The 72,089-nt window shown below is 45.0% G+C and overlaps 1 protein-coding gene across 2 annotated transcripts; it reads right to left on the bottom strand.

The window, feature by feature from the left end:
* Positions 1–26,390: 26,390 nt before the first annotated feature.
* MINAR1 (membrane integral NOTCH2 associated receptor 1) lies at positions 26,391–63,582 on the bottom strand. Of its 2 annotated transcripts, none has more exons than XM_027521582.1 (4): positions 63,407–63,579; positions 37,809–40,168; positions 35,632–35,886; positions 26,391–30,637 (listed from the first exon to the last, which is right to left on the bottom strand). In XM_027521582.1, exons 2-4 carry the CDS (start codon positions 40,107–40,109, stop codon positions 30,440–30,442), a joined length of 2,754 nt encoding a protein of 917 aa, XP_027377383.1. In that variant the 5' UTR covers positions 40,110–40,168; positions 63,407–63,579; the 3' UTR covers positions 26,391–30,439. The 2 variants fall into 2 exon arrangements, with proteins under 2 accessions (XP_027377383.1, XP_027377384.1); XM_027521583.1 differs by lacking the exon at positions 26,391–30,637 and adding an exon at positions 34,604–35,264 and having other exon boundaries at positions 63,407–63,582.
* Positions 63,583–72,089: the final 8,507 nt, after the last annotated feature.

The raw sequence follows: 72,089 nt of genomic DNA, 5'->3' as shown, positions 1-72,089 counted from the left end.
GCAATTCCAAGGGTCTTAGAAAAGCTCTGTGCCAACCACTGGGATGAAGACCAAATGTTTCTTTCTCATTGTATCACAACATCACACTTTCGGATTGCGTACCCTGTGGGTGTGCAGCTTGAGCATGGGTTATGCAGAAAAATACTCTTAACTAACTCCCTGATTTCTGAAAGCAAATTCCCTGCAGGAAATCTCAGTCTCGCCTTCTCTCTGTTTCTCTGTCTCTCTCTCTTTACGTTGTCCTTGCTCAGTCACCAGGTTGTGTCCGATTCTTTGAGACCCCATGGACTGCAGCATGCCAGGCTTCCTTGTTCCTCACCATCTCCCATGGTTTGCCCAAGTTCATGTCCATTGAGTCAGTGATGGACTCTCTTTTTACATGTATCCTGTTATTCTGCTTCCCTGCTGGCTTAGACGGTAAAGAATCTGCTTGTAATGTAGGAGACCCAGCTTCCATCCCTGGGTCAGGAAGATTCCCCTGGAGGAGGAAATGGCAGTTGACTCCATGTTCTTGCCTGAAGAATCCCATAAACAGAGGAGCCTGGTGGGCTAAAGTTCATGAGGTCGCAGAGAGTTGGATTAACACTATGATTCTGCTTCTCTGGTTGAAACACCCTCCAGGGTAGATGAATGTGATGGCTATACAGTTCAGGAAAATGATATTTTCTTTTCCTGCATTCCTAGAAATGTCTACTTCATGGTGACAGAATATTAGAAAGAGAAAAATGAAAGAAACTAGAAAATGTAGAAGACTTCAACAATCTGGTAAACTCAAATAAGAATGTTTGTCAAGGAGCTTGGGCAGTAGGTAAGAAGATGTAGAATCTAGAAGCTGACTTTTTTTTAAAGGGATAGGTGTTGGGAGCTCCAATTTAATATTGGTATGAATTCTGATAAGAAATTAGGTGTAAAGAGATAACTAATGAGAACCGACTGAGTCACTGACTCATATACCGAATAAGAATAGCACAGGGAACTCTACTCATTGCTGTGTGGTGACCTAAATGAGGAGGAAATCTAAAAAAAAGAGGGGATATATGTATACATATAAGTGATTTACTTTACTGTACAGCAGAAACTAACACAACATTATAAAGTAGCTATACTCCAATGGAAATTTTTTTTTTTTAAAGGAAATTAGGTGTAAGGACAGAGTGGAAATACAAGGCTACATCAGAGTAGGTAGACTCTGTGTTCTGTATACCACCTCTCACACCATCTTGCACCCAAACCAGACATTGCTAATCAATCACAGCACTGTTTCTTGTCAAGGCTGCTACTCATTTTCCTAACCTGATCAGGAGGCCTGGACACAGCAGAATCTATCAGGGCCTGGAAGAGGGAATTAGGATGTGAAGCAGGGCTTAGCATCCAAAACATTTACCACCTCATCTCTCAAGTGTCACTTTTCCTTTAATGTTCCAGTTTCCTTATGAAAGTAATGGTACATTAGATTAACATAAAACACTATTAAAAATAGCTAATAATGAATTAGGTCGATAGGTTTAGGGGCTAAGTCATGTCCAACTCTTGTGACCCCATGACTAGAGCCTGCCAGGCTTCTCTGTCTATGGGATTTCCAAGGCAAGAAAACTGGAGTGGATTGCCATTTCTTTCTCCAGGGGATCTTCCCAATCCAGGGACTGAGCCCAGATCTCCTGCACTGCAGTCAGATTCTTTACCATCTGAACCATTCCAATGGAGTCCTCCATCACCCCTGCAAAGCTGAGAATGTGGCCAGCAGGTTTGGGGAGAGTTAAGAGTACATCATGAGAAACGCTGGGCTGGAAGAAGCACAAGCCGGAATCAAGATTGCCGGGAGAAATACCAATAACTTCATATGCAGATGACACCACCCTTATGGCAGAAAGTGAAGAAGAACTAAAGAGCCTCTTGATGAAAGTGAAAGAAGAAAGTGACAAAGTTGGCCAAAAGCTCAACATTCAGAAAACTAAGATCATGGCATCTGGTCTCATCAGTTCATGGGAAATAGATGGGGAAACAGTGGAACAGTGTCAGACTTTATTTTTGAGGGCTCCAAAATCACTGCAGATGGTGATTGCAGCCATGAAATGAAAAGATGCTTACTCCTTGGAAGGAAAGTTATGACCAACCTATAAAGCATATTCAAAAGCAGAGACATTACTTTGCCAACAAAGGTTCGTCTAGTCAAGGCTATGGTTTTTCCTGTGATCATGTATGGATGTGAGAGTTGGACTGTGAAGAAGGCTGAGCGCCAAAGAATTGATGCTTTTGAACTGTGGTGTTGGAGAAGACTCTTGAGAGTCCCTTGGACTGCAAGGAGATCCAACCAGTCCATCCTAGAGAAGATCAGTCCTGGGTGTTCATTGGAAGGACTGACGTTGAGGCTGAAACTCCAATACTTTGGCCACCTCATGCAAAGAATTGACTCATTGGAAAAGACCCTGATGTTGGGAGGGACTGGGGGCAGGAGGAGAAGGGGATGACAGAGGATGAGATGGCTGGATAGCATCACCGACTCAATGGACATGAGTTTGAATAAACTCTGGGAGTTGGTGATGGACAGGGAGGTCTGGCGTGCTGCGATTCATGGGGTCGCAAAGAGTCAGACATGACTGAGCGACTGAACTGAACTGAAGAGACTGTGAAAGAAGGAGAAGTGAATGAACGACAGAGATAAAGTATAAAGATCATCCACTTGAGAAAGAGAAAGCCCAGCCCTAAATGCTAAAGCAGTGAGCACAGTAATGGGACTTACTGGCTCATACACAGGCTACAGAGACAGAGCTTAAAGTGAGTAGGACCATAAGGGGTAGGCTTGCAGAAACATTGATTCTGGATGCTTATAACTACACAGAGAAGGAGATGTGGCAGGATAAGGGAAGAAGGAACTAATGAAGAAGATGCAAAGATTCTAAAGGAGGAATTTCCCTGGTGGTCCAGTGGTTAAGACTGCACCTTCTGATGCAGGGGGTGTAGGTTTGATCCCTGGTCCAGGAACTAAGATCCCAGATGCCTTGCAGCCCCCAAAACCAAAACCAAGACGGAAGCAATATTGCAACAAATTCAACTAAAACTTTAAAAATGGTCCATATAAAAGATTCTAAAGGAATGAAGAAGGAATAATTCCAATCAGCCCCATCTATCCCTCTCCCCATATTAATACAGTTGGTTAAAGTCACATTTTCCTATATTGACAGAAGACAAAGCTCTCTTGAACTATGCCACTTCTCCTTGAAATATCTAGTTATTTTTTAAAAAATCAAACCAACCCTATACAAAGCTACAACAAGAAGACAAAAAATAAGTCATAAGATTTTAGCTGATGATCATTCTCCTCAAAAAAACCATGAAGCCAAGTAAAACTGCAATGCAACAGAGTTCAGTTTAGACTAAATCAAAAATCCTCAAACTAGCATTTGGAGGTAATGAAAAACACATAGAAACTCAAAGACTAACAGCAGAAATGTAAGAGCGAGAGAAAGATAGGCAGTGAGAACTTGAGGGGAAATAGAATAAAAAGACAAGATCTTCTCAAAAATAAAAAATAAATCATAAAATGCCTAGGGGAGAACAAAGTCAAAAAGTAATAAAGTCCAATGAAATTTTAATATTGGACATTGAAGACAGGCAGAAAAATAGCCAAGAGAATAAAATTGAGTTATAGAAATACATACAAAAGGGTCAAAGAGAAAGTGATTAAAATGGAAGTTAATACAATATACCTATGATTTCTGTCCTGGAAGAAACAAAGCAAAACAATGAAACAGAATTAAAATTCAAAACTATAATCTAAGAAAATTTTGTGGATCTGAGAGAGAACTCAAATCTACATATTGAGAAGGATGACTGTATACTTTGGAAAATTCACCTGGAATGATCAACTCCAAGACACGTATTAGTGAAACTATTAGCCTTTATTTTATGTTTATTTTTATTTTAAAACTGAAGTGTAATTGCTTTACAATGTTGCCTTAGTTTCTGCTGGACAGCAAAGTGAATGAGCTATGTGTTTACATACATCCCTGCTCTCTTGAATTTCCCACTCACTTCCCTCAATATTATTCTTCACTTAAAGGAGCTAGGTTTCTTGGAGAAATGACTGCTTCTGAGCTGGGGAAGAGAAGGTCCTATATGAGCCTGAAATATCTTGTGCCAGAATGTCATGAAAGGCTTAAAAAATAAATTAATTTAATGATGCGGGTATGTCAAAAGGACAAAGGAAGAAGCTTGAAGGGGATTCCACTAGACAAGGCTGTTATGATTTTAGCGTCAGATTTTTGACCACAAGAAACTTTGCTGAATGTGTGTGTGTGCGCGCGTGCATGTGTGTTTGAGCTCAGTCGAACCTGACTCTTTCCAGCCCTACAGACTGTAGCCCACCAGGCTTCTCTGTCCATAGAATTCTCTAGGCAAAAATACTGGAGTGGGTTTCCATCTCCTTCTCCAGGGGATCTTCCTGGACCAGGGATCAAACTTGAGTCTCCTGCATTGGCAGACAGATTTCTTTACCACTGAGCCACTGGGGAAGCCCAGTGATCGTACTACTAAATGATATAATATGATTTTATGGATCTATCAATATATATCAAAATTATGTAAAATCAAGGAAAATGAGCTGAAAGGATCTGCATCATACAGAAACTCAGGATGGAGAGAGAATGAGGTTTGCTTAGAGGGGACGTCAGTTTTATCTGGAGTGTTTTAATTTTTGCAAAGAAAAAATGTATTCCTATACTGCTTGTGTAATTAAGGATTACAAATGTAATTAAGAATTTCATATATAATCACACATTAATTTAAAAATGTAGGCAGCAGTCTACCTTGCCAAGATCATTTATACATCAATTTTCTTTTCCGTTAATAAATCAGCTACCACTTCCTGGAGGACTGTCCCCTCTGTCATTCTGGCTTCTATTTTTACTCTGCCCTGGCACCTCTGGACCTTCTCTTTCAATCTGTAATATTGTGATTTGGAAATTAAATTCAAGTGAGGACAAAAGAAAAGTGCTTCTGAATTTAAGCAGCTCAGGTGTTTGCCTTTTCCTTATTCAAATGTGTGCACAGGAACCTCTTGTCTTAACCCTGTGAGGAAATGGGTGAGAAACTTCATGAGGGTGTCACTGGGGGCAGTCTGCACAGTTGCACATTTCAGCAGCTCTGTTCTTTGGGTACACTGTGCAATAATGATATTTCTCTTCCCAAGTCTGTTGACTAGAAAGTGTGAGTCTTCCATGGGACCACCATCTCCCCAAGAATGGATGTGACACCCTGTATAATTCATGATGGACTTCAAATTTCCTGGAAAATTCTAACATAGACATATTCAATATTCTCATGGAATATAAAAATTTAGAAAGAAGTTGATGATTATCAAGTTAAATCATCTTTTTTTTTAAAGTGTAGTTTAAGTGCTTAACAATGTGGTATTCCTTTCTGCTTACAACCAAGTGAATCAGCCATATGTGTACATACACCCCCTCGTTCTTACACCTCCCTCCTTCATCCCCTCCCAACCCATCCCTCTAGGTCATCACACAGCACCCAGCTGAGCTTCCTGTGCTATATAGCAGGTTTCCAGACATAGAGAATATACAGACATGTGGACACAGAGAGGGAAGGGGACGGGGGGACAAAGTGGGAGATCAAGTTAAGTCATCTTGAGGATCTTGTTGGTGCTTCTTTGTATGTTTGTTTGTTTGTTTTTAATGGAGAAGCTGAGGCCCAGAGGAAGGAGGTGAAATCTCAAGGTCCCAAAACATCTGGGCATGGTTGAGGGCAGGCCCTATCCCTGATCATCTCTTATAGCATGACCATGGCAAGTGTGTGGCCTTACGTACATGCTCTGTTTTGTAAATTAGATGAATGAGTGATGGAGGAGAGGAAGTTTCCTGTTTTCTTTGTTGTATCTGCCTCATGGGCCATACGCTGTGACATAGTCCAGTTACAGTAGGCATTTCTCCCATGGACATCGCCTGCTTAGGCGAATGGGGGCTGGGGGAGGGTCTAGATTGCCAATATTGGTGACCCGCATCAGGAAAGGCTGAGGACAGGTGAACCCAGGAAAACTGCCAAGATAAGGCATTATCTCCATTGTCAATGATAAAAATACAAGTTGTATTTTTCTGGTCATCAATCATTTCTACAATTTTCCCCAGTCATTCAGAAACTTGCTCCTCCACCTCCCCAAGGAGCCAGGGAGACTCAGAGTGAGGAACTGATGCTCTTCAGTTCTCGTGTGCTTGAGCTTGGCTGCTGTACTCCTCATTCTGCAGGACAAAGTGTGCTGATGACCACACTGTAGGAGCTGGTTCAAGTCTGATATGTTCCACCTCACCATAAAAAACAATGAAGCCCTATAGCCAGGTCCAAAAAGGTAAATATACATTCTCATATGCTGTGCTTAGTTGCACAGCCATATCTGACTCTTTGCGACTCTGTGGACTGTAGCCTGCCAGGCTCCTCTGTCCATGGGGATTCTTAAGGCAAGAATACTGGAGTGGGTTGCCATGCCACACCATGCCCTCCTCCAGGAGATCTTCTCAACCCAGGGGTCAAACTCAGGTCTCCCACATGGCTGGCAGATTCTTTACCATATGAGCCACCAGGAAAGCCCATACACTATCATATGATCATGCAATCCAACTCCTTGTAGGAGAAAAACATGATCTGAAAAGATACATGCACCCCAGTGTTCATTGCAGCACTGTTTACAACAGCCAAGATATGGAAGAAACCTAAGTGTCCATCAATAGAAGAATGGATAAGGAAGATGTGATACATATAGACAATGGAATATTACTCAGCCATTAAAAAGAATGAAATAATGCCATTTGTAGCACCATGGATGGACCTAGAATGTCCTACTGAGTGAAGTAAGTCAGATAGAGAAAGAAATACCTTATGATATGGCTTATATGTGGAATCTGAAAAAAAATACAAATGAACTTATTTACAAAACAGAAACAGACTCACAGATTTAGAGAAAGAACTTACGGTGATCCAAGTGAAAGGATAACTAGGGAGTTTGGGACTTACATGTACACACTACTATATTTAAAATGGATAACACACAAGATCCTATTGTGTACTACAGGGAACTCTGCTCGATATCTTATAAGAACCTAACTGGGAAAAGAATTTTAATAAGAATCAGATCATATCAGATCAGTTGCTCAGTCGTGTCCAACTCCCCGTGGCCCCATGAATCACAGCACGCCAGGCCTCCCTGTCCATCACCAACTCCCGGAGTTCACTCAGACTCACGTCCATCGAGTTAGTGATGCTATCCAGCCATCTCATCCTCTGTCGTCCCCTTCTCCTCCTGCCCCCAATCCCTCCCAGCATCAGAGTCTTTTCCAATGAGTCAACTCTTCGCATGAGGTGGCCAAAGTACTGGAGTTTCAGCTTTAGCATCATTTCTTCCAAAGAACACCCAGGGCTGATCTCCTTCAGGCACCATCAGGACATTTAACAGGTAAACAAGTGATTGGATTCTGAAGGCACCCTCACGGTGTAGAAGTGCAGTGGAGTGTGTGCGAAAAGAGAGAGGCCAATGTTCTGACATTTACTGACATAATCTGACATTTACTGACTGATCACCTTTGCTTTTCTCATCTATAGAATGTCAGTAGTTACAAGGTCATTGTCAATCCTTAGTAAGTTGAAGAAAAGCGATGAGGACAAGAAGAGGATCAAAAGCCACTATGCAGGTTCCTTTAGGAATCAAGTATGGTGACTTATTTAAAGGACCTAGTGTTTAAGATTTTCATTAAGTGGTTAAAGCAAGTTATGGTGAAGGGTCCTATAGAAGCAAATAAGCTTGAAATCAAGTTCCATTTAAGTATTGGATATTTAGCTTTTCATCTGGGTCATTTACTTAGCTGTGTGACCTTCAGCAAATTCCTGCCCCTTTATGAGTTTCCTCATGGGAAAATGAGGATTAAAGACCAATTTTACATCACTGTGTGAGGTCCCATTGCAGCTGTGTTTAAAAGAGACACAGTTCAAAAGAAGAAAGGAAGTCATCTCCAACCCAAGTCCTAACCAAAGAAGTTATGGTGTGTATCTACAATGAAATATTACTCGGCTATGAAAAGGGAATGAAATTGGGTCATTTGTAGGGACATGGATGAACCTAGAGAGTGTCATACTAAGTGAAGTCAGAAAGAGAAAAACAAACATCATGTATTAACGCATATATGTAGAATTTAGAAAAATGGTACAGATGAACCTGTTTGCAGGGTGGGAATAGAAATGCAGACTTAGAGAATGGGCATGTGAACACAGCAGGGGAAAGCGAGGTTGGGAAGAATTGGGAGATTGGGATTGCATATACACTACTGTGTGGACTGTATACACTACCATATACTACCAGATAAAACAGATAGCTGGTGGGAAGCTGCTGTATAGCACAGGGAGCTCAGCTTGGTCTCTGTGATGAGCTAGAGGAGTGGGATGGAGGGGTGGGGACGAGGCTCAGGAGGGAGGGGAGATATGTATACATAAGGCTGATTCACTTTGCTGTACAACATAAACCAACACAACATTGTAAAGCAACTATATTCCAATAAAAAAGAAAATCTACTCTCTTTAATGTACTTTAATCATATTTCCTTAATGCTATTCATCCATTTATTTATCTGATTGATTTTGTTTGATTGTCTTCTAAGTGGTGAGCCCTATTCTGGGTTTGGAGGACAGATCTGTTAATAGGAGGTAATCTTGCCTTTAAGGAGCTTTATATTGTAGCAGACAATACAGAAAAGTCAAGGTGGTGATAAGACAGCCTACTGGAGTCACCATGATCATCTCTTTCACTAGACAGAGGGATGTAGGGCAGGGACCATCTAAGTTTCTTCTCTGTATCTTCAGTCTCTAACCCAGAGTGAGAAAATAGTATCTAATGGTTGAATAGATAAGTTTAGGTAGTTCTGGACTTATGCCGATAATTGGGCCATGTCTTCCTATCTAACTGAATCACTGAGATCTTAAATGAACCCAGATTTTTTGGAACCTAAAGAACCTCAAAGATTAAGGAGTCCAGTCCCTTAGCTATAACCTATGATATTCTTACAATTGATTTCATGAAGCCAAGTAAGAGTCCCTAGGCATGGGGGTATCATGAAAAAATAAGATGATGTTACTTCTGCTAAATATTAGATGTGGTATAGAGATGGAGATTTAAAAACCACAGACTCCAAGGAAACCTGCAACCCATCTCTAGCTGGCATCGATGGGTGCTGCTCTGTTCTTCATTAGTGTAGAGTATGTGACATGCAATTCAGACTCTGCTCTAAGCACTATGACAACCAGAATTTTCGCCTAATGAAACAATTGCTGAACGTCGGCCCACAGCCCTCTAATTTCACACACCCATCATCAGTGCAAACTCACATAAAAGAATTTGGACAGTTCATTGAAGTTCACTGTGATCCTATTTGTCTCGGAATTAAAACCACATTAAGTGAGGTGTGACAATTCATTTGGGTTCCTTTGTTCTGGCTTCCTGTACAAATCAGGAGTGGACACGAGGGCAGTATTTAACCTTGTTGAACATGAATAAATACGCGAGAACAATGGCCAAGTCCTCTTCAAACCACTTTGGCAACTGTGTGATTGAGAACAAGTAATGAACATGCTCAACACAAATACTTTCATCAGTTCTTTCAAACACTGGCTGGTTTCATGGTGCAGCCACTCAATATCTCCCCCACAGCAGCAGCATCACAATCAATGAATGTATGTCACACGGTAGAATTTTTTCAAGTCTTTACATTTTCTCACTATCTCCTACTTGGGGGAACACGTGAAGCTTTGCAGTATGAGGACTCAGGGGAGCTTGGGGCAGGCTCTGAGCCTATGGAACCTATGATTCTAATGCCTTGCATGGTAAGATGAGTTGTTGGATTCCCATGCATATGGGCAAAGCCAGATGAGAAATTAGGATTGGGGGGATTCAGAGAACAGCAAAACAAACATGCTTATACCTTTGAGAATGAACTTGTGAACATCTGGTAAGGCCATGGAATGCATCTTTAGTAGGCAAGGTTAACCTGTTAATTAGACATAAACTTAGGTTCATACTGCAGCTCTGCTTCCCACAATCTGTGACCCTGAACCTACAGAACACACCTGATTGCTTCCCTATAAGACCACCTGTAAAAGGGAGGAAAATCCAACCTCCCAGGATATGGGAGTTTTGCTGGGAGAAGATGGGGCAATGTGTCCACAGCAGTCAGCTTGGTGCCTGACATGAATGCCTAGTTCCCTCAAGGAACACTTGGGTTTACATGTGTGCATGTAAAGTCTTTGGGAACAGTCCATTCAAGCATGCAGTCTGGGGGCCCTTTAAAAGAGAAGCATCCATAGGCGCAGTTATGGGAATGACTGATTAACTAGAACTGCTACAATTCATTATGAAGGCCAGAAGGGAAGATATCACTGTGACAAATGACTTGGCTTTTTTCGCCTGTCTTTACATGAACACATCTGTCAGCACAAGAGGAGGAGAGAAAATAAACAAAAGAAGTTCTAATGTCAAAGAGATCTCTTATGGATTCGGTTCTGCATGATTTTCTAGTTTAGAACAAGACAAGATAGACTCTCAGGAGACCCCTTCCCTAGCCAGGTGACCTCTGGAGGTGACTCCTGAGTTTGTCCCTCCAGCCCTCAGATTCTGTCCCCTCCCCCCCTTTTTTAGCAGAGATGATGGAAAGAGAGAAGCAAAGATAAGCAAAAGTAGTATTATGTTCTATCCTTTGACAATGCTTCGAGTGTGTGATGGCTGAGAACTTTATCTTCAAAGTTGAAGAAATCTGGATTCAAATCCAAAATCAAGTTGAAGTTCAAAATTGATAACTTGTGACTTTACATCTACTGACAAATAGCTCTGAGCCTTAGATTTATTTCTACATCAATAAAATGGGCACAACAGTATCTGCTTCTTTTAGAAAAAAAATATGTATTTATCTATTTGGCTGTGCTGGATATTAGTTGTGGCATATGGGATCTAGTTCCCCAACCAGGGATGGAACTCCAGGCCCCCAGTTTTGGGAGCATGGAGTCTTAGCCACTGGACCACAGGGAAGTCCCAATACCTGCTTCTAAAGATGAGGTAAATATTAAGTGAGACAAATGTCATTAAATGTCATCCAATATTATATAATCTTTGGCCTCTTTTGTGTATCCCCGCTCGATTATAATTAGAGTAGGGATACGGTATGTTTTTTTCACCCCTGTATTCTCAGTACCTAGGACTCTGTCCAGCACAGAGATCACACTTTATTAAAATTGATTGGATGAACAAAGCATGTAGCACAGTATCTATCATTATATAGTGAGATCTCAAGGTACAGTGGCCTTCAAAAATTCAGTGAATGGGTGAAGGAATATTTGTCTTGAGATTTGAGAGGCCAATTTAGATTTGACTTTGAAAGTCAGCATAGTAGAGTCAATAAGAAAGTGAACCCTGATTCCAGAACACCTAAGTTGAAATTCCAGGTTCCCCATCATCCAACCTCGGGCAAGTTACTTGACCGCTCTGTGCCTCTGTCTCAAGTGAAAATTGGTCTGGCAATTACAACAGTACCCACTTCAAAGAGTGGTGGTAAACCTGGGTGTGATGCTTGGCTCAGTGTAGGAGTCCACTGTTCTTAGCTGCCTAGGGATGGAGTCAGCCAGCACAAGGAAGGGCTAATACACAACTGGAATCATCAAGTCCCAGGGGTCTTGCCAGATAGAGGTCTAAAGGTCACTGCCAACCAAAGTGACGAGATCTGAGACCTGGCCTGGGGGGTGTCAGGCCTGCATGTCACACCCTGGGCCGGAGGCCCACTGCAGGTCCACTGCCGTGGTGGGCCTGGGGGAGGAAACTTCCCTGTGGACAAGGCCCCCTTGAAGGCACAAGGTGTCAGGCCAAAGTGAGCACCACGGTGAGCACAAAAAGGATTCTCGCTCCCAGGGAGTGCTTCTTTAAAAGCTTTTGTCACTGAGAACACCACCCCATCCCCAGGGCTAAGTCAGAGGCTTTTATTACCAGATTCTAGGACATGCTCTCCCACATGCTCATGCCATGGGGGTGGTGACTTGCTCCATGTGTGTCTCCGGACAGGTCAAGAGGCTCAGGCTGAGGTCTGACTCTTCCCTGCTCTAGGCCCAGCCATTGGCATCATCCTAGGTGCATCAGATAGCTTCAAGAAACAATCTGTAGAAGGAAGGGAGGGAGGAGGGAAGAGAGAAAGGAAAAAGGAGAGGGAGGAAAGAAAGAAGGAATGAAGTGCATCAGTTTCATAGGCAAACAAGGAAAATCTATGAACACGCAATGTTTGGTTGAACACACAACATGGCTGTGCCACAAATGTGCTTCTTTGTCTTTCTCAGCCTCTGTCTCTAATTCAATCCTTGCCACTTGCATCTCAGCAATAAAAGCTGAAGGTGTAGCCCATGCCCCTGGGGTTTCCCATGTAGACCCAGATCCATAGGAGGCGGGTGCACTTAGGCCAGGATGCCCGCTGAAGAGCCCAGCTGGGAACGGAAGCATCTAGAGACCCTATCCGCGGTTGGGGCCCATCTGAAGGTGCCCCCCAGACCTGCACAGAACGTCCTGGTGCCCAGAGGTCACTCTGGGGGGAGATGGAGAGTCAGCTGTGAGCAGCCGGAGCCCGAGCTCAGGAAGCCTGGCACGTAGCGTGCAGCCAGCCCGAGTCACACAGCCAGGGCTGCAGACAGTGATTAATTTCAGAGGCTGTGTTTGCATTCCAGCCGCACAGCCAGGAAGATGGCTCCTCTCCACTGGCCAATCACATGCATGCACACCTCCACGCCCATGCGCTTACACCCACCCACACACACATATACACCCACACAGAAACCTACCCACACCTTGTGTACACTTTACACAACCACACATATACTCACAGTTGCATGTGATTGTCCTGACTAAAGAGAGAGAAGAGAAAACAGTGTCCTGATTTTCACCCCACTCTTGTACGTGTGGCCCCCAGGTCCTGCCTGGTCTCTGGGCCTTTCCGATTAGGCAGTCTCCAGTGTTGACCAGGTCAGTCTGGCCTTGGGCATCATGGCCAGGCCTCCCCAGTCCCTGCCAGCAGAAGTCCCCATGGCAGCCCCTTCTGACCTTCCTACTCCCAGTACCACCCGACCCCAGCTCTTCACCTCTCTGGTCTCGGCAGAATATGGATAAGCAGAGCAGTACCCGCAGGAAGGAGGCACACACACAGGCTTCAGAGTCGTCCACAGAGACAAGTCTGGCTTCCGCCTGCTCACTTCCTGTCTGTACAGATTGGGGTGGGTCCCTCAGCCTGTCCTGATGCTGAATGCAGCACAAGATCCCTGGGATCTGGAATCAGTAAGTGACTGAGCAGGAGAGCCGGAGGGCAGGGAGTGGTACTCCAGCCCTGTCCACTGCTTCACTCTGCTCTCTCTTCCCCAGGTGAGCCTCTACCTGGCCTGGGTTTCTCTCCTACAAGGTACACCACATATACAGATTTGAAGACATGTCATGCCACCAATCAGAGAAGGCAATGGCACCCCATTCCAGTACTCTTGCCTGGAAAATCCCATGGACGGGAGCCTGGTGGGCTGCAGTCCATGGGGTTGCTAAGAGTCGGACACGACTGAGAGACTTCACTTTCACTTTTCACTCTCATGCATTGGAGAAGGAAATGGCAACCCACTCCAGTGTTTTTGCCTGGAGAATCCCAGGGATGGGGGAACCTGGTGGGCTGCCGTCTATGGGGTTGCATAGAGTTGGACACGACTGAAGTGACCTAGCAGTAGCAGCATGCCATCAACGGGCTTCCCCAATGGCTCAGCAGTAAAGAATCTGCCTGCAATGCAGGAGACCCGGTTCGATACTTGGGTTGGGAAGAGCCCCTGGAGAAGGGCATGGCAACCCACCTCAGCATTCTTGCCTGGAGAATTCCATGGACAGAGGAGCCTAGCGGGCTACAGTCCATAGGGTCGCAAAGAGTCAGACATGGCTGAGCAAAGGAGCACACACACAGGTGCCACCAATAACTATGATAATTAAAAAGATTTTGGAATACTATCAGTAAATAACTTTGAAAAATTGAAATTTTATGAACTCTGGCTAAGACTATATATAAAGTATATGTGGATATGGGCAGGAATTTTAAAATTTGGAAAAAATAAACTTCTGAGATGAAAAAAGCAGGAAAGGAAAAAACCATGAACACTTCGCTCTCCTTGGGATTCTGCCCCTGGATCTGTCACCATGCAAGAGTCTCTTGTTTTCTAAAGAAATCCCTCTTGACGACACCCCTCCATCGCCCAGCCCTTCTCTTCATTTACATTATTAATACGATATTTACAATACTGCCCTTCATCTGCTTCTTCCTCTCCCATACATCACAGTGAACTTGCACCTACTCCACCTCCAGTCTCTTTGTTTTTTAATATTTATTTAGTCACACCAGTCTTAGTTATAGCATGTGGGATTTAGTCCCCCGGACCAGGGATGGAACCTGGGCCCCCTACATTGGGAGCACAGTCTTAGCCAATGGACCACCAGGCAAATCCTCCTGCCTCTTTAAATGACACTTGCTCATGGCTCTTATGGGGTCTTTCATACCCAAGTCAGTTGCACCCCCTTCCAGCCTCCTGGTTCCGGTTCCAGCATGCTCCCTTCAGTTGAGGGTGGGGTGGAGTGGGGGGTGGCCGGAGCAGAGGCCTGACTTCCAAGCCCAGCTCAGCCCCTCACCAGCCGTTCTGCCTTGGGTCATGCACACTTACTTTCTAAACCTCAGTTTCACTATCTGTAAAATAGGGCCTCGAGGAACACCTGCTGTACTGGGCAGTGGCTGTGAGAGCTATACAAGATGATGTGTGCTAGATGTTTGCCAAGTAATAAGTTCTCAATCATCATTATCTCTTTTTATTTATTTGTGCAGTTTGATCCCTAGGTTGGGAATATCCCCTGGAGAAGGAAATGGCAACCCACTCCAGTATTCTCCCCTTACTCTTGAGCCTCCCTTCTCTCAGTCGTTCTTCTTATTCTGACCCTTCAAATCTTCACTCCAGAACCTTGAATCTCCAGCCTCTCCTAGTCCTTCCCATCATGCCTTTTTTTTTTTTTTTAATCCTTTCAACTTTTAATTTGGGAATGTGCTAGCACTATGTCACTTCAGTCATGTCTGACTCTTTGCAACCCCATGGACTATAGCCTACCAGACTCCTCTGTCCATGGGATTCTCCAGGCAAGAATACTGGAGTGGGTTGCCATGCCCTCCTCCAGTATTCCTTATTTGGGAATAAACCCATCCTTAAGGAGAAACCTAGACTTCTAGACTGTATTTCTTTTAGGCCAATTACAAGAATGCTTCAAACCAAGAAAGCAGAATTATATTTCATAACCTAGTGAATTCCATGCTTTACTGCAATCTTCCACAGATAGTATGAGATAATTTCAAGGAAATTTTCCTTTGCTCATGAAACAGATTTTGCTTGGACTTTCTTTGAAGAAACAGACTTCCAGATCCATAAAAATAGTGTAAAAATGCAACTACTGATTCAGTGAGCCTGAGTTTACATCTGAGGAAACCCAGCACAAGTGGCTGCCAAGATATGACAGTGCACCCAGCAATTTCAGATTTAGGTGAAATTGGAGACAAAATAATTTGCAGAAAGAATACCATTACAGAAATGAGAAGCCCACAGTTAAAGTTCCATCTCTCCTAGGTATGCAACTCTTTGTAAAATAAGAAACTGCAATATCTATTTCTTGTGGTTCCTGAGGCTACAGGAAAACACTCAAAATTAAAAAAAAAATTTTTTTTTTGAATGAAGGCAAAAGAAGGGAATGGTAAAGAATGAGATGGTTAGATAGCATCACTGACTCAATGGACATAAATTTGAACAAACTCCAGGGATAGTGAAGGACAGGGAAGCCTGGTGTGCTGCAGTCCATGGGGTTGCAAAGACTCAGACATGACTTATCGACTGAACAAGAACAATATATTCACATGGTTAGAACTTCAAAAAGTACAAAGGATAAGTAATGAAAACTCTTCCTTCCACTCTATTTCCCATCTCCAAATCCCATCCCTCTGCAAAGGGTAATCACTGTGATTAGTTACCCTCCTAAAGATGTCTTATGTATACATATAACAATACACTGACATATTCATTTTTGCACCTTTGTTTTTATATAAATAGTAGCATGCTAGACACTATTTTTGCACACAGCTTTCTTCACTTAATATGAGTGTTAAAACTTGCAAGTGATGCACGAAGGCAAGGAGTTATGATGAGATGGTTAGCTGGCATCACCAACTTAAGGGCCATGAGTTTGAGTAAGCTCTGGTAGTTGGTGATGGACAGGGAGGCCTGGTGTGCTGCAGTCCATGGGATCGCAAAGAGTTGGACATGACTGAGCAACTGAACTGAACTGAAAGAGAAGGCGCATTGCACCAAAAATCAAGACAGCATTCTATCTATTATTGTTCAGTTGCTAAGTCATGTCCAACTCTTTGCAACCCTATGGACTGCAGCATGCCAGGCTTCCCTGTCCATCACCAACTCCCAGAGTTTTCTCAAACTCATGTCCATCAAGTTGGTGATGCCATCCAACCATCTCCTCCTCTGTGGTCCTCTTCTCCTCCTGCCATCAATCTTTCCCAGCATCAAGGTCTTTTCCAATGACTCAGCTCTTTGCCATCAGGTGTCCAAAGTATTGGAGCTTCCGCTGCAGCATCAGTCCTTCCAGTGAATATTCAGGCTTGATTTCCTTTAGGATTGACTGGTTCAATCTCCTTGCTGTCCAAGGGACTCTCATGAGTCTTCTCCAGCACCACAGTTCAAAAGCATCAATTCTTTGGGGCTCAGCCTTCTTTATGGTCCAACTCTCACATCCGTACATGACTACTGGAAAAACCATAGCTTTGACTATATGGACCTTTGTCAGCAAAGTGATGTCTCTGCTTCTTATTTCTTCCCCAGTGATTTATTCTTTGCTCATCTACACCTCAGGAAATCCATTTCCTACACATACACACATTCATATCTCTTCCTTTGATTTTCTTGCTTTCTTTCTGTCTTGGGAAACTGTGCAATACCAGGAAAATCAATTCTTTTTTTTCTGTTTTAATTTCCGTTACAAACTGACCCCAAGTGTGGTTTAGGTCCTTGAGAGCCAAGCTAGTGTCACATTCAGGTCCCCTGAAAGGAAAGTCATCAGCTTTCAAATGGCATCATACAGAATGAGAAGTGAGTGGAACTTCGTGTCCTCTACAGGGACCAAAGCCCTCGGCTGCCTCTCCAGCCGAGTGGTTTTCCAGATGACACGTGCGCCGGCATCATTTGAGCGGGCTTGTTATAATTCAGAGTTGGCCTGAGGTGGCATTTCAGGTTGTGTATCTCACAGATTCGCAGGTGAGGCTGAAACAGTCAGTGGTGGGTGCTGGGCTGTGTTGCCCTAGAGAAGCAGGGAAACCGCAGCCACCGCTCTGGGTGCTAGAGCATCGGTGACTGAGGCTCCCAGGTGAGCTGCTCTCTGGGAGTCACTTTCAAGTGATGAAAGGCTTCTCTTCCAAAGACAAACTATTTCCCCAGAGGCATGCATGCCTGCTCAGTGAGAGTCCACGGACTGCAGCCCACCAGGCTCCTCTCTCCATGGGATTCTCCAGGCAAGAATACTGGAGTGGGTAGCCACACCCTCCTCCAGGGGATCTTCCCCACCCAGGGATCGAACCCATGTCTCCTGAGTCTCCTGCATTGGCAGGAGTATTCTTTACCACTGAGTCACCTGGGAAGCCTCCCCAAAGGCAACATCTCTGAACTCCATTCCAGCAGAGGCAGAGACCAGTCCCTTTCCTCAAGATAGGACACCACCTTCAGAGTCCCCCTTGACTGGCCTCTGCTGCAGCTGACCCATGGTCTGCATCCTCCTCCTGATCAGTCCCCCCTCCTCCAGGCTGCTGACCCTACAGACACTTCCCAGTCAACCCTGCAAACAAATCTCTGCCCCCCTGTCTGTTTCCTGCGAGCCTAACACAAGACACTTTCTTGAAACTAAAATCTCCGCCTTGAAATACAGAGAAAACTGTTAACAACAGAATGAAACTGTTTGTAGATTTTGTCATGCTGTGTTTATGGAAAGGACCATTATAATTACTGCATGTATCATTTTAAAAAATCTTATCTCATGCTCATTTCTATTACAAATAGAGGATGTTCCAGCTAATTTACGGAAGTCTAGCCTCAGGATTTTGTACGTTCACTGAGCATTCCAACCCCACATTAATAATATCCTTTTCATAGTGGATTCCTTTCTTTTAAAAAAGGCAATTTGTATGATTTTTCATTTTTAATGCAAATGTGAAGAAATCATCCATTCATTCTTTCCAGAAATATTCACTGAATATTCTGGCTTATTCTGAATATTTCTGGGCTTAGCACTGACTGTTTTGGGTGCTTAAACTACAGTGTTTTGGAGATTTCATTCTAGTATTAATTAATTGTCTGCATAATGGCAAGCTCTAGCTTTCCAGGTCACTTAGTGGTAAAGAATCCACCTGCCAATTAATGCAGAGACACAAAAGACATTTGATCCCTGGGTCCAAAAGATCCCTGGAGGAGGAAATGGCAACCCACTCCAGTATTCTTGCCTGGGAAATCCCATGGATAGAGGAGCCTGGTGGGCTACAGTCCGTAGGGTCGCACAGAGTCAGACGTGACTTAGTGACTAAACAACAACAATGACAAGTTCTACTAATGAACTGAGATAAGTGATGGGTGTAGACAGTGACTTCCAAGAATTTAGATCTTGAAGCCCTTGATCTTATATAAAACACAGTTCTCAAGGGAATTCCCTAGTGGACCAGTGGTTAAGACTTTGCCACCCAATGCAGGGACTGTCAGCTTGATCCTTAGTTGAGGAGCTAAGATCCCACATAACTCGTGGCACAAAAACCAAAACATAAAGAAAGAAAGAAACAGAAGCACTATTGTAACAAATTCAATAAGGACTTTAACAATGGTCCACATTAAAAAATCTTCAAAAAAAAGAAAGAAAATGGAGGAAGAGGTAAGCAGGTATCAAGCCATTGAATCTCAAGTGTCAAATTTCACCCTGTAGGGACTAGATGGAGAAAATCTCAAACAGAATATGCCGCACACAGAGCCTTAGGTACCATCCCCTACCCCCAAACTGTTCTTCCTAAAGTCTTCTCCAATCAATTCAACAGCACTATCACTTACCCTGCTCCAGGAGCCGAAAATTCAGCAGTCGTCCCGGATCCACTTGTGTCATTCTCTCACCCCCTTATCAGCATGTCTGGTCGGCTGCATCTACAGACACAAGCTCAGTCCTTTCCACCTCCACTTCCTCACCCTAGAGCAACAGCATCTCCTGACCAGTCTCCTTGTTTCCAGCCTTGCTTCTCTGTGGTCCAGTCTTTATCTTGCAGCCAGAGTGAGCTCTTAAAAAATATCAATCAGAATATACATTGTTGTTGTTGTTCAGTTGCTAAACCGTGTCTGACTCTTTGAGACCCCATGAACTGCAGCACACCAGGCCTCCCTGTCCTTCACTATCTCCTGGAGTTTGTTCAAACTCATGTCCATTGAGTCAGTGATGCCATCCAACCATCTCTTCTTCTATTGCCTTCTTCTCTTTCTGCCTTCAACCTTTCCCATGTTCAGGGTCTTTTCCAATGTGTCAGCTGTTTGCATCCGGTGGCCAAAGTATCAGAGCTTCAGCATCAGTCCTTCCAGTGAATATTTGGGGTTGATTTCCTTTAGAATATACATTGCTATTTGTGAAACATATAGCCAATGGGAATTTGCTGTATGATGCAGGGAACCCAAAGCCAGTGCTCTGTGACAACCTAGAGGGGTGGGATAGGGTGGGAGGTGGGAGGTAGGTTCAAGAAGGAGGGGACCTACGTATACTAATGGTTGATTCAGGCTGATATATTGCAGAAACCATCACAATATTGTAAACTAATTATCCTCTAATTAAACAAAATAAAAGTATATCAGTCAGATTATGGATTAGGTCATCTCTCTGCTTGCAACCTTTCCACGCCCCCCATTATACCGATGATAAAAACCAAAAGTCCTTACTGTGGCCAATAATCCCTCCACAATCTAGCCTCTGCCTATTTCACTGATCTCTACTTGGACAGAATTCCCTAGTCTATTTCACCAAGTTCAAGCCACCCTGGCTTTCCTCTGCACTGCATGTTCCCTCTATCAGAAATGTTCCTCCTCAGTTCTCCACTCACCACATCCTCAGGAACCCTTCCCTGGCTACTCTAACTCAGGCAGCACCTCTGTTCCTCTCTGAGTTGAAAAATCTTTCTTCATTATGCCTATAGCTGTTGGAAATTATTTTATTTGCTCACTTGATTGCTATCTACATATTCATTAGAATGGAAGTTCCATGACATCAGATCTAAAACTTTCATGCACTCATGTGTTCACTCATTGACTCAACAATTACTTATTAAGCATGAAAATAATACATACAAAATACTGTTGCTTCTTGGAACCATGTGCTGTGCTATGTATGCTAAGCTTCTTCAGTTGTGTCCAACTCTTTTTGACCCCACAGACGGTAGCCTGCCAGGTTTCTCTGTCTGTGGGATTTCCCAGGCAAGAATACTAGAGTGGGTTGCCATGCCCTCCTCCAGGGGATCTTCCCAACCCAAGGATCAAACCTGTGTCTCCTACATCTCCTGAATTGCAGGCAGATTCTCTACTGCTGAGCCACCAGGAAAGCCCATGTTTCAGCCACAAGCCACTACCTTGAACATGCAAGTTTCTTAATAGATATCAGTTGACTAAAGAAATAAATGAATAAACCGAAGGGTAGAAAAAAGATTGAATACGAAAGAGGTATATAGGTCACATATACATTGCTAATGAGAAAACTGAACTTTAATAATAAAGCAACAAAATGCTAATTTAGACTGGCTGAGTCATCCCAGATCAAACAGCATTGGTCCCAGAGAAAGTGAACTGGGAAAGGCTACCTCTTTGGGACTTCTGAAATTATACAAAAATCATTAAAATGTAGAACATGACTGTGAGTAACCAGCATGAAAATACCATCCACAGTTCTTCTATTAGCAGGATAACCACACAGTAACTTATTAGGAATAATTTATTAAGTGCTTTCCCTGACAAATGAAAGGAAACTGTATTGTAATTAACCACACTTGCACTGCTGATTTCTAACAATAATTTTGTGTCCAGGATTTAATGAATCTTTCAGGAATTTCAGACTACAACAAGCTGAAGTCAATTTTGAGACAGCAAAGCAACTGTGTTTGCATGGGTTGAAACACAGTGGCTGGTTCCAGCCAGAAACTCCAATGTTCTTCTGCTTTCAGATACTGGTAATTTTTCACATAACATACTATCACTTCTTTTCTTAATTTTATTTTGGCTGCACTGGATCTTCGTGGGGGTGTGCAGGCTCAGTAGTTGAGGCAGGCAGGATTAGTTGCCCTGTGGCATGTGGTATCTTTATTCCCAGACCAGGGATTGAACCCATGTCCCCTTGCACTGGAATGTAGATCCTTAACCACTGGACCACCAGGGAAGTCTCCCTTTATTATCACTTCTATGTGAAGTCATATGTACCTTCTCTCCCTTCTTTTCATTACAAAAACTAGTGAAGACATAAAACTAATTCCAGGTAGAGCAAGATCTCAGTAATTCAGGCTCATGATGGGGAAAGCCAGTGGGACCCTGTTGCAAAACCTGAGTTCTAAGACTTTCAGATACTGGTGACTTGGTGACTGAACAACAGCAGCAGTCACCAAAAGTAGTGTCTGCTTTTTACAGGGCACTCAAAGCCGGTGCTCTGGGACAACCCAAAGGGATGGAGTAGAGAGGGAGGTACGAGGGGGGTTCAGGATGGGGGCACACAGGTGCACCCGTGGCTGATTCATGTTGATGTATGGCAAAAGCCACCATAATATTTTAATTAGCCTCCAATTAAAATAAATTAATTAATTTAAAACATTTTAAAAAGACAAAAAAAGAGCAGCGCCTGCTTTTTAAAAAGATACATTTGATAGTGTAAAGTAAGTTAACTAAGTATTGACTTTTGCTAGTACTTGCCGGGGAGGACTCTAAATGAATGTCAGGTTAAAAAGACTTACAACAGCATATTACAATTGATTTGTCCTCTTAGGGAGGATAAACATTTCCCCCTACAAGATTACTTCTATTATTTTCTTAATTCACTTTTTTTTAGAACACTTAGCAAAATTCAATCCAGGTCCAGTCTGTCTATATGCAAACTTTGGATTTGTGGATCTTAATTCATATTTTATTGTAAAACTAAAAAAGCACTTATACCCAGCATGGTATAATTACTCTAATATTCTCCAAGATTTCATCAGAGACTTCTTTCGGTGTTTAGGTGTCAAGATATTAATTGCTTTTTCCAATGTGCTGTGACCCAGGTTTAATCAGTTTTCTTTAATGACTCTAGCAGGGAACTCAGTGACATCTGTGAGTGGCTGAAGGAGATGAAAGAAGCTAGGTGAATTATCTCTTCACCATTCTCAATGATATTATATGATTTGGCAAGCTCAGACTTCTGCCAAAGTAAGCTATTATTCATTTACTTCATGGCCAGGAATGCCTAATGTCTCCAGGATGAAAAAAATGATGTTGATGTTGTTACACAAGAACAGATGACTAGATGAATGAAGCAGAATAGAAGGTCCAGAAAACCATATGTGCTTTCAATGGACTAATGTCAAAGGGGAAAGACGATCTTTCTAATAAGTGGCATCAATCAATAGATATACAAATGGGGAGGAAAAAACTTAACTCTTGACCTCATATCAGGTATGAATATCAATTCCAAAGGGAATACATTATTAATAATACCATTTGCAGCACTATGGATGGACCTAGAGATTGTCATACTGAGTGAATTAAGTGAGACAGAGAAGGAGAAATATTGTATGATATTGCAATGAACTTATTTTACAAAACAGAAACAGACTCATAGGCTTAGAGAACAAACTCATGGTTATCACAAGGAAGGGATAGTTAGGGAGTTTGGGATGAACATGTACACACTGCTATATTAAATAACCAACAAACACCTATTGCATAGCACAGGGAATTCTGCTCAATATTCCGTAACAACCTAAATGGGAAAAGAATTTGAAAAACAATAGATAGATGTATATGTATAACTGAATCACTTTGCTCTACACCTGAAACTATCAAATTATTGTTAAACAACTATACTCCAATATAAAATAAAAAAATTTTAAAAAGGAGTACAGATATGACCATGAAATATAAAACAATAAAGTTTCTTAAACAAAGCATACATCATGTTCATGACATTGGAGTCTGTAAAGATTTCTCAAGCAGAACTCAAATTGCCAATCATAACAGAAGAAAATGATACATTTCTATATTAAAATAAAGAACTTCTATTGATCAAAAAGACACCATTAAGAGAGTAGAAAATGCAGCTCACAGAATGGAAAATCATATTTGTGATGTATATATGACAAATGACTCATTTCCAGAATTTGCAGAGAATGTCTACAAATTGGTAAGAAAAAAGACAAAAGTAGAGCAAAAACTGGCAAAAATATGGACAAGCACTCCAAAATATGAGATCCAAATGGTCAATAAACACACAAAAAGATAGCAAGTCTTATTAGTGACCATAAAAACGCAAACTAAATACACAATGTGATACCACTACACACAGAACAGAACGGCTCAAATGAGAGACAGAAAATATCCATTTTCAGTAGGATAGAAAGTAACTGGAACTCCTATACATATACTGCTGATGGGGCTGTAGGTTGGTAGAACCGTGTTGGAAAACTTTTTGGCGGTGTCTGGCAGTGTTTGGCAGAGCATAAGAACATCTCATGATTCAGCAATTTTACTCCTTGGTATACCAGACCACCTGACCTGCCTCTTGAGAAATCTGTATGCAGATCAGGAAGCAACAGTTAGAAACAGACATGGAACAACAGACTGGTTCCAAATCGGGAAAGGAGTACATCAAGGCTGTATATTGTCACCCTGCTTATTTAACTTATATGCAGAGTATATCATGAGAAATGCTGGGCTGGATGAAGTGCAAGCTGGAATCAAGATTGCCAGGAGAAATATCAATAACCTCAGATATGCAGATGACACTACCCTTATGGCAGAAAGTGAAGAACTAAAGAGCCTCTTGATGAAAGTGAAAGAGGAGAGTGAAAAAGTTGGCTTAAAGCTCAACATTCAGAAAACTAAGATCATGGCAGCTAGTCCCATCACTTCATGGGAAATAGATGGGGAAACAGTGGAAACAGTGGCTGACTTTATTTTATTGGGCTCCAAAATCACTGAAGATGGTGATGGCCACTATGAAATTAAAAGACGCTTACTCCTTGGAAGAAAAGTTATGACCAACCTAGATAGCATATTAAAAAGCAGAGACATTACTTTGTCAACAAAGGTCTGTCCAGTCAAGGCTATGGTTTTTCCAGTAGTCATGCATGGATGTGCAAGTTGGACTACAAAGAAAACTGAGTGATGAAGAATTGATGCTTTTGAACTGTGGTGTTGGAGAAGATTCTTGAGAGTCCTTTGGACTGAAAGAAGATCCAACCAGTCCATCCTAAAGGAAATCAGTCCTGAATATTCATTGGAAGGACTGATGCTGAAGCTGAAACTCCAATACTTTGGCCACCTGATGCGAAGAACTGATTCATTTGAAAAGACCCTGATGCTGGGAAAGATTGAAGGCAGGAGAAGAGGGTGACAGAGGATGAGTTGGTTGAATGGCATCACCGACTCAATGGACATGTGTTTGAGTAAACTGGGAATTGGTGATGGACAGGGAAGCCTGGAGTGCTGCAGTCCATGGGGTCTTAAAGAGTTGGACATGACTTGGCGACTGAACAAGAGCACTCACCAAAAGACACATACAAGCATATTCATAGCCACAAACTGGAAGCTACGCAAATGTCCATCAACAGTAGCATGAATAAATGAACATTATGAGAACTAAGTCGCTTCAGTTGTGTCCAGCTCTTTGTGACTCAAGGGACTATAGCCTGCAAAGCTTCTCCATCTACGGGATTCTCCAGACAAGAATACTGCAGTGGGTTTCCATGCCTACCTCTAGTGGATCTTCTCGACCCCAGGGACTGAACCTGCATCTCTTACGTGTTCTGCATTGACAAGTGTGTTCTTTATTACTAGCGCCACCTGGGAAGTCCAGAATGAATAACTAAGTTGTGCTATGTTTGCAATCAGTTAGTGCAATGAGGAGGAGAAAACTGCAAACACACACCACAGCGTGGATATTTTTTTACAATATTATGTTGAGTGACACAAGAGTACATACTGTATGAATGCATTCACACAAAGCTTGAAAACAGGACAAACTAATATATGCCCTGGAAAAAGAGTGTGTGTGTGTGTGTGTGTGTGTGTGTGTGTACGTGCACATGAGTGCTCAGTCATATCCAACTCTCTGCAACCCCATGGACTGTAGCCTACCTGGTTTCTCTGTCCATCGGATTTCCCAGGCAAGAATACTGGAGTGGATGGCCATTTCCACCTCTGAGGATCTCCCCACTCAGGGATTGAACCCATATCTCTTGCACTGGCAGGCATACTCTTTACCACTAAGCTACCTGGTAAATAGTATAGATGACCTTATTTGCAAAGCAGAAATAGAGACACAGACATAGAGAACAAATAAATGAGTATTAAGGGGAACAGGGGTAGTGGGAGGAATTAGGAGACTGGGATTGACACACATACACTACTGACATTATGTATAAAATAGATAACCAATGAGAATCTACTGTTCAGCACAGGGAACTCTACTCAATGCTCCGTGATGACCTAAATGGGAAGGAAACGCAAATAAGAGGGGATACATGCATACATACGGGCTTCCCAGGTGGCACTAGTGGTAAAGAACCGCCTGCCAATGCAGGATATATAAGAGACACGGGTTCAATCCCTGGGTTGTGAAGATGCCCTGGGAGGATGGCATGCAACCCACTGTATTCTTCATGTCACAAGGAGTCTGACACGACTGAATCGACTTAGCATGCATGCACACATGGATAGCTAAGTCACTGCTGTACAGCAGAAACTAACACAACGTTGTAAAGCAACTATATTGCCAATAAAAATTAATTTTAAAAAGTCAGGATAGTCATTCTTCTTTGTGAGATTTTTACTGGAAGGGGGCTTGAGGGAGGTTTCTGGGGTGCTTGTATGTCCTGTTTTTTTTTTTTTTTAATCAGGATGCTAATTACATGAATGTGTTCCATTTGTGAAAAAGCATCCAGCCAGTCACGTATGATTTGTGCATGAAATTAACTGCTTATAATTCATGCATATAACAAAACCCCACAGCATGCTACTTCATCATTTCCAGTTTATTCTCGATTATATTTGGAGAGGCAGATTTTACATGATAGCTTCAAACCAACCATTATACGTTAACCAAATTTTACACAAGCCATTTGAAAAAAGATCTAAAAATGTGCTTAGTTATTGGTATTATATAACATTGATCAAGCACCAAGAGTGCGCTGAGAGCTTAGAACAAACATAGAAAAGACAGTCCCTGCCTTCGAGGATCCCCACTCCTTTAGACTCTAAAGTTCAGAGTCGTGCACATAAAACTTCACCTAATATTTCATACCCCTTTATTCATAAGGCATAAATAAGGAAGTTTGTTGCATTTCTCCTTATTAATAAATATCGAATACCCTTTTCCCCTGTTATACCAACTATTATTAACATTGTTGCCTTTAAATACAAATTTCCAATGTACAATATACAGTATACTCTGATTTGGTATTCACACAATTGAGCACAATCTTCTTGCAGGCTGGTTATAATATGAAACAGGTTGGATTTCAACGTTCACACATTTTTATACGACTTAACAGAATTGTGTATTCTCGGCAGAGCTTTTTTTAAGAAAAAGGAGGTGCCGTGCTCTTAAACTGATAAACTATAAACAAAGACAGCACTGCCTTGATTACAATAAGGGTATCAGAGCTTATGCAGGTTCCAAACAGTGACTTTCAGCACATCTATTAAGCCAGCCTTGCAGATACAAACCACATAGCTGCATGCCCTAAAATACTAACAATTTATGATCAGCTAGTAACGGGTGATACAAGTATGATTTGCTTTACTATATTTTCCATTTAAAGAAGGTACTGGCGTAAAATATCTGAAAACTGTGAGCTGGGAAATACTCTTTGCTTCTCTGCAAGGCTATGTTCAGAGCAAATTCAGACTGAAAATGAGGATGTGATGATTATGACTTTATTTGGATAAAGAGATCTAATTTTAAAATAATCCCTTGATAATGTCCGATGGTTCATTTCTTTAAAATGCAAGAGAACCGAAGTGAATTTTGATAATATAATGATATTCAGTTTAGGCACAAGAAATGGTACTTCATCAGAATATGCCAGATATGGTGGTAGAGGCTGTTGCCTACTACAGAAGTCAGGCCTGACCCTAGGTCGCCCACAGGGAGCTCATAGCAGCAGGAGATGAGAGGCAAATTTTAGAGGAATAGGTAGATGCTTCATTCCCATCCAGACTCTGGTCTTGACCCTTTCTGCAAACAGAGGGATGGAGGAGCTGGAGTGAGTCTAGAGGTCCAGAGAAAGAAAGTGTAACAAGCTTGGGATCAATGGAGAGAAAGAAGCCAACTATGAACTTCACATTCTCTAGACCCCAAGACTCCAAGCATCCATCAGGCTTCACGCCATGGCAAAAGTGCATAACTTGACACCAGACTCAGAGCTACCAAGCTAAGGACAATCGCTTTCCAGAGGAAACCCCCTTGCCTGGGGGTCATGGTTGTGTGGTCTCCCAGGGGGGTGACCAGGTCTGGATGTTTCCATGATGCAGCAATGAGTGGAGCTGAATTTTAAAGCTATGCTGGACTTAGAGCAAGACTAAATTTCTTTGACTACCTTCCCAGATATGAAAAGTGTAGGAGAAAATTCTTCACTTCTATGCATTGGGAGGGTGCTTATACTCACGCCCTCCCCAGGGAGCTAGGCACGTGGCCCAAAGAGGGCCCTTTAAGAAGAAACTCACCCAAGGGCAGTGGCCATAGTGGTTTGGTCGATCCGGCGTGATCCTACCTGGCAAACGGAGGAGTCCGAATGGGATTTGACAAATTTTTCTTAGCCTGGGTGACTGCATCTCCACTTCTCTGCAAATCACAGGGCAAGAGGTTGGCAACCTACCTACCTCTGCTGTTCTCATGGCTTAACCTGTGATAAAGGGGAGAGCGTCAGGGCTAGGGTGTTTTCTTGAGTGGTATAGATTGGGAGGAGACTTGGGAACCCACAACTCCAGAGGGTATTAATCTAGAATCCCCTTTGGGCTGAAAGAAACAACCTTATTTAATGTGCCCAACCCAAAACAGAGCACCAAAAGACTAAATTCTGACAATAGACAGTAATATATATTAATATATTTTTCATTTTCAATTATAAATCCTCAGGTTTCCATACTAAGGCTTAAATTTCAGTCACCTAGCTGAAAATCTATACATAAACATGAGACTATAAATAGAGAACATGAAGACCTCTAAAAACGAAGGTTTACTACAGATGAGAGCATCCATCCTATATTTATTAACAACACAAAATGTTCTGACTCCCCTTTGGGGGAACAAGAGAATTAGACACAGCAAGCTAAGCAGTATTTGGAAGATTTTAGGATGGATGCTGAATTTCTATTGCTTTAAAATCTGAGATGCTTCCCAAAACTCCCTTTTAGGAATTTATTCTATCATCAGGCTTCCCTGGAGGCTCAGACAGTAAAGAATCTGCCTGCAATGCTGGAGACCTGGGTTCAATCCCTGGGTCAGGAAGATCCCCTGGAGAAGGAATGGCCACCCACTCCAGTATTCTTGCCTGGAGAATTCCATGGACAGAGGAGCCTGGCGGGCTAGAGTCTATGGGATCCCAGAGTTGGATGTAGCTGAGTGATTAACAATTTCACTTTTCTTTCACTGGAGTGACAGGATTCTTACTACCGTTTATTTATATTCCACTTTGTTTTCGGAAGAACTAAGGTAGCTAGTTTTTGTCCATTGTTTTTCTTTATCCTATAACAAGACATTAGGATCTGACACTGAACAGGATTCTTTCTGTCCATTCATGTCAAAGCACCATTCAACAGGTGGAAACTGAGATCAAATTCTCATGAATGACAATGGCTTCCTTACACGGGAGAAATCTTGCTCTCAAGTTAATTAACAGAGAAGACAATAAACCAAAATCAGGTATTTAGATAGACATATAGATAGATAAACGGTTAAATAGATAATTATTTTTTTGCACTGCTGACAAATATTTGAAACTATGGAGTAGATGCTGGAGTAGTTGAGAACACCTCAGAGCCTTTATCATATTATCAACAAGCTTTCAAAATCTTTTTAAAGCCATTGGAAATGGCTGGTATTATTGGTGCACAGCAACCACGGTTTATAGTTGGAAGGTCAAAGTTCTGCCATTGTCTCTACTCTTCAAGGCACAAGGACAAGTTCCAAAATCAACTCATGGTAAAAGGTGGAGTATCCGTACTACCAGGAGATAGAAGATGGAGGAGATGACCCACACACCAAGGCAAGGATGGGAGGTCCTTTGGGATACCTTGACTTTCAGATGTTGAGCATACATCATTAGTGAGCAGCCCTCCCATGGCTTGGGGTGGCCACTGGAAGGTCTCCTAGCCTGAAGACCTTGGCCTATTAAGCAGAGAGGTCACTTTATGCCATGGCTGACTTGGCAGTCCAGTACCTTCCTACCCTGGGCACCAGGAAGAAGGTCCGGAATGTTTCCATGAAGATCTCCAACAAAGAGCATCATGATGACAGAAGGGCAAGTATGAAAAGTCAGTAGCCCTTGATTACAGTCAGCAGAGAAGTAAACAGTAACCCCCTATGGAAACATACCCTGTTACTTCACCTGCTATGGTCTAGGAACATTAAGGAAGAGAGAACCCAGGCTTTTCTTTCTCATATTGCTCTCTCTTAGCTTTCCTTTAAAGAAGTATGTATTAACCATCTCCTCTATAGCATATTCTCCACCATGAAATGGAAAGAATCCAACCAATTAATCTTCCTCTTCCTTTTTTTTTTTTTTTCCTGGAATTCAGTTTGTATCTACTGGTCATCCATTACATTCTTTCGGTAGGAAAAGATATTGCACTTCTTAAAATTCATCTGTGTCATTAAGTCAAAGCTAATAGGTAGGTAGACATCTTTCTAGAATGAATATTTTCCGAAGACCATCATCAGCATTTGCAGAAAAGCCTCCATGATTCCTGTTTTAACAAGTGGTGCCTGACCTGCCACGTGATTTTAGACTACAGAGAAAGATGTCAGAGGTCACGAGCCATTGGCAACATCGCCTCCAGCAGCTCATGATTTCATCGTGCAGATGGGCACAACGATCACCAGAATGACTGTGCATGCAGCCGCAGCAATCAGAGCCGCTATCTTGCAGACCTTGGCTCGTCTGAATTCAGCTTCTTTCCGTTTTAGCAACGAGTCGTAGCCCGGAGTATAAATGTCTTCCATCCAGTACTCTAAGTTGTTTGGATTTAAAGATTCTTGAGTCTAAAAGTGAAGAGAAGATGTTAGAAAGATGGTGAATATTTGTAAACAGGTTCATCACCCTTGAAGCATCTCAGCTGGTGCTTGAAGCACCTTGAAGCTGTCTGCAGTTGGCAGTGGTGTCCAAGCTGCCCACCAGCTCCTCCTGAGATGGACCACCAAGGACTCAGTGTCCTGCACACCCCAGATTGCACCTTCCCCCTCTTACTACAAAGGTCATGATGGTCTCAACACAGGAAAACCCAGAGGTTTTCTGGGGACAAGCAAAACAGGGCCGAGATAAGCAAGAGTCTACACTTCAAGGGCGCACAGCCAAGAACGGGCTGGCCTCACTGTCGGGGAAGCAGGGAGGGTCACTGACAGATATTCTCCACTTACAGTCCCTAAGAACAGAGCTGTTTGAAGCAAGGCTGTTCTATTACTCTGATTCACTTCCCAGTTCTTCAGAAAAAGCCTCTACTGAAAAATCAAAGGCATGTCCCACAGAAGCAGCTCAAACAAAACATAAAATATTTCCATCTCAAACATCTGTCTGAGCAGGTCAGGCCACTGCTCAAAGGCCAGGTCTACAGACTGTCGGCAGACCACCCCCAGGCCAGGTGCAGCATCCCCAGTGGGAGGCCCCTCCCTGACATTTTGTCTCCTGGCCTCCTGAGATTAACGATTGTCTGTGAGAGAAATATCGTATTTAACCTGTGTTGCCCATGAATCCTGTTCTCCATGGATGGCTATAATCTATTTCCATAAAGAGAAGCAGTGTTCTCATTTTACAGCAAGCATTTAATAATGTGAGTGGCACATAAAAGCGGCAACACATTGCAATTCCAAGTTGAGGTCTCCTAAATCTCTGAAACACAAGCAAAATATCCATTTTGAAGATGTTCTCAGATTGGTCAATGTTGATAAAGATGGGTGTGTTACAAATTATGTACACACACACACAGAGGATTACAAAACAAATACTTCCAAAACTTAAAAAAAAAAAAAAAAAACCCTCAGTGGTTCTAGGTTATTGGAATATTGATGATTTTCTCATCCACGTTAGTCATTCTCCAGCTGTCCTTCCAGAGCAGTTCTCTGTTCTTCTCCACCTTTCTGTGGTCCCCCCAGGTCTTGGTCCATATGGACGCATCCCTGGTGGGTCCCCTGGTGGCTCAGATGGTAAAGAATCTGCCTGCAATGCAGGAGATGTGGGTTCGATCCCTAGGCCAGGAAGATCCCCAGAGAAGGAAATGGCTAACCACTCCAGTATTCTTGCCTGGAGAATCCCATGGACACAGGAGCCTGGCAGGCTACAGTCCATGGGGGCCACAAAGAGTCCAACATGACTGAGTGACTAACATACACACTGGTGGGTTCAGTTGGTGGAGCACCAGTCCTCAGGCTCCGTCTCTGATGGACTACATTTCTATCTGGCACCTGCTTTCACAGCTGTGGGTCCTGGTGGGTTTCATAAATAGCTCCCATCTCTGGGCCTTCAGATCCAAGGGCAGCATCAGCCTCTCACCGATGCTGGTCCCTGGGTGCTTGCTGGGCTTTAAACCCCACCTACACTGATGCCAACAGCCCCCTCCTCCCATTCCCATCCTTCCATGAGTCCACCAGCTGCTTCCTGATGGGATGCTGACAGTCCATACGCCGTGGACCCCTCTGGCATCTCTATTGCTCTCCTGCTGCTAATGGCCTTCTAGTACTGGGGCCAGCAGACACCAGCCCAGGAGCTAAATTCAGCCCAACACCTGCCTCTGTACAGTGTACAAGTTAAGAATGGTCCTCACATTTTTTAATCACTGAAAAAAAAAGAAAAGAAAAACAACAGTCAGGGATACGTGAAAATCATAGGAAATTCAAATCGCAGCATCAAAAGAGAATGTTTTATCAAAACACAACCATGTCCAGTCATTTATTTAACACAAATTGTCCATGGCTGCTCAAGACTATCATGGGCAGAGCTGAGCAGTTGAAGCCTAGGGTGCTGCAGTCCATTGGGTCGCAAAGAGTCGGACACGACTGAGAGACTGAACTGAACTGAGCAGTTGTGATGACAGAGATTGTAAGGACTTCTGGGTCTTAAGGTAGTTACTCTCTGGCCCTTTAGAGGAGAGTTTGCCAACCTTTGTTCTAGTCTATTCAGTTGTTTAGTCACTAAGGCATGTCCCATTCTTTTGTGACCCCATGGACTGTAGCCTGCCAGGCTCCTCCATCCATGGGATTTCCCAGGCAAGAATACTGGAGTAGGTTGCCATTTCCTCTTTCACAGGATCTTCCCAACCCAGGGATAGAACCCATGTCTCCTGCATTGGCAGGCAGATTCTTTATCATTGAGCCAACCGGGAAGCCCTTTCCTGAATAGATATGCTTTATGCACTGCGATTCAGTCAGTGAAATAAACTATTTGTAATTAGTTTTTTCAATAACTGTAAGCTCTCATGACACCCAGTAGCAGAGAGGTGATGCCAAGGTTTCCCAGGACTCAGGGAGCATCTTTGATTGACAATTGCACCTGCTGAACACTGGAAATGGAAATGGTATCTTTGACGTATCCTCAAGGCGCCATTGCTGGTGAATTTATATCTCGAAGCCAAGAGACAGCAAGAAGATGGTCCAGATGCTGAGGCTGCCCTAAGACAGTACCTGGATCTCTGCAAAGTGATGGAAACAAGGAGGGTGGTGCCTTTCTGCCTTTACCAAGTTTCTGATACCTATTCTACTTTGCTGCAAACACCCTCGAAAGGCTATGAAACTCCTTGCTGTCTTACATTTTGTGAGATTAGATATATTATCCTCTGCTTTTTTAAGTGATGTCACCTGAAGCTCTCTAAAGATCTTCAACTTTTTATAATTTCACCGTTAGTGCTTATAAATATTGCCACTTCAAAATCACATATATCTGTAAGAGCAATTCTCTCAGACTCAGCCTTCCAGACGTTAAAAAGATGTTTCTCAATCTATGATTCATTCAGTTAATCTGACCATGTCAAGGTCATCCCATGATACTGGTGAGACACTGATTATTCCTCCAGGTGAGCCATTCATACCTCCAAGTCTTCCCTGATTCGTGGCATCCTAATACTCACAGAGCACAGTGTGGTACCCACAGCAAAGTGTTAGGACCACCTCCAGGAGAAAAGAATCCTATATAGCCTGCTTGCCAGCAGGATGGTGACAGGAGAGGACGTGGCCTGAAGGGTCAAATGATAAGCAGCAGGCATGCGGACATAAGGTGCGGGAGGGGACAGGGGCCACGATATCTCCAGGGTCATCCTGATAGCACCACCCGCCTGACTCTCAGGATTTGGCCGGAGATGCTCCTCCCCATAACTGCTGTCAGTTAGGCACCAACATAAACCAATGTCATTGCGGTCACTTTAGTGACACGAAGCCCCACTATACTCTCATCACCAGAAAAATGAAATGGTGACGAGGCAACATAAGATGAAAGAACAGAAGTATTACTGCTGGAGAGTCCGACAGGAATTCAGACTTGTCGGACCTGCAGCAAGTTCTTGAGTTTCTCGGGCCTTGATTTCCTCATTTACCTGCTTGAGATGAACATCATCACTCCTGCCTGCAGGCCACTGAGAGACTGTGGTAAAAAAAGCACCACACAGGGGCTTCCCTCGTGTCTCAATGGCAAAGAATCCACCTGCTAATGCAGGAGAAGTGGGTTCAATCCCTGGTTCGGGAAGATCCCATGTGTGCGGAGCAACTGAGCCTGTGTGCCACAACTATTGAGCCTGTGCTCTAAAGCCCACCCATCTCAACTACTGAAACCTGCAAACCCTTGACTTAAGGTTCCACAACAAGAAAAGCCACCACGATGAGAAGCCTGTACACCACAGCTAGAGAGTAACCCCCGCTCACCACAACTGAAGAAAAGCCTGTGCAGCAAGGACCCAGCACAGCCAAAAATACATTTATAAATAATTATATATATTATAAATAATTAAAAAAAAAAACACCATACGGAGTTGATTGATTTCAGCATCCTTTCATCAGCCTAAATACCTTTTCAGTCCCTGATTAATGCCAGGTACTTGAAATACATTCTTCTCATGTCTCACACCACCACCACAAATTAGAAGTTATCATGGAGAGTTAACAGGTGAGGGGACCACAGCTCAAACAGGTGAATGTTCCAGGCTGCACAGCAAAGTGGATGAGAACCTCCACTGTGGGAAAACACATTCCTTTTCTCACCACCGTACTGGCCCTCCTGCAGACTCTTGGCTTCAGAGCAAGGCAATGTCAAGGGATACCTTGCCATACCAGCCTCCACCAGCATCTCCCCAGCTGCCCTTTAAGTGGTGGGGACATTCAGGGACCTGGACATACGTGACTGGCAGCAATAAGACAATGAACCTCGCTGCCCACAGATCTAACCAGCAGGTGAAGGCAAGGTGCTTCCCTGCTCCCAAGATGATGCAGACACACAGATAGACGCAGCGTGGATGGAACCACCAAGATGCAAGCGTGACCGAAACCCAGCCCTGCCTGTGGTGGAACAGCAAACACACCCTCTAGCCACAACTGCATTCACAGAGTTTCCAGGGGTGGCGCTTACCTGGGGCTGCTCCATACGGAAACATAATCCATAGCTTGGCTCCCACAAACATGCTTATCCCACGGGCTACATGTGGAAGGAGAAATCAGGCTTGTGTTCCATTAACCAGTTGGGATCAGGTCTTAGGAGCAAGCATGAGAATCTGCACTTGGTACGGAGTCTTAAATGCAACGTTAGCAAATTGATGCCCAAGGTCAGTCCACCAATGAAGCATTCCTGTTGCTAAATGTTTACAAGCCAATAAGCAACATAGCAATCCCCTGGTTACACATCTCTGCCTTATGATGTATTCATGTTCGGTGTTCCATGGTGGGGACCAAGGGGGCTGAAGGGGAGGGAGTGAGTGGCTAGGGCATCCTTCATCCATTTCTGCATCCACCGGGGTGTGGCCAGGCTTCCCCTACCTCACCCCACCCTGGGCAGAGAGGCTCACCTGCAGGTCCAGGGCTGTCAGCTTGCCCTTGTCACCCGAATTGCGTGCATACTCCTCGATGGTCCAGGAAGGCTGGCCCCGCTTCACCTCTGCCAGCTCCGTGAGCCGCATGTCCGTGTACAGAGGGTTGCTCTTCATGTGGGCCTTGAGAGAGGCGGGGTAGGGGTGAGGGCTGAACACCTGCTCCACCAGGAAGCCGTCCTTGGGCTGCTTGGGCAGGCGGTGCTGAGGGGGGATGTCGTACTGCCTGTCTGCCTGCAGAGGGGCACAGAGAAGTCCGGGAGGCCACACAGATGTGGTCAGATGTCACACTGGGCAGACCCCAGCTTTTCATCACTAGGTGCTGCTCAGGTAGCAACATGCAGTTATTCATGAGCAAATAAGATTGCCTGTACCGGGGGACATTTACTAGGAAAAGCTTACGACATTAATACTACTCATACGACCCAACATTTCTGTGCCAGAGAGAGACGATTTTATCTAATCTTCATGCCATGACTACTACTATTAACACACATTATTCTGGTAAGCAAAAGGAGACCAGAAAGACTCAGTAATTTACCCCAGGGAGCACAGCTGCTAATGGCAGGGAGCCGGAATTTAAATTTAGCATCTGGCTTCAGAAAAGCCTTGCTTAACCACTGCACAGTGCCGCCCCCTCTTTCTTCCCTTCCTTCTTTATTTCTGCCACACTATGTGGTATGACAAAATCTTAGCTCCCCAACCAGGGATCGAACCCATGCCACTTGCATTGGAAGCGCAATCTTAACCAGTGGACCACCAGGGAAGTCCCTGCCCCCTCTTTCTATTACCAATTTCTACCTGGTCCTGAGGAGTAAAAGATACGGGTATTTTCCCCAAGGAACTGGCCGAAACCATGGATGACACACTGCTTCTTTGGATGGAGGAAGCCAAGTCGGAAAGGACATGGTGAGAGCCTCCACTGGTTTTCAGGAACATCTGCTCAGCCTCCAAGACAGGGAACGGTCTGGATCACAGTGTGGAGGCAGGAACCTGCCTGACACCGCTGGCATCACTGATGCTCTCAGTCCCTAGTTATGAACCCGGGGCTCTGCTCTCCATGAACCCTGTTATAACCCAGGCCTTCTGATACCTTCTAACTTCAGGCCCTCAGATCTCCACACACATGTCACTTCCTCCAGGAAGCACTCCCTGACCCACCAAGACCAGGTCAGTGCCCACCTATGAGACCCCTTCAGACTGTGTACGGAGCTCACAGCCAGCACTGTCCCACTGAACTATAATGGCCTGTCTGTCTGTCTGACTGTCTCCTCCACTGGACTGTGAGTTCCTCAAGGGCAGAGGACTATCCTGATCACTAAGTCACACCACTAAGGAGAAGGCGCTCCAAGCTTTATAAAAGGGATGGATACAAACACTATGGGGTTTCTCAGGTGGTGCCAGTGGCAAAGAACCTGCCTGCCAGTGCAGGAGATGTAAGAAATATGGGTTCAATCCCTGGGTTGGGAAGATTCCCTGGAGAAGGGAATAGGTACCCAGTCCAATATTCTTGCCTGGAGAATCCCATGACAGAGGAGCCTGGTGGGCTACAGTCCAGAGGGTTGCAAAGAGTTGGACACAACTGAGTACATAATGCAAGCAAGCTTTTCTGACCTGGAAAGTTACCCACTGCCCACACTTGCCCCCACTGCTCCTACCAAGGAGCTGCTTGTGTTCTAATCTGGCAGTTCATATGTATACCTAAGATAGTTTAAAAATAAAAGCTGGTATCTACTCTGCACAAAGATGACTAAAGGAGGGAAATCAGAGACCAGCAAGAAGCCCCTGGGAAGCTTTCAGAGGCTTTTGAATTAAGAGGCCTTAATTCTGGGGGCTAGCCAGCCATCTCATCCTCTGCCACCCCGTTATCTTTTTGTCTTCAATCTTTTCCAGTGTCGGGGCTTCCCTGGTGGCATAGAGGTAAAGAATCTACCTGCAATGCCGGAGACCCAGGTTCGATCCCTGGGCTGGGAAGATTCCCTGGAGAAAGGAATGGCAACCCCCTCCAGTATTCTTGTCTGGAGAATCCTATAGACAGAAGAGCCTGGCAGGCTACAGTCCATGGAGCCAAATAGAATCAGACATGACTGAGCAACTAAACACTGAGAAAAACAACAAAGCTGGCACCCAGTTATGTGACCTTAAGTGGGCATTACCTCTTTAGACTTCCGATGCCAGTCTTTACTGTCTCCAGGACCTCGCTCTTTGATCTCCTCCTCACTGATGCCCATGCGGTTGGAGTAAGTGATGGTGCGCCAGTCCCTGGGTGAGTTGGAGATGCTGGCAATCTTGGATTCTGTGGCACTGTTCTCCTCTGTCAGGGACCTGGAAGACGGCCTGGTGAAGAGGCTTTTTTTTAAGGCCTGGACACGAAGGCTTTCGCTGTTGCTCCCACTGGCATCTGAGCAGCACCAGTCAGCCGTATTCTCCAGCTTGGGCCCATGGGCACCCTTGTGGGCACGGAACATCCGGGGCGAGGCGCTCTCATCAGATGGAGCCTCACTGGTCAGAGAATTGAGGTCTATCTGCACGCTTACCTTCTCGGGCTGCTGCATCTTCTGGTCTAGTTTATTGAGCTTGCCCAGGACCTGGGAGATCTCCTCACGCACACCCGATAGTGACTCGAGCTTCCGTTCAATCTCCCCGATCCTGAGCACCAGCTTGCACACGCTGGTCTTCAGCTCCTCTTCTGAGTGGTGGCTGTTTTCTGGCCGGCTGCCCTTCTCCCCTTGGCTGCTGGGGAGCCCATTGGCGATTCTGGTGAGGTGGTGCTCTGGCGAACTGTCACAGTCCGACTTGTGAAGCTGAGATAGGGACCCTGTGCTGTTGTAGCAGGATGACTGCATGACCCCCGTTGAGCCACTGATGCTCATGTCGTCAAGAAACCGGAAGATGTCGCTGATGTCGTCACTGACCACCTCCGAATCATCATCGGAATGCTTCACTGCATGCCGGTCACTGTACTTGCCCTGCCCGGGAGTGCACAGGTCCTTGCCTTTTTTGGGCTCCAGAACGTGCAGGTCAGTCTGGGTGCCCACACTGCTGGTGTCTGAGCTCAGCTGCCCACTGGTACAGCTGATGCTCTTGTCTTTAAACTTTTTGACTGGTTCATGCTTCTCCAGGTCCACAGGGGATGGAATCTCTTTAGATTTGAGCCCATTGGGCTTTGCTGAGTAGCCGACTGGGAGGATGGGCTGTTGATCCTGTGGTGTCAGGTAAGCGGGGCATCTGTCCGGGGTTGGGAAGTTGGGTGTCTGACTATTGGAATTTGGATAACGGAGCTTCTCCTCGGAGGGGTTTCTGTTGAAAAAGGAACGTTCAAAGTCAGGAACTTCTTCGGTGTTGAGGCTCCAGCTTTTGGCCGGCCAGGGGGTCTGCTTGCCTGTTTTGCCAGGACAGCGCCGGGCCTCCTGGGGCCCCATCACTGGAGTGGGCCCAAAATATGTGGAGGCCTGAAGGTCATCTAAGCTCTCATGCTTTGCCCGCCTCTTGTCAGGAACCGGGGAGTACTCGGGGTTCAGGTACTGGCTGCTGTAGGGCATCTCAAAGCTGTGATGGGGGAAGGGCGTCTTGTGGGACTCCTTGCGGCCCTGGGATTTCCTGTGCTCACCCTCAGCCTTGTTGGCTGGGCTGGCCAACCCAGGGGACACAGCCATCAGATTGTGAAAGTCCTCTTTGAAGATGTTCCTTTTCTGGACACAGGACTGGACCACGAAGGGCTCGTCGTTGGAGATGAAGGTCTGCTTGATGCCCTGGGGGAGAGGCAGGGAGTCCTGATCAGACATGGACTCGCTCTCGAGGTTCATGGGGAAGTAGGTTCTCTGCATCTCGCAGGGCTGAGGGCTGGCCACGGAGTATGGGGCCAGAGCCTGCAGCCTGTCCAGGGAAGCTGCCCGGTTTTTCACATCTTTGCTGACCCCCAGCAGGAAGTTGGGTTCAGAGGCAGGAATGAACTGCGGGCAGTCCTTGCAGTCCACCTTTCTGCACTTGGATGACTGGCGGGTGGGGTAGCCCCGGCTGAAAGGCCGGTCACTCAGCTCACAGTTGAGGGGCTCACACTCGGCTGCACTGCAGATCTCCGTGTCTGAGCGGCACGAGTCAAAAGAGGCATCTTTCTTGCGCATCTTCTGCCGGCCTCCTGGCAGCTTCTCCTTGGCGGCACCCCCATTCATCTGGATCAGGTTGAATATGGTCACGATGTCCGCGGCCACCATGATTTTCTTGGACTGCTGGTTGTTTACAGCGCATTTCATCTTGTCTTTGAATAACGTGGCTGGGAAGTTGGGGTCAAGACAGGCCGTATAGAAGAGCACGCTTCGCAGTTTGGCGAGCTGGGACAGATCAAAGCGGGCGCACAGGGATTTGCAGAGGTCCTGGTAGGAGACAGTATTTTGCTTGCTGTCTAATTCCTCCAAGATCTTCACCAAGAAGAGGGACGTTTCCTGGTTGGTCTCCATGGCTTAGAATTTTACAGGCTAGCTGGCGACACTGGAAACTTCAAGTCAGTTCTGTGGGACTGATAATATGGAAAAATAGTAGGGAGGGGAAAAGAGGATTAGAAACATCAGTGGAGTTTTAAGTCAAGCTGGTCCTGAACCACATAAAGAAATGCAAGGAAAGACTTTTTAATACTTAGAAATGTTGTAAATGCTTTAAAAATATTTATAAATACCACGTCATAATTCCCTTCCAAGGAACATTGGACATGGAAACTGGGAAATCTAGATTTTCATCTTAACCTACTGATTAGCACTTAGATGCTGGGCAAAGGCTTTCAACTTTCTGGGGAACTACCTAAATAAATTATGAATGACTAAAGGAATCTACCTAAAGAAATTAAGAATGACTTTGATTTTGCATAAAAATGTTCACTGTGTATATGTGCAACTGATTCACTTTGCTGTACACCTGAAACACAACATTGCAAATCAACTATGCCCTCCTAGAATATTCTTTTAAATAGTTACAATCATAAAAAGATGCTCATTATATGGTAACAATAGTGAAAAATAAAACATCTTAAATATCCGAATATTAGGGTAATGCATAAATAAAGCAGGTTACGATATACAGTGATTTTTTACAAACATTAAAATTACATTAATGTAGGACTTCCCTGGTGGTATAGTGGATAAGAATCCTCCTATCAATGCAGGGGATACAGGTTAGATCCCTGGTACGGGAAGATTCCACATGCTGTGGAGCAACTAAGCCCTCACACCACAACTAGTGAGCCCCCATGCCCTAGAGACTGTGCTCAGCAACAAGAGGCGTTACTGCATGAGAAGCCGGTGCACCACAATGCAGAATAGACCCTGCTCACTGCAACTAGAGAAAGCCTGTGCACAGCAACAATGACCCAGGGCAGCCCCAAAGTAAATAAATTACATTCATGTATATCCTTACAATGGAATACTGCTGCTGCTACTGCTGCTAAGTCGCTTCAGTCGTGTCCAACTCTGTGCGACCCCATAGACATCAGCCCACCAGGCTCCCCTGTCCCTGGGATTCTCCATGCAAGAACACTGGAGTGGGTTGCCATGTCCTTCTCCAATGCATGAAAGTGACAAGTGAATGTGAACTCATCAATAAAAAGGTACAAATTACTAATATATGTAGTAAATGACATGAATGAATCTGAAATATATGGTGCTTGAATGAAAGAAGCCAGACTCGAAAGGCTACCTAGCATATGGTGATTTTGTCGCTAAGTCATGTTCAACTCTTGTGATTCCATGGACTGTAGCCTGCCAGGCTCCTCTGTCCATGGGATTTCCCAGGCAAGGATACTGGAGTGGGTTGCCATTTCCTCCTCCAGGGGATCTTCCTGACTCCGGGATTGAACCCGAACCTCCTTCACTACAGGCAGATTCTTTACCAACTGAGCCACCAGGGAAGCCCCTCTTATTATACGGTTCCATTTTTATTATATTCTGAAAAACAGATCCGTGGTTGCCAGACACTGGATGTGAAGCTAGGTGTAGGCGAAATGGCAAGGTGTAGACAAAACTCCATTCTGGATGATGGAGCTCTTTCACATCTCGATTGGAGTGGTGGTTACATGTCTCTCTGCATTTGTCAAAACTCACAGAACTGTGTGCTAAAACGTGTGAATTTTACTTATGTAAATTACATCTTAATTATAAAATTACACATTGGAGACTTTTGATGACAAAAGAAAACTGAGGAATGACATTCTGAGTGAAAATGTAAAAATGAATCTGTATCTATAGTAAGATCTTAATTATATAAAATTATATCTTCTTGGAAATGAAACTGAAAGAAAATAATATACACTAAAATGTTAATGGCTGTTACCTTTGGATTGCAAATATAGATTTTCATTCTGAATTAGTCATCTTTGTTTCTCAATATTTTATTATGCAAATTTTCAAACATACAGGGAAGTTGAAAGAATTTTACAGTGAACACTCATATAACCACCATCTGGATTCCACCATTAACATTTTACTATATTTGCTTTATCACTTATCTATCCATCTACCCTTCATGAAGCCATCTTATTTTTTTAAATGCACTTCAAAACAAATTGCAAACATTTGTGCACCTCCTCCTAAAGATTTCACTGTGCCTATAATTAACCTAAGTCCAATAATTGTTTACAGTTTCTCTTTTATTAATAAGATTTACATACAATGACATGTACAAAATTTGTGTGTATTTGCTGAAGTTGTAACAAATGTGTGTGCCCGTGTTAAAAGCAAAACCTCTATAAGATCTAGAATGTTCCCATTGCCCCCAAAGTCCCTCATATCCCTTCCCATTCAATGACAGTTCTTATTTTTTATAGGTAACATTAATATTTTCTTCATTATTTTCCTTCTTTTCCAAAATTCCTACCATGACCACACATTATCTTTTGCCATCACCAAATCAACACAGGAGACGTTAAGAGACGCGGGTTCGATCCCTGGGTCAGGAAGATTCCCTATACGAGGGCATGGCAACCCACCCCAGTATTCTTGCCTGGAAAATCCCATGGACAGAGGAGCCTGGAGAGCTACAGTCCATAGGGTTGCAAAGAGTCAGACATGGCTGAAGCGATTTAGGACACACACATACAAACAATAATTAATCTTATTTTGAAGTGGAAAGAAAAATCTCCATTAATGAACTCGGATGGAAAAATGAAAAACATCAAGCCAAAAGCTTAACAAAGCATTACAAGAGAAAGTGAACTTCTCATGGATAAATTTGGACCCAATTTCTGAGATTTATAAGGAAATATCAAATTACACATGGGAACCTTGCCAGTCACTACTTAGCAAAGGCATTTTGACGACTGACTTATAGATTGTCAAGTTGACTTGGCCCATACACAGCCACAGAGCTTCCCAAGTGGAGCTAGTGATAAAGAATCCACCTGCCAGTGCAGGAGAGGCAAGAGACATGGATTCAATCCCTGGGTCAGGAAGATTCCCTGGAGAAGGAAACGGCAACCCACTCCAGTATTCCTGCCTGGGAAATCCCACAGACAGAGGAGCCTGATGGGTTACAGTCCACGGGGTCACAAAGAGTGGGACACAACTGAGAGCACACACACAGAGCCTGTTTTCTAGGGGAACAGTGTTTTTTATAGGGGTTAACTTTCAGCTGCTCTGGACCACGGGTTCTCTCTCCATCCTGAAGGCAGTGCTCCCAATGAGAATCTATACCCTCTCTCCATGAACGTCTGCAGGGACATGCAGAGATGAGTGGCCTGGATTTTCTTGTATGGAAAAGGTAGCTGAGCCCTGAGAGGCTCTGCTCCTGCCCAGAACAAGTCACAGGGAAACCCCCATCTTCCCACACAGCTCTCCTTCCCTGCCCCATCTGCCCACTTCGTCTGATGAGAGTGCTGTGTGTCAGGATGTTCTGGTTTGTTCCAGGTGGGGACAACCTGCCAAGCTCAGTCTTCAAGAAAACAAGCACAGAAACTTGAGCAGAGGACAAATGAATATAAATACTGAGGGAAGAGCAATTACAACTCAGGCACATCAGATTTTATATACAGGGGACACAAAGCACTTTCAGAAATTCTAGAATTATTTCAAAGATTTCTAGAATTCTTGTAACAGTCTTAGGAGGCTTCTTTCACTATCAGTTTCTGACAGACCAGCAAACAAGTTCAGAGCCCTGCAAGTAGCAAGCGGGAGCAAGGATCCTCAGAGCTGGACTTGCAGTCCAACCCCATGGACCTCCCCCAAACCCAAGACCCCACTTTCCTGCGAGACTGTCTCAACTTTCTATTCTACTTTCTGTGGTGAAAATTTTACTAATCCCAGGTCAAATAAGAACTTGGAAAATCAAGCCCCAGCATCTCCTGAAGTGAATAAAGGCAACATAAGTGGGATCTGTCTAAACCTGACTTGTTTTCTATTAAGACTGAAATTTAGGGGATTATGAACGGCTGGCAGGGTAGGCAGGTGCCCCTGTGCCAATGGACACATGCCTGCTGTGTGCTTAAGATGATTAATCACCACAGAGAAACCCATGTAGATTTTCTACAATGTGCCAATGAATGCCAGAGAGGAATAAGGAGCAAAAGAGAGGCCAATGGAAAAACAATTTCTAGGCTCTGTGACAGTGCAATAGGATCTGGCTTGCAGCACACAGTCCCTGGCAGCTACCTCCTCAGGTCACAAAACAGCTCTGCGGTGTGGAAAGAGTGCTCCCATTTAGCAGATGAGGAAACTGAAGAGAGGGGAGGGAATGTGAGCTGCCTGGGGCCCAAATGGACCACAGCCTGGGCTGAGGATGCTATGGGCAGAGTAGCAGGCTCTGTCTTGTGCCAGGAGGAGGGAAAGCATCACTGCCAAGGGACAGAAGTGAATTGGTGGTGGTGGGGTGCTGAGCAGGACGGGTACTGCAGCCAGACCACCTACTATGTGCTGGGGCTTCACACAGAATGTCCACAGCAGCCTGGAGAGTGCAGCACCACCACTCAGACACCTGTGCGGGAGGATGACGGAAATGAGGCCAGAGGGAGAAGGAAATGCCAGGTCTGAAGCCAAATTTGCTGAATGCTGGATCTTTGATGCTTCTCTTAGCAATGACAGAGCAAGGAGGAAATATCAGCCCAAGATCTCCGGGGGCTAAGCGAATCTGCCGTGGAAGGTGCACAGGTGCACATGTGTGTGCACACGGAGACATACACATAGAGACACACACAGACAGACTCATACACTCACACACACACTCATACATGTTCACACACAGAGATACACAGACACATTCATACACTCACACACATTCATACAGACACTCTCATACATGTTCACACACAGAGACATATGCTAATAGACACACATTCACACAGACACACCCATATACTCACACACATTCACACAGAGACACACACCCAAGACACTCAACACACATTCATACAGATACACTCATACAATCATACATGTTGACACACAGAGACACACTCATACACTCACATTCACATAGATACATATACTCACAGACACACTCACATACTCACACATGTTCACACCCAGAGACACACACAGAGACACATTCATGCATTCACACACATTCATACATACAAGTCATCTGAGCAATAGTATGTACACTGAGCAAGGGACCACGGTGAGCCCCAGGCCAAGCCCCTCCCCCTTACAGACTGGAAAATAGGGCTGAGCATCATCATTTTTCCGGAGAAGGCAATGGCACCCCACTCTAGTACTCTTGCCTGGAAAATCCCATGGGCAGAGGAGCCTGGTAGGCTTCAGTCCGTGCGGTCACGAAGAGTCGGACATGACTGAGCGACTTCGCTTTTCATTTTCATGCATTGGAGAAGGAAATGGCAATCCACTCCAGTGTTCTTGCCTGGAGAATCCCAGGGACGGGGGAGCCTGGTGGGCTGCCGTCTATGGGGTCGCACAGAGTCGGACACGACTGAAGCAACTTAGCAAGCAACCATCATTTTTCAAAACTACATGGAGAGCTAGTGGCATAATCAGCCCCAGGTCACAGGGCTCCTGACACCTTGCCATTTTCACAAGTGTCTGTGTAGAAACTGTCAGGCCTCAGAGAAGCAGAAACCAGAGGCTGGGGACCTCGGGAGAGTGAGATGAGTCGCAGCCACTGGGAAAGGCGTTTTCCCAAGGAGGCACCATCGGCAATGGCCTTGAAGACTGGAGAGGGGAGGGTGTGTGATGGTCTGGAGGAAGGAGACAGAGGGAAGATTCCAAGGCAGAGGGCAGAGGCATGAAGGGGTGACATGGTAGAGTCTGTCTATGTGGTCAGGATAAGCAGGGGAGCATCCAGAGAAGGCAGGATGCTCAATCTGGGCTAGGTGTCTGGACTTGATTCTGTGGGCAGTGGAAGCTGGGAGCAGCGACAGTGCCAGAAGGGCCGGACCTGCAGCTCAGATGAGCATTTGCTCACGGGATGCACAGACTGGGGCCCACATTCTCTTGTCTGCAACTCCTCCTGTATACACACAGCCAGGAGAAGAACTCCAGGCTTTTCCATCTCCAGACACATGGCTATTTCCACTACACATCTACAGCTTCAGAAAGGGCTGGAACCAGATTCTGGACTTTTCCCCACTCCCTCATGATGCCATGTGTGATTCTTATGTTGTGCTCCAGCTTGACTAATGCAGCTGTCCAGTCTACCAGGCTCAAATGAATGTCCACCTTTTCATAATCTTATGCATTTGTAACTGCTCAAAGTGTTGACATCAGATGTTGATCAAAACAGAGAAGAAGAAAAGGACATGATTTAGGACTATAACTTGCAGAACAGCCACATGAATCTTCGGACAGAAGACAAGCTCTCTGAATTTCATCTCCACCAACTCCCTTAAAGCTTTCATCTTCCCTTTTGCCAACCACTCCAAAAGTCTGATGAGGACTAATGATACAAACCTTGAGCTGGATGAGCGAAACTTGGTTATAAGGTGTTCTTATTAATGTTTTCCAAGATGCAATGATATATTGATCTTTCTAACACTGAAATAATGTGCCAAGATGCAGTGTGGGCACAGTGTCCTCACTTTACGCTCATGAAAAGCACGACAGAGAGAATTTCTCTGCAGCATCTGGGTATTGGCCTGGCTTGTTGTTTTGGATTTTTGTATTTTTTTTTCCCCAGGATGATGGATGCTACTGTGATTCAGTGAAACTCTGGATTCAATGAAACTATTAAAAGAAGGCATTCATCTAGGAATCTAAAATTTATGGATGGGAATTTCTACCTCCCTTGTGTCACCTGCAATAAATTTCTAACTGAAAGAAGGCCCCTTTCTCCCTTCATGGCAGTTTTCCTCCACAAAACTGCTAATGAGGGCAAGTAAAAATTACAAATAAGATGGCAGAAATGTTTCCAAATACATCATACAGAATAAATGTAAACATGTTAAATTTACTGGTTTTGTTGTTGTTGTTCAGTTGCTAAGTCACTAGGTTGCTTTGTGACCCTAGGGACTGCAAATGCCAATATTCCCTGTCCTTCACCATCTCCCAGAATTTGCTCAAACTCATTTTCATTAAGTCAGTAATGCCACCTAACCATCTCATCCTCTGTTTTCCCCTTCTCCTCCTGCCCTCAATCTTTCCCAGTGAAACGTGGTCCTTTTCCTGACAAAAAAGTGGTCCACTGGATAAGGGGATGGCAAACCCCTTCAGTATTCTTGCCTTGAGAACCCTGTGAACAGTATGAACAGTATGAAAATTTACTGGTTAAGAGACTGTGACTCTCCAAGTGGATTTTTTAAAATTAAAACAAACAAACAAACAAACAACTGCAGTCAAATGCTACCTATAACAGGCATACCTAAATGCTGTCACAGGAAGGATGCAAGTATGCCAATGGGATAAGAAAATATCAGTCAAAACCAAATCAGAATATAGTTGGTAGCTTTTACGGGCAGATTGGCATAATAGTTAAAGGTCATAGGCTCTGGAGCTCAATTGCTCAAGTTCAAATTAAAGCTCTTCCACTTACTAGCTGTGTGACTTGAACAAATTCTCTTTGTCTCAGTTTCCTCGGCTATAAAAGGGGAATGTTAATAGTATTTACCTCTTGTTATATGTATTCAGTTCAGTTCAGTTTCTCAATCGTGTCCGACTCTTTGTGACCCCGTGAATCACAGCATGCCAGGCCTCCCTGTCCATCACCAACTCCCGGAGTTCACTCAGACTCACGTCCATCGAGTCAGTGATGCCATCCAGCCATCTCATCCTCTGTCGTCCCCTTCTCCTCCTGCCCCCAATCCCTCCCAGCATCAGAGTCTTTTCCAATGAGTCAACTCTTCGCATGAGGTGGCCAAAGTACTGGAGTTTCAGCTTTAGCATCATTCCTTCCAAAGAAATCCCAGGGCTGATCTCCTTCAGAATGGACTGGTTGGATGTCCTTGCAGTCCAAGGGACTCTCAAGAGTCTTCTCCAACACCACAGTTCAAAAGCATCAATTCTTCAGCACTCAGCTTTCTTCACAGTCCAACTCTCACATCCATACATGACCACTGGAAAAACCATAGCCTTGACTAGACGGACCTTTGTTGGCAAAGTAACGTCTCTGCTTTTCAATATGCTATCTAGGTTGGTCATAACTTTCCTTCCAAGGAGTAAGCGTCTTTTAATTTCATGGCTGCAGTCACCATCTGCAGTGATTTTGGAGCCCAAAAAAATAAAGTCTGACACTGTTTCCACTGTTTCCCCATCTATTTCCCATGAAGTGATGGGACCAGATGCCATGATCTTCGTTTTCTGAATGTTGAGCTTTAAGCCAACTTTTTCACTCTCCTCTTTCACTTTCATCAAGAGGTTATATGTATTAGTGTCTGGTGAACATTAAGCAATTTGGCAATAGTGGTAAGGTTCAAGTTAAACAAGGGATTCCCTAGTGGCTCAGACGGTAAAGAATCTGCCTGCAACGCAGGAGACCTGGGTTTAATTCCTGGTGCAGGAAGATCCCATGGAGAAAGGAATGGCAACCCACTCCAGTATTCTTGCCTGGAGAATCCCATGGACAGAGGAGCCTGGTGGGCTACAGTCAATGGGGTCCCTAAAAAGAAGGACATGACAGAGCAACTAACATTTTATATAAAAAGGAAGGTACACAAACATATATGGAAATGATTCATACCATGTTTAGCAGAGGGTTTCCTTTGGAGAGAAAGAAGGGGAAGGAAAAATGCAGTTTAAGGTCTAAAATTAAATCTCAGTGTTAAGAGCTGTCCTGACATCTGGTGACACCTGGAGGGCCTGTAAGGATCTAGTCACAAGTTCCTCTCCCCACTCTGCTCCCAGATAGGATCTCTCCTCGTCAAGGGGATCTGGCAGTTTCTACTTTTCCCCAAGCAGCAAGTGTTGGTACCCTGCAAGCCAAGGATATTCAAATAAGCCAATCACAGCCTCCCATGGAATCCAGGGGTCCCCTCAGCCCTTTGTTACTATGAAGCCTGCCCTCAACAGACCATGCGAATTCACTCTGCTCTTGAGTCAATCCCTGTGTGACCCTGAATGATGTGTTGCGTCCTCCCCCTAGACTATGAACTATGTGGTTAATGAGCTGCTGTTGGTAGAGAACAGACTTATGGACACAGGTTGGGTAAGGAAGGAGAAGGTGGGATGAATGGAGAGAGTAGCATGGAAATATATACACTGCCATATGTAAAGGGCTTCCCTGGTGGCTCAGATGGTAGAGAATCTGCCTACAATGCAGGAGACCCAGGTTTGATCCCTGGATCAGGAAGATCCCCTGGAGAAGGGAATGACTACCCACTCCAGTATTCTTGCCTAGAGAATCCCATGGACAGAGGAGCCTGGTGGGCACAGTCCATGGGGTCACAAAGAATTGGACACAACTGAGTAACTAAGCACAGAGGGGTGGGAAGGGGTGGGAGGTAGGAGGGAGGTTCAAGAGGGAGGGGACAAATGTGTACCTATGGGTGACTCAGAAACCAACACAATATTGTAAAGCAATTATCCTTCAATTAAAAATAAATAAATTTAAAGAAAAAAATTAAGCTGCTGTCAGAACTTTCATGGGATCATGAAAGCACAGGATTAAGACTCTGTGCTTCTAATGCAAAAGGCATGGATTCAATCCCTCCTAGGGGAACTAAGATCCCACATGTGTGAAGTGTGGCCAAAAATAAATAAATACAAAAAATAAAAAAATAAGCTGCTGTCAATCTTCTCTGTCCAGAGTCAGATGTCAGGTGCCCATATCCATAACCCTAGAGAAGGAATCTGCCTTCTCCAGTGGGGTGAATAGCTGGCAATTAAACAAAAGGATGAACAAGTAGATCTTGAACTACCACAGATTCTTTAAAAAAAAACTAGCACACAAGCAAAGATGACAAAATGTTAATGCCTATTTAATCTCAATGGTACATGGATGTCTCTTGGGTTACTGTCTGTACGTTTCTGCATTTTTAAAAACAGGTACTAATTTAAAAAGAAAGTCAATTTTAAAAACTGGAAAAATAAGTTCCCACTTAGACCTCCTGTCAAAATGGAGCAGAAAATTTCATAAATAAGGCTGTAAAAGGTAACTACTAATTAACCGGTTTTTGTTACTATGTTTTGCTGTTTTTGAATTTTTACAGTGAGAAGTCTGTGTCTTAGAAGGAACACTGAATAGTTACTTGCTTTATTTTAATTAATTAAGAATTCTGGATCTATTTGGATGGACAAATTCTAAAGTTTCCTATAAAGCTCCTATAACCATAATTTGACAGATAAATCAATGAAGCAAGATAAAAAGACAGGAAAGAAACAAAGGGAAGTTGCTCAGTCGTGTCCAACTCTTTGCAACCCCATGGACTGTAGCCCACCAGGCTCCTTGGTCCATGGGATTCTCCAGGCAAGAGTACTGGAGTGGGTTGCCATTTCCTTCTCCAGGGGATCTTCCCAACAAAAGGCATACACAAATGTAGCTAAGGATTCATTCCATGATGAAGGTGGCATTTTAAGTCAGTGAGAAAATAATGGTTTATTCAGTAAAATGTGTCAATAGTTAAGTATTATTAAAAACATTGGTTAACCAACTGTAAAAAATTAAGTTAGCATTCATTCCTTGCCATATACAAAAATAAATAACAGATTAAATGAAAAGAATAAAATCTGAGTCAGGACTCAGGTGAGGTTTGGAAAAGATATTTTCACACAACATTCCAAAACCATGATAAAATAGATTGATCAATGTGGATACATGAAAATGACTTACCATGTCAATAAACATCACAGAAATTGAAAAAAAAATAGAGTGCAAAAATTTTTTGCATATCATAGAAAACTCTAAATATCAGTAAGAAAGAATGAACTGTCCCAGAGACAATATTCAAAGAGAGAAAGGCAAAGGAAAAAATGGGCAACATTATAAGAAACAATTATATAATTTACTACATAATTTATATATATAATTTCTGTAAATATAAATTATATATAATTTATATATTATATAAATATATAAAGAATTATAATAAACAAATTCTTTGTGGCTCAGCTGGTAAAGAATCCTCCTGCAATGTGGGAGACTTGGGTTCTATCCCTGGGTTGGGAAGATCCCCTGAAGAAGGGAAAGGCTAGCCACTTCAGTATTCTGGCCTAGAGAATTCCAGGGACTCTATAGTCTACGGGGTCACAAAGAGTTGGACACACCAAGCGACTTTCACTTTCATGATAATCAAAGAAAGCAAACTAAAACCACATGGGTTTGACTGCCTTAGGATGTATACATGTAAAGAAAAGGAGAATGATATTTTCTTTCTAAGGTGGAGAAGCACCAAAACACTATGGCTTTTTTTGTTTTGTTTTGCCTGCTGAACTGATATGGGTTAAGAAGACTCATACCACTGTTGGGGAGAATGTGGAAAAGTGAGCACTCCTAGGCATTATGAAAGAAGGAGAGATAGGAAATTTGTGTGATCATTACAGGAAGTAATCTGCATAAAACCTGAAGCACACATATCCTTTAAATAAATCCAGACTTCTAAGTACTTATCTCAAGGCAACAGTCAAATACGTGTAAAAAAAGTGCTACAAATACATTCTCTTTAATGTTGCTTATAATAAGAGAAATATCAGCAATAACCTTTGTAGCTAACGATTGGTTATATAAAACTGTAGTGCTTCAACATGATGAAATATCATGCAGCCACTATAAGCCATGTTGAAGAAATAAATGTATTGATATGTTTAATTTTTAATGATGTATTCTTAAGCTAAAAAGTGTGCCAGTAAATGGCATACTGTAATATGATATAAAATTGTCTATATGCACACCTTATATACCAAAATGTTATTAAAAATGATCCCTTGGTGCTTTTTTCTTCCCTTTGTTTTAGGTCTGTATTACTTAAATGCTTTGAATATGTGATTTTCTAATAAAAAAATAATGAAACAAGGATTTGCAGGAAATCCCAGCAAGGGGAACCTGGGGAAGTAAATTATTACCTCCGATCTTTGGTGTTCTCAGCTAGAAAAGGAAGATATCAATTCCTCTTCCTGGGATTTCTAACACGGTCAAAGGAGACATTCATGATTTCATTCAAAAATCTTATAAATGGCATGTGTCAGGCATGGTTTTATTTCTATAACTATTGGAAATATAGCAGGCTATTCAAGCAGATTAAAAAAAAAACAAACCAAACTACCCTCATGAGCTTATATGCTAGTGAGGAGACATATAATAAGCAAAATAGACAAATAAAATGAATAGTATATTAGATGGTAGAAAATGCTATGGAGGAAAATAGAGGAGGGTTTAGAAAGTAGGTGCTTCCCTGGTGGCTCAGAGGTTAAAGTGTGTGCCTCCAATGCCAGAGATCCGGGTTCAATCCCTGGGTTGGGAAGATCCCTGGAGAAGGAAATGGTAACCCACTCCAGTATTCTTGCCTGGAGAATCCCATGGACGGAGAAGCCTGGTAGGCTACAGTCCACGGGGTCGCAAAGAGTCGGACACGACTGAGCGACTTCACTTCACTTTAGAAAGTAGGGGACCAGGGGTAGGGACTGCAATTGTTTAAAAGATGTTCAGAGAGGTCCTCAGGGGAGAGATTGCATCTAAATGGAGTCCCCAAGTAGGTAACAGAGCCAACCACATGCCTAGCTGCCTTTCATGAAGAGGAAGTCAAGTGTCCCAGGCAGAGCAAACAGTGAGTGCAAAGGTCCTGAGGTTGAAGCATGATTGGTGTGTTTGGTTGGCCAGGAAGGCATTTTATACATTATGACGTGCAAATAAACAATATTTATTACTTTACTGTCAATGATACAATATCTATCTCTAAGGTGACTATGATCTTTATCAAAATGTCCCCCCAAAATAGAGCAGACACCTCTCACATTTCATTTTAGAGTGAAATAATAATGAGACCTGGGAGCTCCCTCAACTTCTCCTCTCTCCACCTAAAACCATCCCTCTGTCAGCCTCCCTCCTAACCTTTGACTTCCTAGGAAGAGATGAGGTCCTAGACCAGATGATGACTGTTGGGATGGAGAGGGACAGACAAATATCACTGAGGGGAAGTCACAATGTTTCCTGACAGGAAACAGGATAAGAACCCTCTGGTTTGGGCTTTCCTGTGGTCCAGTGGTGAAGCATCTGCCTGCCAATGCAGGGTACATGGGTTCAATCCCTGGTCTGGGAAGATTCCACACGCCTCAGGGCGACTAAAGGCATGCTGCTGCTGCTGCTGCTGCTGCTAAGTCACTTCAGTCCTGTCCGACTCTGTGCGACCCCATAGACGGCAGCTCACCAGGCTCCCCTGTCCCTGGGATTCTCCAGGCAAGAATACTGGAGTGGGTTGCCATTTCCTTCTCCAATGCATGAAAGTGAAAAGTGAAAGTGAAGTCGCTCAGTCTTGTTTGACTCTTTGCGAACCCATGGACTGCAGCCTACCAGGCTCCTCCGTCCATGGGATTTTCCAGGCAAGAGTACTGGAGTGGGGTGCCATTGCCTTCTCTGGACTAAAGGCATGCACAACTACTAAAGCCCTCATGCTCTAAAGCCCGTAAGCCACCACAATGAGAAGCCCAAACACAACAACTAGAGAGTAACCCTACTTGGTGCAATTAGAGGAAGCCAGAGCACAGCAGTGAAGACCCAGTATAGCCAAAAATTAAAAACAAACAACTCTCTGGTTCATTTCTCATTTAGGAAACTTTCTCCAAACCTCTTTGCATGTATTTTCCTATATATAACATTTGCGGGGGGGCGGGGGGGGGAAATGGTATGTCATTTTTCTACTTTGTTTTAATTTAACTGTTTGTTTTCATTTCAGTGATAAATGTAAATGCATATTCTAGATCCTGCATGTGGTCATCTCATAACTGGGTATAGCTATGTGGTCTCAGGGACTATACGCACTGTGGGGACAATGTTGAAATTTTATCACTGTGTTTCCAAAACTGCAGTCTAAGAGGAAACTTTGGGTTTCATGGATTCATTTTAGAAAGGATACAGGTTTTTTTTTTAAATATTTATTTGTTTATTTGGCTGTACCAGGTCTTAGCTGGAACACATGGGATCTAGGTCCCTGACCAGGGATTGAACCCAGGCCTCTTGCTTTGGGAGCACAGAGTCTTAGCCACTGGACCACCAGGGAAACCCCGAGAGGGAAGAGTTTTAGGAGTCAAGAAACACTGACCAAGGTGTAGATCTGATCAGATTGCCCAGAAAGTCCACTACCACCGGAAGAAGTCAAAGTTATGCCGCTGGGTCTGCAACATTCTGTTGCCTCTCGACACTTAGGTGGCAAATACTCATCATCTCAGAGGTTGTGCTGTATTATTAATAGTTTCTTATTGCTGTCCTATGTGCTAAATCGCTTTAGTCATATCTGATTCTTTGCGACCCTATGGACTTAGCCCATCAGGCTCCTCTGTCTATGGATTCTCCAGGCAAGAAGACTAGAGCGGGGGGCCATTGTCTTCTCTGGTGGATCTTCCCAACCCAGGGATCAAACCCATGTCTTTTACGTCTCCTGCAATCGCAGGTGGGTTCTTTACCACTAGCACCACCTGGGAAGTCCCGTATATGGGATCTTCTTATTGCTGCTATAACAAATACCATAAATATAGTGGCTTAGAACCATACAGATTTACAGTCTTAAAGTCCAAATGGACTTTTTAATCCAGGTATTAGCAAGGGCTGAATTCCTTCCAGAGGCTCCTCTAGGGGACAATCTGTTTCCTTGCATTTTTCAGCTCCGGGAAGCTGCCCACAGTCCCTGACTCATGGCCCCTGTGTCCATCTTCAAAGCCAGCAATTACATCATTTTGAGCTCTACTCCAGTGGCCACGCCTCCTTCACTAACTCTTCTGAATCCTCTTCCCCATCTGTAGGCTCTTGTGTTTGCTCTGAACCCCTCGATCATCCAGCATAATCTCCCCATCTCAAGATCTGAACTTAATCACATCTGCAAAGGACAGGTCATATATTCACAGGTTCCTGGGTATTAGGACATGGCCATCCAGGGGGTGGGGTGAAGGCTAACCTCTTTAGCAAAGGGCCTGAACCCCTGACAACCAGCGCACATGCAGTAAGAAGGATGGTCTGTCCTCTTCACTTTCTCATATTTAGAGTAGACACAGCTGGCAGTCCTTCTTGGAAGACAAATGCTTTGCTCTAGTTGATAAAACAAGATCTGGTTTGCCCAGCCTATCAGGTAGAACCCTCTGTTGACCAGCAGCTGAGGATAAAGATAACTGGTGATGTTGATAAGGACTCTCTTGTACTGTAATCCTGGAATTTATCCTAAAATCCTGGACACGTGGAAGGCCACATTGTCATGTCCCTACCCCACATTTTTTGAGCTCACAGCAACCCTGACCCATGCCTGCCTGGGCACCCAAGACAAAGAACTGGTCCAGCCCAGGTCCTTCAGCCATCCGGGACCTGGCTGCGACTCCCGGAATTCTTCCTGTGGATGGGGATGTGGTCTCTGACTCGGATCTTCCCCTTCCTCTAGCAACTCCAAACAGCACTTGTAAATGTGGAGAATAAACTGGAGCCCAGACATTCTGATCGGGCAGAGTGGGGCAAAACCTGAAATTTACTTGTATAAAGATCCCCAAGAGCCTCTGGTACCCTCGAGGCACTGACAGTGGCTTGGGAATGCTGGACTAGATGTATCCTAGCAGTGATGACCCTGATACTTTTAATAATCTTCAATCTGCTCACGAGCTCCTCCAGCTAAGCCTACTTACACTGAAGTACAGAAAACAGCGCAAGTCCCCTCCTCCTTCCCCATGCCATCCTTAAGCTGAGCCTCTTTCCGGTGGCCACGCCGTAGTGTTGACTCACACGGAGGTGATGGGACACTGAATCATTCCACTCTTCCATCACGCAGCAGCTCTGGAGCCAGGCTTTCCCGGCCCCACAGAGAGCCTTCTGAATCATCCGAAGTGACACCCAGTCCCTGCTTCACACAACAGCGCTACTGCACTGCCCAGCTCCGTGCCAGCTCCTTGCCGGCCATGGCCAAGACGGGAACAAGATACTGTCCCGCTCCTTCTGGGCTCAGGGATCAGAGGGAAGTGCAGACTAGCACTGGTCTATCACAGCACAGCGCAGAGAGTGCGCCCATGGCCGTCGGACAGAGCGGGAGAGAGCCCACCACCCAGGGCACTCAGTGTCCATCTCCACTCACTACCCACCCCCATGCACTCCTGCTCACTCACTACCCACCCCACCCCCACCCACTCACTACCCTCCCCATTCACTCCCACCCACTCAATACCTGCTCTCCATCCTGCACCCACAATGATAAACGACTCTGCATTCTCTTCAACCCCAGCTCCAGAAACAGGCTGCATTGCTGAGTCTCAGCTGGCCTCTCACGGCTGCTGTCAACTCTCCAGGCTTCCAGGAGGGTCCAGAGCCCTTCACATTCCCATGAATCCCTACTGACTTTTGGTTTGTTTTCTCAGCTGTTTACTTGAAGTCTCCTTAAGTAACCATAAAACAGGCATGTTTAGCATCCTGCTTAAAATTTTTCTTTCTCAAAATCCCAGTGATGTTGCAGAGGCCACAGCGTGGTCATCACAGCACATCAGCCTCTGGGAGTCAGAACTGCTCTCCAGGACCCGAGGGAAGAGGCAGGAAGAAAGATCACAGCAGACAGAGAAACACCAAGGAAGACATGCATAGCAGAGGGGAGGCGGAGGGCTGCAGGCTGGGAGCGTCCATAGTGCTCTGTTCTCACAGGCCAAGCCAGTCAAAAAGGCTGCCAGGAAAGTTCCCACTTGAGAACACGGGCAACAGAGCCCCAGAAAAATCACACAGTATTCATGCTGGACAAGTCACGTGCTAAGGATGATATTAAATGGCGGGGGGCGGGGGGGTCGTATCTGTGTGTCTTTGTGTATGGAGTGCATTCAGCAAGTAGTTTTCAAACTTGGATAAAGAAGGAAACATCAGGGCTTCCCTGGTGGCTCAGTGGTGAAGAATCCGCCTGCCAATGCAGGAGACACGGTTTCAATCCCTCGTCTGGGAAGATCCCTGCGTGTCCCAGCCATAGGACACCAGCCATTCCACTGACTCCCCTACATTTCACTCCAAGCTCACAAAATAGCTTCTAATGGGCATTTCTCCCTGATCAGTGAGCACATTTATCAGATTCACTTTATTTGCACTAAACTATTAAGCCAGCACTTTGTGTCTTATGCATTAGGCCTCTGGTTATCATGCTTTTGCATGTGTGCTCAGTTGTGTCCAGCTCTCTGGGACCCCACTGACTGAACATGCCAGAATACTGGAGTGGGTTTCCATTTCCTCCTGCAGGGATCTTTCTGACCCAGGGATCGAACTCAGGTCTCCTGTATTGGCAGGTGGGTTCTTTACCACTGAGCCACCCAGGAAGCCTTGGTTAACCATGGGTCCTTCTCTGAAAGACTGGCCTGGGTATATCAGCAAAGGAACACTCCAGCTAGCAAAAATGACAGCTACACACCTCAATGTGGGAACCACACCAAGGTTCAAATCTTCATGAAGCTCTGTCTCAGCAACCTCTAGCCTTTGAGGATAACACTCGATCCCAATGTGCTCTGATCACACACCAGTGTTGTCTTAAGCTCTTTTACATGCTGCATCCATCAGGACAGACTAGGTTATGCTGTAGCAAGACTATCCCTGGATTCCAAGAGTTTAAAACCCCAATAGTTTATCTCTTATCCACAGATGTGACCAGTGTGAGTCAGCCAGGGGTTCTGCTCCTTGCCACCTTCAGCCTAGGACCCAGGCTGAGGGGCAGGCCCTGAAATGTTTGCAGGATGCTAGTTCCTTGACCAGGGGTAGAATCCAGGGCCACAGCAGTGAGAACTCCAAGTCCTAACCACTGGACTTCCAGGGAACTCCCATGGAGCTTTGTCACTGGAGCAGAAGAGAAGGAAGAACCAAAAGTGAGGCACCTGCCGAAACTCTGAAAGCTCCCAGCCAAACAAGGCTCAAGACCTTGGTGACAAGGGAGGAGGAAATGGTAACCCACTCAAATATTCTCGCCTGGAGAATTCCATGGACAGAGGAGTCTAGCAGGCTACAGTCCAGGGGTCTCAAAGGGTCAGACACGACTGAGCACACGCATGCACAGAACCTGAATGGGAAGGAAGTCCAAAAGGGAGGGGATATATGTGTAGGTATAGCTGATTCATTTTGCTGTACAGCAGAAACTAACATGACATTGTAAAGCAACTACACCCCAATAAAAAATTAATTTAAAAGGTAAAATAAATAACAATTTCAGGGAATTGAAATCCACCACTTTCCCAGAAGGAGGGAGAGTGAGAATCTTTATTAGCAGAAGAATAACCATCACACACATGGTGCTGATGACCTCTTGGAGCAATCAGTTCCCAACTTTAACCAATTTAAAGGTTTTTCTTGCAATGAGCCAAAATCTGCCTGTGCCAGGCCATGTTCTAGGCACTGATATACAACCACATTTCCCTGGAGAAGGAAATGGCAACCCACTCTAGTACTCTTGCCTGGAAAATCCCATGGACAGAGGAGCCTGGTGGGCTACAAACCATGGAGTCACAAAAGAGTTGGACAGGATTTAGTGATTAAACAACAACAACAAATAAACCAAAGTCCCTGTCCTACAACGTACACTGTAGTGGTTCCATCCATTAGCTCCTGTTGAGTCAAAATAACTTTACTCCTTTGTTGTCTCATTCACTCAGTAAGCATTTACTGAGTACCTAATTCCCTGCCAGGTACAGTGCTAGATTTCAGGAGCTTTCAGGCTGAAGAGGACATGGTCTTTCAGGAGTCCACATTGTAGGGGGTTAACTAGACATCAAAGAGGATCAGCTACCAGGATCAGGAAAGGTGGGTGACATGTCAATGACATGGAATTAGGAGGCCAGAAGCTGGGCTTAGAAAAGGCAGAGGAACCAGAGATCAAATTGCCAACATTCACTGGATCATGGAGAAAGCAAAGGAATTCCAGAAAAACATCTACTTCTGCTTCATTGACTACAAGAAAGCCTTTGACTGTGTGGACCACAACAAACTGCGGAAAATTCTCAAAAAGACGGGAATACCATACCACCTTACCTGCTTCCTGAGAAACCTGTATGCAAGTCAAGAAGCAACAGGTAGAACTGGTCATGGAACAATGGGCTGGTTCCAAATTGGGAAAGGAGTACATCAAGGATGTATATTGTCTCCCTGCTTACTTCTATGCAACTACCTCATATGAAATACTAGGCTGGTTGAGTCACAAGCTGGAATCAAGATTGATGGGAGGAATATGAACCTCAGATATGGAGATGATACCACTCTCATGGCAAAAAGCAAAGAGCAACTAAAGAGACTCTAGATGAGGATAAAAGAGGGAAGTGAAAAATCTAGCTTAAAATTCAACACTGAAAAAATGAAAATGACAACCAGTCCCATCACTACATGGCAAATAGATGGGGAAAAAGTGGGAAAGGTGACAGATTATATTTTCTTGTCTCCAAAATCACTGTGGACAGTGACTGCAGCTGTGAAATTAAAAGATGCTTGCTCCTTGGAAGGAAAACTATGACAAACCTAGAGAGCATATTAAAAAGCAAAGACATCACTTTACTGACAAAGGTCTATATGGTCAAAGCTCCAGTTTTCCAGTAGTCATGTACAGATGTGAGAGATGGACTATAAAGAAGGCTCAGACCAAAGAATTGATGCTTTCAAATTGGGGTGCTATAGAAGATTCTTGAGGATCCCTTGGACAGCAAGGAAATCAAACCAGTCAATCCTAAAGGAAATCAACCTTGAATATTCATTGAAAGGACTGATGGTAAAGCTTCAGATCAGATCAGTCGCTCAGTCGTGTCCGACTCTTTGCGAACCCATGAATCGCAGCATGCCAGGCCTCCCTGTCCATCACCAACTCCCGGAGTTCACTCAGACTCACGTCCATCGAGTCAGTGATGCCATCCAGCCATCTCATCCTCTGTCGTCCCCTTCTCCTCCTGCCCCCAATCCCTCCCAGCATCAGAGTCTTTTCCAATGAGTCAACTCTTTGCATGAGGTGGACAAAGTACTGGAGTTTCAGCTTTAGCATCATTCCTTCCAAAGAAATCCCAGGGCTGATCTCCTTCAGAATGGACTGGTTGGATCTCCTTGCAGTCCAAGGGACTCTCAAGAGTCTTCTCCAACACCACAGTTCAAAAGCATCTTAAGCTCCAATATTTGGTCACCTGATGCGAAGAGCCAACTCACTGGAAAAGACCCTGATGCTGGGAAAGATTGAAAACAAAAGGAGAATGGGGCAACAGAGGATGAGATGGTTAGATAGCATCACTGACTCAGTGGACATGAACTTGAGCAAACTCCGATGGTGAAGGACAAGGAAACATGGCATGCTGCAGTTCATAGGTCACAAAAAGTTGGACATGACTGAGCGACTGAACGACAATAACAGGGAACCACAGTATTTCATTTCCGACACTCAGAGGGGGGATATGCACATTCTAGAAAGAAGCCTTCTAGGGGTTCTCAAACTGTATTCTTGGAGCTGTTAGGGGTTCCAAGAGAGTGCTTTAGAAATTACCTTGGGAAGTGAACAGGCTGTCATGTCAGTCTTTCATCTATAATCTGTTTCATGTACTTAACTTTCATATAAGATTCAACTTAAAGAGTTCTACTCTTAGAAGAGGGGAAAAAAACTAATGGTCTATGGGACCATTAGCCACTGGTGGTCCAGTGGTTAAGAACCTACCTTCTGGGGCTTCCCTGGTGGCTCAGTGGTAAAGAATCCACCTGCTAATGCAGGAGAAGCGAGCTTGATCCCTGATCTGGGAAGATCACATATGCTGCAGAGCAACTAAGGCCATGTGTCACAACTACTGAGCCCGTGCTCTAGAGCCCAGGAGCCACAGCTACTGAGATCATGTGCAGCAAATATTGAAGCCCACTCCCCCTAGAGCCCTTGCTCCACAATAAGAGAAGCCACTGCAATGAGGAGCCTGTGTACTGCACCGAAGAGCAGCCCTTGCTCACCACAACTAAAGAAAGCCAGCGCAGCAGTGAAGACCCAGCACAGTCCAAAAGAAAAATAGATGGTCCAGTCTGATACTCTCTCATTTTATAGAAACACGCAGAAAACTTAAGTAACTTACTGAGGTCATATCATGAGTTAGATGCATGCCAGAGGCTGCCTGCCAACTGCCTCTGCCTGTCTCTAAACTCCATACCCACCCCCACCCCCTTATTTTTCAATTTATACCAAGTCTGCAGCTAAGTTCCCCATGTCAATGGGGAAAGCTAATCAGTGGGCTTTAGTGGCACAGACACAGGGGAACCTGGAATCTTTCCCGGCTACTTTGAGAACACACATCACCACCTGGCAGAAGCAGATAGTAGGGCCTTCCCCTTTCTTCTCCTGGTCATCAAGTCCCAGCTCAGCAGGCACCAAGCCATAGCTGCAACACTGCTTTCTGCTTCACATTTTTCAGGATCTAAGAAAGGACTTATCTGGGGGCTCCTGAGTGAGAACTGCTGGCCTGAGACCCGTTCTGTGTGCAGTGGACAGAGAGGACAGACATCTTAACCTCGCAGGAGCGACTGAATGTTTCAGAGAGAGTATCAGAGAGTTAATAAGCGGCAAAGGCTTTTGGAAGCTGGAAAACCACATCAATTTTGCCTCTGGCATTGGCTAGAGTGGAGGGTGGGGGGTGGTGTAGAATATTATATTTGTAAAATTCAAAAAGAACACATCACTGACAAAGAAACCTCTGTCTGTCTTCCAAGTATTAAGTGCTATACAACACTTCCTCACCAAACTCATCAGAAATGCAAATACACTGTTTGATCTGTTATTTGCCTGGCAATTTATTTGCACATAGTCTCAGAATTATACAAGCCTCTCAGACAAGTACAGTAAAAATCAGACTCTTTTACTAGACAGTCAAGGTTTTCCTTCCAGTTAAGAAAATCTCTCAATCTGTTCATTCTGCAAGGTCCCTCCTTCTCTCTCCTGCACCTCCTTCCTCTGATGCCCCTAAAAGGGGGGTGTCCAACTCTCCCTACAGCATCAGAGTATCAGGCACCCCATTCTCTTTAACGTCCTTCTCTTATCTCAACTGTCCTCAAAATACTGCTGTGAGGGTGCCATTCCTACAGATATACTGTGGTCACAGCAGCCTGCCAGTTTCTACCTGCAGAGCATCCTGATCAGGGATGGTGGTGGTCACAGGACTGGAAAAAAGGGTCATTAACCAAACATCTCCATCTGGGCGAGGCGGTGGTGACAGCTTGAGGTCTTATGCATGGCATCAAGAGTTGCCAGTTGTCTGAGAGCAGCTTATGGACCCGCCCGTCCCCATCACAGCCATGAGGGCAGAAGCACGGACTCTGCTCTCTCTCTGGAAACCACCACTTCCTCAAGAGAAATGGTTTGGAAACCTCTGAGATAAATCTTTATTGTTTATCGCAGAGACTCTCGATCCCCCAGCTCAGGTCTTCCCCACAGGATCCTTAATTTCCCCTGAAAAGCGCTCCTGAACCAACCATCTTCCTAGCGTGCACACAACAGTCGAACATTGCTACAGTCTTCCAGCACAACGGTGCTGGAGTGGGCACTGTTACAGTGAAGCTGCTCAAACACAGGGAGCTCCCGACACACTGGGGAGAGTGGACTAACAATCACTCTGGCTGGATGGCTGGATGTGTCAGCCCGGAGGAACGCTCGCGTTCAGAGGACCAACAGGCAAGGAATGCTGCAGGCGTACGAGTTAGACGGCGGCGGCCGCGTGTGAGCGCGCGCTCCCCGCCCGCCAGGCCTGGCTTCTGTGTCGTCTGGCAGGTGAAGTTGAACAATCTTATCTCCTCGGGAAAACCAACGATCCCATCCCACGTCGACATGACCGAAAATCTCAATTTAAGAATTGGATCCACTGGTCGGTCCGGCTCGGGTGGGTACCTGGAGCCTCTGATGTGTCGGGCTTTTTGTACATTAGTGCTGGACTATTTAACCCTCAAGATACCAGATTCAATTTTCAGCCATGAAAACTTGACCCAAACCGCATGGTCCTCTCGCGTCGACTCTCTTCCTGAACCCCTGATCTCTCCACCAGGTCTGGTCAAGCCCAACACCACAGACACACCTTTCCCATCACAGCCCCCAGCGCGGCACCCCGCAGGCAGCCGAGGGGAGGCGGGGAGGGGTGCCCGCGGCCCGGGACTTCACATCCCGCGCGCGTGTGCGGCGAGCCACGAGCACACGGCGCACACACCTCGCACCGGTACACACGAGCACGCGTGCGCTCCCGCCCCCCGCCAGTCGCTGGCTCTCCGAAGTTACCTCCGAGGCTCCACCGGCGCCGGGCCCACGCGGGCCTGCAGGCTCCCACTTCTTTCCCGCCGTGGTCCGCCAGATCTCAGTCGCCGCGCCCGGGGAAGGCTCCGGAGCCCGCCGGTCCCCGCCTCCTTTCGGGCACCCCGGGGTCCGCACTCGCGGCGGCACCCCGGGGTCTGGGGCGGCCGTGGCCTCGGCGCCCCGGGTCGGGCTCTGCCCTCACCTGCGCTGCGCCCACAGGGCTGCAGCCGGGGCCAGCGCACCGCGGGGGAGGCGGCCGCTCGGGCTTTTCCCGGGCAGCCGGCGGCCGGCACCGGCTCTCATGGCGCTCGGGCTGGCTGCGGCTCTGGGACGCGGCCTCGCCCCCTGGGCGGCCCCAGCCGCGGTCTTTGTGTCTCTGCCGGCGGCGCCGCGTCACGGGCTGGCGGGCGGTGAGCTGCGCGGGCCGTGAAGCCCTAGGCGGCAAAGAGCTGGTCTCGGCTTCCCCATCATCGCCCGCCCGGGGCGCGCTGGCAGGCAGGGCGCACTGGCGGCGACTGCGCGCCCCCGGGGGACGGAGGGGGCGGGCCCGGGAGGGGCGCGGCGGACGCGCCGAGGGGCTGCCTGGCTGGAAGCTGCGACCGCGGAGGGCAGGATGGGGGCCCCAGCAGAGCTCGGAGAAGGCGACGTCCGCTCGGTCCCGAGTCGCAGCTGCAGCGCTGGGGAAGAGCGAGCAGAGGCTGCGCGCTGGAGGGAGCCCGGCGGCCGAAGCCACCGCCGGGATTCGCGTCTCCCCGCTCCCCTATGCTGAAGGTGACTGCGGCCCCCAGCGGCCGAGCCGGGGCGGCGAACGGCGTCCTCGCCTCGCCTCTTCCCCGGGTGCACTCGGCTCGCCCTTCCCCGGCCTCCAGTTCCGCAATCCTTTGCAAGACCAGGGCAGAGTGGTCACTTCGCTCATTGATTTTCCCTCTTGGCTGGTCTGAGCTTAATTGGTACCCAGATTGGAGCGACTGGCGATCACATGACCACCCCTTCCCCAAACACACACACACACACACACACACACACACACAGACACACACACACGCCAAGCCCAGTGAAACTAGCCAGGGTGGGTTTCCAAAAGTCAAATTGGATACAGCCTTCAGAACTGGAGGCCTGTCGCGAGTTCCTCCCGCGCGCTGCGGTGGGGCTGAAGCGCTGCAGCTGGCTCTGGTGCCACCATCTCTACAGATCCTGGCCCTGCGGTGGGGAAGCGCCCACGAACACACTTTCGGTACGCTCGGCCAGAATAGCGCAGAGAGAGTGTAGTTTCAGAATCAAGGATCCCATTGCAGAAGGAAAGCCAAGCCCGCTACCGAGTCGCGGAACAGAACTGCTGCGGAGCGCGCCTAGGTAGGGACAGAGCCCCCTCCTAGGGCTGCAGTCGGCGGGCGGCTTTTCCCGGAGCGCAGCCAGGGTACCACCTCAGGCGTCTGCTACCTGTGGTCTGAGCGCCGGCCCCGGGGGCAACGAGGAGCCGACTCAGCCTTCCTTCACGCGCTGCCTGGATGCAATTGGTGACAGCGCTCTAAAAGTGAACCTGCTAATAAATGGATACTTTAAATAATGCCTGATCGGGATGGTAACTGTTGACTGCTTGGTGTTTTCAGAGCTCCTCCCTGCCCGAGTTTTATCATCCACTTGTTCCTTAGTGTAAAGGGTGTCGACTAAGAAGTTCAGTGATAGCTTAAGTGACCCTGAGCCTCCCAGAATCCTCAGTGACCCTAGAGTTCAAAGGATAATTATTTGAGACTTAAGCAAAAATATATACATATATATAGATAACCAATGAGAACCTACTATATAGCACAGGGAACTCTCTGTGGTGACCTGAATGGGAAGAAAGTCCAAAAAAGAGGGGATAAATGTATACATATGGCTGATTCACTTGGTTGTACAGCAGAAACTAACACAACATTGTTGTATATATATGATTTAGTTGCTAAGTTGTATCTGACTACTGTCACCCCGTGGACTTGTAGCCAGCCTGCCAGGCTCCTCTGTCCATGGGATTTCCCAGAAAAAATATTGGAGGGGGCTTCCGTTTCTTTAGAATTAGAATTCTTTAGAATCAGCCTGCCAGTGCAGGAGACGCAGTTTCAGTTCCTGGGTGGGCAAGATCCCCTGGAGGAGAAAATGGCAACCCAGTCCAGTATTCTTACCTGGAGAATCGCTTGGACAGAGGAGCCTGGTGGGCTACAGTCCATGGGGTCACAAAGAGTCAGACACAACTGAGCAACTAACACTTTCACTTGCATAGTTGCTTTATAATGTTGTGTTAGTTTCTGCTGTACAATAAAGTGGATCAGCCATATATATACATATATCCCCTCTTTTTTGGACTTTCTTCCCACTCAGGTCACCACAGAGCATTGAGTAGAGTTCCCTGTGTTGTACAGTAGGTTCTCATTAATTATACACAGGTTCTCATTATTATACACAGAATCAATAGCATATATATGTCAATCCCAATCTCCCAATACATCCCACTTCCCTTCTTCCTCACCTTAATATCCATACATTTGTTCTCTGCATCTGTCTCTCTTTCTCTCATCCAAGTACTAACTAGGCCCGACCTTGCTTAGCATTCGAGATCAGATGAGATTGAGAGTGTTCAGGTGGGCCATAGACTGTGTCTCAATTTCTACCCTGAAAATAGGTTCATCTGTACCATTTTTCTAGATTCCACATATATAAGTTAATATATGACATTTGTTTTTCTCTTTCTGACAATATCTGTTCCCAGTGAACTTCCAGCAGTGGCAGGGGTTTCAGGTACAGTCATAGGTTTATAATACAAATTGGAGGTGGAAGTGGGGTACAGAACAACTCCGAACCCCAATTCCTTTCCTGTGAGTTACATGGGTAGAGACTGGGGTCAGCAGCTTGCCAGTCATGAAATGAGGCCTGGAAGGAGATGTGAATCAGAAACACATCTGAAACGGGGACTGAGGTCTTGTGAATTCTCCCCGGATCCTCACAGTGGCTGCTGCTGCTGCTGCTAAGTCACTTCAGTTGTGTCCTACTCTGTGACCCCATAGATGGCAGCCCACCAGGCTTCCCCGTCCCTGGGTTGCTACTCAAATATCCTGCAGACCAGGGGCCTGTTTAGACCAAGGTGAGTCTATCAGCACCAAGGTCATCTTCTGAAGGCCGGGCCCTTGGCTGGACACACCCCAATCAGATATGAACCCTCGGGTTCCACTCTTCAGCTTTGCACTTGGCCTTTTCCAAGCAGAAGCTGTTGCGGTGGGATGTTTGCCAGGCACAAAGTATGTGTATTATTCCTTCATTCATGCCTGATTCTTTGCAACTGCATGGACTGTAGCCTGCCACACTCCTCTGTCCATGGGAATCTCCAGGCAAGAAAACTAGAGTGGGTTACCACTTCCTCCTCCAGGGGCCCTTCCCCACTGTCTGAGCCACCAGGGAAGCCCACAAGGCACAAAGAACATTTGTTTATTTTCTTGTCTGCTCAGATCCTGAATTCTCTTCCTATCTTGGAGGAAATCAATACTTTGTGAAACTTCGATACCCTCTCTCCTTGCGGACCCCCTGCAGATAGGGTCAAAGCTTGGCCAGCCCAGCGCTCTTGCCTGAAGCTGTGAAACTGAAGCCAGCAATGGTGAAAAGAAGCTGGTGACAGTCTTTAAATTGTGCCACCCTTTGGGGTTGTGACATCTAGGGTGCAATGGCCTGAGTCCAATACTGGGAATAGCAGGGCCCCTGACGGACTCCAAATTCACCCCACCCCTGATTTCCCTCAGGGCATTTTCCAAGCCCGGTTGGAAATTAGTCAGTGTTCTCTAGAGAAATAGACCAATAGGATGTATACAGTATTGGTCATGGTATATGCTCAGTCATGCCTGACTCTTTGTGACCCCATGGACTGTCACCCACCAGGCTCCTCTATCCATGGAATTTTCCAGGCAAGAATACTGGTGTGGGTTACCATTTCCTTCTCCAGGGGATCTTCCTGACCCAGGGATCAAACCTGCATCTCCTGAGTCTCCTTCATTGGCAGGTGGATTCTTTACCACTGAACCATAATGAGATTTAGTATAAGGAATTGATTCATGTGATTATAGATGTGCAAGCCCCGAGAAGGATGAGATGAGTCATGAAGCTGGATACACAAATGATATAGTTTTAACACAAAGGCACTTGCAGTCTCTGATCCTTGGTTTCCTCAGCTGGTCCATGAGACGCTTGCAAAGATGCTGGGGTGCACTGAGGGGAGTCCCTGAGCACCATCCTAGCTACTAGCATCAACCTCCTGATGAGTGAGGCTTCCAGGACCAAGGGAGGAAGGTGGTGTAAAGGGAAAAGGAGATTTGTCCTTTTTTTTTTTTTTCAGTTCATGTGTGATATGGGAGAGGGGAGAGACAAGGTACCCTGGTACAAAGGTGAGTGGGAAAATCAATAACTTTTGGGCATGGCAGTCTAGGGGACACAGAGCCTCCTAATTGCCTATTGATTTGCAGGAACAAGATACATAATAGCCACATGCATTGTTACAGGAAAAGCATGAGTCTTTTCTGAGACTGCAATTACACAATAAAATTTAGACAATCCATAGATGTTATTGCTTAAGTTAGAAGATGAGAATTGAAACACGAATCCTCCCAGAGAGAAAGAACTAGGCCTTTTTTCTATTTCAACAGCACCCAATTATTCAACAGCATCCAAGTGTCTTGGAAAGCAGAAGAATGCATTTTTGTGGATTCTAATCACGGATGTATCCCAAGCACTAAAACAGTGCCTGAAATATAGCTTTGTTGTTGTTGTTGCTTAGTTACTCAGTTGTGTCTGACTCTTTGGGACCCCATGGACTGTAGCCTGCCAGGCTCCTCTGTCCTTGGGATTCTCAAGACAAGAATACTGGCATGGGTTGCCATTTCCTTTTCCAGGGGATCTTTCTGAACCAGGGATCGAACCCATGTCTTCTGAATCTCCTGCATTGCCAGATGGGTTCTTTACCACTGAGCCCCCTGAGAAGTCTGAAACATAGCTTGGGGCTCAGTAAATATTTGTCAAATGATTTAGGTGTTCTTGAAAAACTTATTTAACATGAATCTCCTTCATTTTTAAACCCCTAAATCCAAGCCCAAGTAGGTGCTCAGCCTGTTTGTAGAATCAGCTCTGTATTTCCACCATGTTTTATCCAGGCAGCTCCCAGCCCGAGCTCGACGTTAACCTCCCAATATTCTCATGATATCAGGGAGCATGGGTTTGGTTTATATGTTTATTGTCTTATCATGACTCAACAGACAGGAGAACAAAGCCACAGCACTATGAATGAATGAAATGACTTCACCAAGGTCATCCGGCGAGGAGGAATTCTCTAATGCTGACCTAACATTTTCTCCACTAGACTGAACTTCAAAAAGAAATTGGATTTCAATTCAGCGAACCCAAATAATATTTCCTGACAAAGAGGAGTTCAATGAAGGGAAACTCGATGGAGAAGAGTACTTAAGAAAAATCCATTTATGCTAGACTTGGGTTGCTGGCGTTTCAGATGCTATTTTGTGAGCAGATAAAGCCTGGCATCTCTAACTGAAAGTCTGGTAACTAAGCCTCATTCTGAGATTCCATTATTTTCCTGGAGTTATCTGGATCCCTGAGATAAACAAAAATATTTTTAGGGTTGGCACAAATGGGCATGCATCCAAGTTCTACTGAAATAACCATCTCCTTTATCATGTCAGAGATGTCAGATTGCTGGACAAGTTGAATCATCCAGAATTATCTACTGGCTAAGCAAAAAGAAAGACAGCTTTGTTAGCACTGGGTCATGGTAGGGAGGTGAGTGGGTATGCATCTATTTATTACTTGAAAATGCTGAGTGCTACCATGTGCCAGGCCCTCTGTTAGTGGCACCTGAATGCAGAGATGTCACCAAGACCTGTCAGTCAGTTGGAACTTGTTACATTCCAAGGATCAGTTCTGAGACTTACCTTACATAATCCTTACCAGAATCCTATAAGATGGCTAATACTATTATTTGCATTTTAAAGATGGAAAATGGAGGCACATAGAGGTTCAGTTCCTTCCCTAAGGTCACAGAGTTGGACCAGGAATGTGAGCCCAGGCAGTCTAACTCTAGAACTGATGTTTTGATTATTTATACTGAGATGAGTAATATATGGGCTTCCCAAATGGTTCAGTGGGTAAAGAATCTGCCTGCCAAGGCAAGAGATGAAGGAGACGAGGTTCAATCCCTGGGTCAGGAAGACCTCCTGGAGGAGGAAATGGTACCCACTCCAGTATTCTTGCCTGGAGAATCCCATGGACAGAGGAACATGGAGGGCTACAGTCCATGCGGTCACAAAGAGTCAGACACTACTGAGTGACTGAGCACACACGAGTGACATCCAGCCCTCAGAAGTCTCACTGTCCACTGGGAGAGGCAGATGCCAAGAAGTCCTTACAGCTCAGAGTGATCAGTGAGTGCAGAATGGCATGGGAACACCAAGGTGGCAAGGCAATCAAGCAGTCATGGGAGTGGTACTTTGTTTATTGGTAAATAAACTTAATTATTTGTTTATTGGTAAATAAGCTTAATTATTGTTTTAAATAAGTAATACACACAACAGGGAAAAATTATGCAATATTCAAAATATACAGTATACCAACCTGTTACCCTGTCTGGAGATCGCTGTCTCACTAGTTTCTTACTTGTCCCTTCAAAGATAGACTATGAAAATAAAAGTAGTGCCCCCTTTTGTTTTTTTACACAATAGTAACATTCTATACATGTTACTTTATATGTTAATTCTTTTCATCATCAACAAGATATTTGGGGGATCAGTCTATATCAGTATCTATGGTGATGGAATTCCAGTTGAGCTATTTCAAATCCTAAAAGATGGTGCTGTGAAAGTGCTGCACTCAATATGCCAGCAAATTTGGAAAGCTCAGCAGTGGTCACAGGACTGGAAAAGGTCAGTTTTCATTTCAATCCCAAAGAAGGGCAATGCCAAAGAATGTTCAAACTACCACACAATTGCACTTATCTCACTTGCTAGCAAAGTAATGCTCAAAATTCTCCAAGCCAGGCTTCAATAGTACATGAACCATGAACTTCCAGATGTTCAAGCTGGTTTTAGAAAAGCCAGAGGAACCAGAAATCAAATTGCCAACATCCATTGAATCATAGAAAAAGCAAGAGAATTCCAGAAAAACATCTACTTCTGCTTTATTGACTATGCCAAAGCCTTTGACTGTATAGATCACAACAAACTGGAAAATTCTTCAATAGATGGGAATACCAGACCACCTTACCTGCCTCCTGAGAAATCTGTATGCAGGTCAAGAAGCAACAGTTAGAACTGGACATGGAACAACAGACTGGTTCCAAATTGGGAAAGGAGTTCGTCAAGGCTGTATATTGTCACCTTGCTTGTTTAACTTCTATGCAGAGTACATCATGCGAAATGCCAGGCTGGATGAAGCACAAGCTGGAATCAAGATTGCCAGGAGAAATATCAATAACCTTAGATATGCAGATGACACCACCCTTATAGCAGAAAGTGAAGAGGAACTGAAGAGTCTCTTGATGAAAGTGAAAGAGGATAGTGAAAATGCTGGCTCAAAGCTCAAAATTCAAAAAACAAAAATCATGGCAACCAGTCCCATGACTTCATGGCAAATAGATGGGAAACAATGGAAGCAGTGACAGACTATTTTCTTGGGCTCCAAAATCACTACAGATGGTGACTGAGGCCATGAAATTAAAAGACGCTTGCTCCTTGAAAGAAAAACCATGACCAACCTAGACAGCATATTAAAAAGTAGAGACATTACTTTGCCAACAAAGGTCTGTCTAGTCAAAGCTATGGTTTTTCCAGTAGTCATGTATGGATATGAGAGTTGGACTATAAAGAAAGCTGAGCACAGAAGAATTGATGCTTTTGAACTGCAGTGTTTGAGAAGACTCTTGAGAGTCCCGTGGACTGCAAGGAGATCAAACCAGCCAATCCTAAAGGAAATCCTGAATATTCGTTGGAAGGACTGATGTTGAAGCTGAAACTCCAATACTTTGGCCACCTGATGCGAAGAACTGACATACTGGAAAAGACCCTGATGCTGGGAAAGAATGAAGGCATAGGTGGCATCATCAACTCGATGGACATGAATTTGAGCAAGCTCCGGGAGTTGGTGATGGACAGGGAAGCTTGGCATGCTGCAGCCCATGGGGTTGCAAAGAGTTGGACACGACTGAGTGACTGAACTGAACTGAATATTCTATACATGTTACTTTATACATTAATTTTTTTCATCATGAAAAAGATATTTGGGGGATCAGTCTATATCACCATCTATAAACCTGCCTTCTTTCTTAAAAGCAAACTTTATTTTGAGATACATATTGATTTGCATACAGTCCTCTTATTCTGTTTTATGGTTGCATAATATTCCACTGTGCAGATTTCAGTTCAGTTCAGTTTAGTTGCTCAGTTGTGTCCGACTCTTTGTGACCCCATGAACTGCAGCATGCCAGGCCTCCCTGTCCATCACCAACTCCCAGAGCTTGCTCAAACTCATGTCCATTGAGTCGGTGATGCCATCCAACCATCTCATCCTCTGTCATCCCCTTCTCCTCCTGCCCTCAATCTTTCCAAGCATCAGGGTCTTTTCAAATGAGTCAGCTCTTCGCATCAGG

Source organism: Bos indicus x Bos taurus, chromosome 21, assembly GCF_003369695.1.
Source record: "Bos indicus x Bos taurus breed Angus x Brahman F1 hybrid chromosome 21, Bos_hybrid_MaternalHap_v2.0, whole genome shotgun sequence".
NCBI lineage: Eukaryota > Metazoa > Chordata > Mammalia > Artiodactyla > Bovidae > Bos > Bos indicus x Bos taurus.
Note: the sequence above shows the minus strand (reverse complement) of the source record. Positions and strands in the feature narration are given on the sequence as shown.

Bases quoted from the DNA above. Each gene is read 5' to 3' on its own strand.
- MINAR1 (XM_027521582.1), bottom strand. From the start codon at position 40,109: ATGGAGACCAACCAGGAAACGTCCCTCTTCTTGGTGAAGATCTTGGAG. The intron at 35,887-37,808 runs GTAATGCCCACT...GCCCCTCTGCAG, and splicing joins GGCATCGGAAGTCTAAAGAG to GCAGACAGGCAGTACGACAT. The intron at 30,638-35,631 runs GTGAGCCTCTCT...CTTCACTTTTAG, and splicing joins TGACAGCCCTGGACCTGCAG to ACTCAAGAATCTTTAAATCC.